General features: G+C 40.3%; 6 protein-coding genes, 1 non-coding gene and 2 pseudogenes across 7 annotated transcripts; 5 read left to right on the top strand and 4 right to left on the bottom strand.

Annotated features, from left to right (window-relative positions):
* Positions 1 to 3,482: 3,482 nt before the first annotated feature.
* On the bottom strand, positions 3,483 to 4,329 carry LOC146401442 (peptidyl-prolyl cis-trans isomerase A pseudogene; annotated as a pseudogene).
* Positions 4,330 to 4,995: 666 nt separating this feature from the next.
* LOC110258725 (olfactory receptor 11A1-like) lies at positions 4,996 to 6,108 on the bottom strand. Its single transcript, XM_084970308.1, has one exon. It carries the CDS (start codon positions 6,103 to 6,105, stop codon positions 4,996 to 4,998), a length of 1,110 nt encoding a protein of 369 aa, XP_084826434.1. The 5' UTR covers positions 6,106 to 6,108.
* A 10,501-nt stretch (positions 6,109 to 16,609) lies between these two features.
* On the top strand, positions 16,610 to 16,716 carry LOC146401443 (U6 spliceosomal RNA). The gene has a single exon (XR_014811750.1). It is a non-coding gene; the product is annotated as a U6 spliceosomal RNA (small nuclear RNA).
* Positions 16,717 to 19,720: 3,004 nt separating this feature from the next.
* On the top strand, positions 19,721 to 20,329 carry LOC146401444 (olfactory receptor 6N2-like). Its single transcript, XM_084970522.1, has one exon. The coding sequence runs from the start codon at positions 19,721 to 19,723 to the stop codon at positions 20,327 to 20,329; it is 609 nt and encodes a 202-aa protein (XP_084826648.1).
* Positions 20,330 to 35,122: 14,793 nt separating this feature from the next.
* LOC146401445 (olfactory receptor 2G3-like) lies at positions 35,123 to 36,594 on the bottom strand. The gene is made up of 2 exons (XM_084970524.1): positions 36,366 to 36,594; positions 35,123 to 36,006 (listed from the first exon to the last, which is right to left on the bottom strand). The coding sequence occupies exons 1-2, from the start codon at positions 36,592 to 36,594 to the stop codon at positions 35,123 to 35,125; spliced, it is 1,113 nt and encodes a 370-aa protein (XP_084826650.1).
* Positions 36,595 to 39,077: 2,483 nt separating this feature from the next.
* LOC146401446 (olfactory receptor 2G6-like) lies at positions 39,078 to 40,004 on the bottom strand. The gene has a single exon (XM_084970525.1). It carries the CDS (start codon positions 40,002 to 40,004, stop codon positions 39,078 to 39,080), a length of 927 nt encoding a protein of 308 aa, XP_084826651.1.
* A 10,364-nt stretch (positions 40,005 to 50,368) lies between these two features.
* LOC100158165 (olfactory receptor 2H1-like) lies at positions 50,369 to 51,301 on the top strand. The gene has a single exon (XM_001928306.3). It carries the CDS (start codon positions 50,369 to 50,371, stop codon positions 51,299 to 51,301), a length of 933 nt encoding a protein of 310 aa, XP_001928341.3.
* A 10,046-nt stretch (positions 51,302 to 61,347) lies between these two features.
* Positions 61,348 to 62,347, top strand: LOC146401447 (olfactory receptor 2G3-like; annotated as a pseudogene).
* Positions 62,348 to 68,708: 6,361 nt separating this feature from the next.
* LOC100154493 (olfactory receptor 2G3-like) lies at positions 68,709 to 69,644 on the top strand. Its single transcript, XM_003128262.3, has one exon. The coding sequence runs from the start codon at positions 68,709 to 68,711 to the stop codon at positions 69,642 to 69,644; it is 936 nt and encodes a 311-aa protein (XP_003128310.3).
* The last annotated feature ends 1,911 nt before the right edge of the window (positions 69,645 to 71,555 follow it).

Here is a 71,555-nt window from a genome sequence, read left to right on the forward strand (position 1 = left end):
TCTGATTCAACCCCTAGCCCAGGAACCTCCATTTGCTGTGGATGTAGCCATAAAAAGATCCCCCCCCCAAAAAAAAAGGAGAGAAAGAAAAAGGAAATGTTTGCTAGAACAAAAAATCAATCTTCTTCTAAAGAAGATAATAATAGGATCCAGAGTTTCTACAATGATCTGTAGTCATTCAAAAAATTATTAGTCATACAAATACATGAGAAAATCTGATCAATATTCAAAAGAAAAGGAGATCAATAAAAACTGGACTTGATGTGGCCCAGATGTAGAAATCTACAAAGATTTTACAATAGCCACAAATATACTCAAAATATTAAAAGAAAATGTGTTCTAAGAATTAAGTCATTTAGGCATTAATCATCAACTTTCCTCAATGAAGCTAAAAACATCAGGTGAAAGGCTGATTGAGAACTGCATACTACAGACTTATGCCATGTGAATCCTCTAGCCATTAATATAAATAGCATCACTAAAAATGGGACAACCAAATATTGTGTGCCTCACGAGAAACTGCAGTAGAAGTAACATAGCAACTTTGGGATATTCTGCTAAAATGCTAACCATGGTCCAATTAGGCTTCTATCTTTTTTTTTTTTTTTGCTTTTTAGGGCCACACCCACGACATATGGAAGTTCCCAGGCCAGGGGTCGAATCAGAACTACAACTGCCAGCCTACACCACAGCCACAGCAACACAGGATCCAAGCCATGTCTGCAATCTGCACCACATCTCACAGCAATACCAGATCCCCGACCCACTGAGCGAGGCCAGGGATTGAAACCACATCTTCATGAATACTAGTCGGATTTGTTTTCACTGTGCCACAAAAGGAACTCCCTAAGCTTCTATCTTAATATCAGTTTTATAGTGTAAGTGCCTGATAATTAGCTTGTTTGATTATAATGTAAGTGCCTGATATTAAGCTTGTGATTGCCTAGGCATCTATTTCAAACACATTTATCTCAAATAAACATATGGTCAACTACAAAACTAGATAAAAAGCCAGGTCTCCCCACCCATGAAGTTCCCCTTTTTAGAAAGTCTTTAGTAACCTAAATTGACTGACTACTTGAGTGACCCTGCTTTTCCCTTCTCATGCTTTAATTCCGGCTCTTATGTTTTATATTCACCAATAAAGAATGAACCCATTAAACTCCAGGCACCCCACTCATAGCCCCAATAAAGGCAGGGCCCCAAGTCCATGCTCTCTCTCTCTCTGCCAAAGACATCTCTGTGTGGTCCCAGGTCATGTATTCTCTAAGACCTTTGAGTAATAAATCTTATTTTTTCAAAGTTCCCTGATGATTATTGCTAAGGTGCATCTTGCAGTCATAATAAGATCCACAAGGTCAGCCCGGCCACAACAATGGCTCTGGCCAGGGAAATATCTGTGGAGGCCCACCACAAGCTGCACAGGCCCAGGTAAGCGCCCCAGGCATTCTTAGTTGGTGGTGTTACTACACCGTCAATAGGCTGAGACTGACACCAAACAATTATACATAAAATACAAGATATACAGCAACACGGATGGACCTTAGAGATTATCATACTAGGTGAAGTAAGTCAGACAGTAAAAGACAAACATCATATAATATCAGTTATATGTGGAAACTTTTAAAAAGTTACAAATGAACTTATCTGCCAAACAGAAACAGACTCAGAGACTTTGCGAACAAACCTATGGTTACCAAAGGGGACAGTTACAGGGGAGGGATGGACTGGGGATTTGGGACTATATGGAATGACTGGCCAACAGGCAACTTCCATATAGCACAGAGAACTCCACCCAAAATTCTGTGATAAGCTATATGGAAAAAGAATCTGAAAAAGAATGGATATGTGTGTGTGTATATATATATAACTGAATCACTTTGTTGTTTGGCAGAAGTGACCACAACACTGTAAATCACCTATACTTCAAAAAACTTTAAAAGTGAAAAAAACGTGAAAGAAAAAAGGAAAATACAAGATATAAGAATATAAGTCAAAATCATAAATAAGCAGTATGTCTAATTTAGAATATGGAATATTCTACAGGGCAGATAACCAGATTTTTCCAATAAGCCAAAGCCATGAAAAAAAAAGGGAGAAGAACCTGTTGAAATAAGGGACTATTAATAGATGCAAACTATTGCCTTTGGAATGGATCAGCAATGAGATCCTGCTGTACAGCACTGGGAACTATATCTAGTAACTTATGAAGGAGCTCGATAATGTGAGAAAAAAGAATGTGTGTGTGTGTGTGTGTGTGTGTGTGTGTGTGTGTGTGTGTGTGAGTGACTGGGTCACCTTGCTGTGCAGTGGAAAATTGACAGAACACTGTCAACTAGCTATAATGGAAAAAAAAAATCATTAGAACAAAAAAAAAAAAGAATTTACTTAAAGATAGAGAAAATTTGAACATGCCTGTGTATTAGATGACATTAAGGAAATATGTATTAAGTATTATAATGTCAGGGTCAGCATGTTTCTTTCTTTAAATGCCTTTGTCAGAAAGCATACTGAATACAGTCAAACACCACCAAGGCGAGGGGCACTGACCTTCTGAGCAGCTGAATATCCACCTATAACAGAACTGGTCCTCCATATACCCAGTTCCTCTGTACAGATGAGGTTCCCCATTCATGGATTCAACCAACTGCTAATCCTGTACCGCTGTAGTATTTACTACTGAAAAACATCTGGGGAGTTCCCTTCAGTGGTTAACAATCCATGAGGACGCAGGTTTGATGCCTGGCCTTGTTAAGGATTCAGCATTGCCATGAGCTAGATCGAAGATGTGGCTCGGACCCCACATGGCTATGGCTGTGGCTGTGGCATAGGCCAGCAGCTGTAGCTTCAATTCAACCCCTTGCCTGGGAATTTTCATATGTCGCACGTGCAACACTAAAAAAAGCAAAAAAAGAAAAGAAGGAAAGGAAAGGAAAGGAAAAGAAAAGAAAAGACATCCGTGTATAAGTGGACCTGCACAGTTCATATCCATGTTGTTCAAAGATCAACTGTATTTGCATGTGGTGTACACACATACTCGGCTTACACAACATGTACTTACACAACATCTGAAATTTGCTCTAACATTTTCCAGAAAAAAAAAAAAAAAAAAGAGCTCTAGGCAGTTGAAATAGGATTGGCAAAGGTTGCTATTAAAGCTAGATGATGGCTCCCTGGGGAATCACTATAATGTTCCATCTACTTTGGTGTATGTTTGAAATTTTCTACAATAAACAGTTATAAATAAGAAATTAAAGTGTATCCAGCTTTAAATTTTTTATTATTGCTTAGCCTTTATTTCATAATCATAAACTTAACTTTACAGTCCAGCTAAACTTGGAGAAGGATAAGGAAAATATGGAACCCAAAGAACTGCAGTGAATGTACAAAGATTATAGGCTGTTTCAAGCAGATGAAAGTGAAGGGGTGCTCTCCTGGGCTACAGAAGGAATGGGCTGACAGTTAAGATAAAACACACAAGTCAAATTTATTAGATCTGTCCACAGTCAGTAATGGTGATCTTCTTGCTACTCTTGCCATTCCTGGCCCCAAAACACTCCATAGCTTCCAAAATATTTGTGACCTCTTTCACTTTGCCAAAGATCACATGCTTGCCATCCAACCACTCAGTCTTAGCCATGCAGGTGAAGAACTGAGAACCGTTTGTATTGGGGCCAGCACTTGCCATGGACGAGATGCTGGGACTCATGCTCCAGGATGACATTCTCATCATCAAATTTCTCCTGAGGAAGTTCCCATCATGGCTCCGTGGTAATGAACCCAACTAGTATCCATGAGGATGTGGGTTCCATCCCTGGCCTCCCTCAGTGGGTTAAGGATCCAGCATTGCTGTGAGCTATGGTGTAGGTCACAGATGTGGCTGGGATCCCACGTTACTCTGGCTGTGGAGTAAGCCAGCAGCTGTAGCTGTGATTTGACGTCTAGCCTGGGAACTTCCGTATGCTGCAGGTATGGCCCTAAAAAGACCAAAAAAAATTTCTCCCCAAAGATGGGCTTGCCACCAGTGCCATTATGATGTGTGAAGTCACCAAACCACCCTGGCACATAAATCCTGGAATTATCCTGTGGAACCTTTATAAAGCAGGAAACTTTAAAACCAAATCCTTTCTCCCCAGTGCTCAGAGCACAAAAGCTTTCTGCTGTTTTTGGAACTTCATCTGCAAAGAGCTCCAAGGAGACACGGCCCAAGGGCTCATTGCCAAGGGTGATGTCAAAGAACGCGGTGGGGCCAACCAAGGCTGGCTGACACAGGAGGCTCCTGGACGGCGGCGTGCAAGGCCCAGCTTTAAATTTTTTTAAAATATGCATATCCTTAGACCTGGCAATTCAACTCCTAAGAATTTATTGTACGAAAATCTGGATGTGATCTGTATTTGAATGGTGAAAGAACTGAATACAACTAAAAATTTCCTCAATAGAAGATTATTTTTAAAAATCATGTTTAGCTAGACTAAAAAGCTCAGAATAAATAAGTAGGTATTTGTCAAAATAAAAAGATGTTCAAGACCCAGCAGTCAATTAAAAACCAGATTACAAACTTCCATGATTCAACTTATTATACATATATATTATATATTTAATATATATAAGTTGTCAGTAATTCTAAGGGTTTTTTGTTTTGTTTTGTTTTGTTTTGTCTTTTTAGGGCTGCACCCATGGCATATGGAGGTTTCCAGGCTCGGGGTCAAATCAGAGGTGTAGCCACTGGCCTACGCCACAGCCACAGCAATGCCAGATCCAAGCTGCGTCTGCAACCTACACCACAGCTCACAGCAACGCCAGTTCCTTAACCCACTGAGCAAGGCCAGGGGTACAAACTGCATCCTCATGGATACTAATTGGATTCATTTCCACTAAGCCATGACAGGAACTCCCTAAGTTTATTTCATGTTGCCATTTATGTATACCTATTTTATATTAAATAATCAGTCTATTTTATAAAGAAATAATAAAAGTTAAAAGCAAATTTCAAAGTTAGCACTTGAAAATTATTTCTCTACCATACTCATTTTCAGTATGAGTGGGACAACTATAAAACTTTTCACAGAGAGAAATGTCAGAATAGAACAAAGCTAGTCCTCCCCAACCAATCCTGGAAGGCGTGCCAATAGAGACATCCAAAGTCCAAATAAAATCTTTACCACCTCCTTCAATTGTTTCAGTTTGCTTAAGCCTCCGGAGTGCCTGATGAACTTCCCTATTCCTCAGAGTGTAAATCACAGGATTGAAGAGCGGGGTGACCACAGTGTAGAGCAGGGCAAAGACCTTGGAGAGGAGCTGGGAGTGGACAGCGGAGGGTGCAATGTACAAGACCATGAGAGTGCCATAGAATGTGGACACTACAGTTAGGTGGGAGGAGCACGTGGAGAAGGCCTTCCACCTTCTGGCCCCAGAGGGAACTCTCAGCACGGCCACCACAATCCAGGCATAAGATGTCAGAATCAGTCCAAAGGGAACAGTGAGGCAGACCACAGAGAGAATGAACGTTGTCATACGGGCTATGCTGGGATCTGAGCAGGCCAGGCTCATCAAAGACATGAAGTCACAGTAAAAGTGGTCAATGTGGTTGGGGCCACAGAACCTCAGCTGGGCCATCAGGGCCACAACCAATCCATCTACCATGAAGCCAGAGAGCCAGGCTATGAGCACCAACCCCAGGCACCATCTGGGCCCCATCAGGAGCAGGTAGCGGAGAGGGTAGCAGATTGCCAGGTAGCGATCATATGCCATGACAGCCAGCAGGAAGCATTCAGCTGTGGCTAGAGAACCAAAAATAAAGAACTGGAGCAAGCAAGCAGCCACAGAGATGGCGGCCTCCTGCAAGAAGCCCTCCAGCATTTTTGGCACCACTGTGGATGTATAGAGGATCTCTAGGAAGGACAGATTAGCCAGGAAGAAATACATGGGTGTGTGGAGCTTCTGAGACCTAACCACTGCCACAATGATTAGCATGTTCCCTATGATGATGGAGGTGTAGACAAGAGTGAACACAGTAAAGAAGAGGAGATGTAAGTCGGCTATGTCATAGAAACCAAGAAGGACAAATTCAGCAATAGTTCGGTTTCCTATGGAGACAGTTTCCATGTGCATCAGCCACGTTTCTGCTTGGAAGTGATTAAGGGAGAAATTTTAGTGCATCTTTGTATCTTCTACACCAAGCCTGAGATAAGTAGAGCTAAAATGGAAGAGATGAAAATGAGTCTCCAAAACAAGAATCATTAACACAAGTCCCTATCTGTCCCCCTTTTTAGCGGCTTACTCCTTTTTCAACTCCTATCCTTCCCTACATTCCTTCACTGTGCATATTCTTCAAGACTCAAGAGATTTTTATCCAAACTTATAATTTCAGTCTTCAGAGACCTTTAAGCCAATTCAGTCTAATATTATTATGATACAGTAAACTCACCTTTCCAATTTGTATAACCAGCCATATGTCTGGTGATACAAATTCATATGTCCCATCATCAGCTCAAAATCAGCACGATCAACAACAACCTCTTTTACCTTCCCTGACAACAACCAGCTCCAATGTGAGTGGTTTGAAAATTCTGCCTGATACTCAAGCTTGCTGTATTATAGTCCTCCTTATGGTAACACTGTCTCTCATTCCTCATACCCCAATCAGTGAAATCTTATCAACTTGTTTGATTATAATGTAAGGGCCTGATATTAAGCTTTTGATTGCCTGGGCATCTATTTCAAACACATTTATCTCAAATAAACATATGGTCAACTACAAAACTAGACAAAAAGCTGTTGCTTGGAAAATTCTTATGTTCCCTCTTCACTCTTCCACCATTCATCTCACAACCTCTTTATGACTATCTCAGCACAACTGCCTTCAGTGCAAACTTCCCGTCTCTAGACCGCCCTCTCCCTCATCAAAAGCATCTTCTTCAAATACCAGTTTCATCAAGTCATTCAAAATTGTATAGTACAAATGTGATAAGTAATAATGTTGAGTGAGGAAAGTGTGGTGCTGTGAGGGCAGAAAGATCAAACCCAGACTGGAAGGTGGAGGAAAGGGGGAAGGTGTGCGAAATAAGGTCAGAGAAGGCTCCCCGGGGAAGAAATTGTAGGCAGTTCTGAGGGACAGAGAAGAGTTGACCAGGGAGTTCCCGTTGTGGCGCAGCGGAAACGAATCCAACTAGGAACCATGAGGTTGCAGGTTTGATCCCTGGCCTTGCTCAGTGGGTTAAGGATCCAGCATTGCCATGAGCTGTGGTGTAGGTCACAGACAGGGCTCGGATCCCATGTTGCTGTGGCTGTGGTATGGACCAGCAGCTACAGCTCCGATTCAACCCCTAGGCTGGGAACCTCCATATGCCGCAGAAGCGGCCCTAGAAAAAAGGCAAAAAGACAAAAAATTTTAAAAAAGAAAGAAAGAAAGAAAGAGTTGACCAGGCAAGGGACAGGAAAGTGGGCATCGCATTCCAGGCAGGAGAGACACAACTGTAAGTAAAGATGTGTACTGAGTTGTCGAAGAGCTAAAAATGGGTCTGAGTACCTGCAAGGAAGATCTCATATGCTATACAAAGCAATGTGTGTCTGTGTGTTATATTAAAAACAATGAGCAGTGTTCTCTGATGACCTAGCGGTTAAGGATCTGGCCTTGTCATTGCAGTCATGCAGGTTCAATCCCTGGCCCCAGAACTTCTGCACTCTCCAGGCATGCCCCCACCAAAAAAAAAAAAAAAAAACCGAAAACAAAAGCAATGAGAACACAACAAATGATTGGAAGCAGAGGAGAAAGTTAGAGGAAAAATGCAGATGTGTGTGTGTGTGTCTGTTTTGTGTGTGTGTGTGTGTGTGTGTGGTATCACAGAATCTGCTACCAGAGTTTGTGAAAGTATGGTACAGTTGCCATCTCCACTATAAGACTGTTTTGGGGACTATTTTAAAAGTTCATGCATATGAAAACTATTGTCAAGTCATAACATCATCTTGGCTTTTCAGACCACCACATCCCCCCTTCTATTTTTTTTTTTTTTCTTTTTGGCTGTGCCTGCATGTGGAAGAAGTTCCCAGGCCAGAGATTGAACCTGTACCACAGCAATGACCCAAGCCATAGCAGTGACAATGCCAGATCCTTAACGCTCTGTGCCACCAGAGAACTCCTCCCCACTCTATTTTTCAAGGATTGGGGAAGTGGGGAGAAAGAGGAAGGTAAAAAGAAGGCAGTAGGATGTGAGGAGAATAGATGAATGGGAAGGACGTAGCAACAGCCACGATCAGGGGTTAAGTGGCCATCACTCCCTTACAAAGGACAATCATGAAGAAGGAAGACTCCAAGGAACGCAGGATGAGTCTGAAATCAAAATGAAAATCACTGTACTGACTGTACGGACTGGTAGGGAAATGAAAATAGTGCAAAATATCTATTTTCTGAAAAGCAACCAATTACAGGCTCAACTTTACAAAAGGTAAAAGTCATAGTGTGAGCCCTCAATGTTATCACCATTTCTGCAAAAGAAATTCCAAGAAAAAATATTTGAAGAAGTATATACCAAATTATCCACTTTTATTTACCTTTGAAAAACGAGAGAAAAATTACTCTCATATACTTTGCAGTGTCTGCTAAACAGGTTCTTTTTACAAACAGAAACAGTAAATAAACTGTAATTTAGTTTGACATTTTAATCACCTCTCTTCAATGCTCTTGGGCATTTACTCTATAATAAAGCAGAAAGATACACTAATGAAATTTTTAAAGAGAACAGCATGAGTTTAAGTGTATCCCACAAGTTTTGTTGTCCTGCAACGAAGTAAGAAGATAAATTCCCACCATGTAAAAAACAAAAACGAAAACAATGGTTATGAGGGTGTCCTACTCCATAACATACTCCAACTAAAACTATTCTCATGAATATCTACTGTTCATCTCCAGGAGAGAGGAAAGAAATGAAATAAGCTGGGATGCAGCAAGAAGGATTCAAAATCCACTTCTTAAAGGCTCAATGGAAGATGTTACAACACTAGGATTCCAGAGGAAGACTATGAGATTTTTTTTTGTCCTTTTTTAAGTGAGATTTCTTTGAATTCCTTCGAAAAAAGAGCATTTTTTACTGTCTGGGCTAGATGAAATGTAGTTAAACTGATGAGAGGAGGAAACGCCCTAAAGACCAATTCTTTAGCTTTTTTAATAAGATCTGTGAACTAAGCTGTGAACAATTATACAAAAATAGGAAACTCACCTGAAATAGCACTTCTAAAGAGAAAAAAAAACTGTGAAGAGCAGGCTATGTACTAAGATTTGCTGAAGACGTCAGAATATTGAAGTTTCCCACCTTCAACTCCCCCATCCTTGACCTCATCGTGGGATAATGTATGACATTGAATAGAAATGTCACATTTGGTTCCCTCATCTCCCCAGTCTCTATCTCCTTTTCTAGCTCCTAGATTCTTCTGGCTTCTCACTGTAGGTCCTTCCCTTTATCACAAAGAAGGGATGACAATTGCCAAGAAGGGAGAGGCCCCTGAGGACCAATTACAGATTGACTGGAGAGCAGCCTTAAATGAAAAAGCAATATCAGCCCCCTGAGATACTTGTCTTTTTCCAGAGGAGCTTCCTCAATTATTGGCTTGACCAAAAGTGGAGCAGAAACCAAGAGTCATATGGGAACTCACCCTTCCATCCCCACGGGGGCTAATGCTCTCCACCAAGCATCCCATCCCCCAATTCCCAGTCTCTTCCCCGGAACTCATCACAAAATTCTCCTAAGTTCTCAGCAGCAACCCTAAACCATTACCCCCATAGTGAACCTCCCAGAAGACTACTCTCAGCCCTCTCTCCCCACCCTCCAGCTTTCAGACCCTCTCACCATCCCAGAAAACTATTTCAATTGAGGCAGCCCTTACTACCAGGGTTTTATATGGATTTTCAAAGCCCTGCCAATAGTAGGTCTGCTTTAAGGAGAAGGAAGCTGGCATGTTATTACAAAGTAACATCCAAATGGTTAAGGACATTTCAATATCCTACATGTTCAAATGCCTGCCTGACAGCTTGTCTCCCACTGTTCCCTTCTGAGAATTCTCCACGGAAATCAGGCTGATCTATTGACTTCTCATCCTCAGCAATGTGTTCAGTCGTGCCATTGTCTTTCTGAGTCAGACCCTTACTTCAGACCCACTTTCTTTCTAACAGACCAATTCCATTTGGAAAAGAAAGCACACGTTCTCATGGATCCCCCCATGCCACCAGTCTATTTCACAAACCAAAGCCCAGGAAGTGTATTTGGTTATTAATTCCCTGGTTCCCTTCCTTGCATCTTGGGAAACTTGCATCCAAGGAGAAGTCTTTAACAATAGCATTTCATGACCCTAACTTGAAATACTATTCTAAGCCCTACTTCCCAAAGCTTCTTGAAGATTAGCAATTTATTTTTCACAAAGGAGATAGTATTCTATCCAGCAAGATTCTACTAAGACAGATCATGGTCTTTCATGGTTTCTATCAAAGATTCCTGCATTTAGCTTTCTTCTTTACTAGACTACAAGCTACAAATAAGTAATATCCAGGGCAAGTAGTATATCCTATTCATCTTTGTTGCCCAAGTACACTGTAATTGTTTCATAAATGGTTAGTGAAAGAATGAAGAAAAATGCATGAATGGATGAACAAATAGGGAAAAAAAGAGCATTTGATTCGTAATTTCTGATTTCTGAAAATGCATTAAACAATGTCAACTGGCAAGAAAACACCGAAGATCACAACAGCAGAGAAGATTAGAATAGAGTCGATCCTCATTATTTGTGGATTTAATATTTGTGATGTCATCTCTTTGTAACCCCCAAATCAATTCTTGCAGCACTTCCCCAGTTATGTGTGGACATTAATGTGAGCAGATGGTAAAAAAAAAAAAAAAAAAAAAAAAGAGTCATGTGATGGATGTGTTCCCCGCTGAGGTTGAACAAAATGAAACTCTGCCCTCTTGTTTCAGCTCTCATACTGTAAACAACTGTCCTTTTCATGGCATACTCAGTGCCACGTATCTCATATTTTGAGTTGGGTGGGAGCTTTTGGTGATTTCTCTGTTTAAAATGGTCCCCAAGTGCAATGCTCAAGTGCTAATTTCCTTGGTGCAAAAATATGATGTGTGTTTCAGAGAAAATACATGAGTTAAATAGGATTTTTCAGTCATGAGTTATAGTACTATTGGCCGTGAATTCAGCATTAATGAATGAACAAAATATATACTTTTTAAAAAGTGTCTTTAAGCAGAAACACACTTAAAACCAGGTTATATGTTGATCGGCTGACAAAAATGTGACCAGAAGCTTACACATATAACTCTGAATTTCACCCAAAATAAGACGAAGAATTTGATATCTTCCATTTTGTGGTTCACTGCAACTTTATAGAAAGAATATAACTACTGCAAATAACAAGAATCAGCTCTATCTCAATTTAAAAATGAGAAATATGAGAAGTTCCCATCCCAGCTCAGCGAAAACAAATATGACTAGCATCCATGAGGACGCAAGTTCGATCCCTGTCCTCGCTCAGTGGGTTAAGGATGTGGTGTTGCCATGAGCTGTGGTGTAGGTCACAGATGCAGCTGAGATCACAAGTTGCTGTGGCTGTGGTGTAGGCCAGCAGCTACAGCCGCGGTTCGACCCCTAGCCTGGGAACCTCCATATGCCACTGGTGTGGCCCTAAAATAAAAAAGAGAGACAAAAAAAAGAGAGAGAAATGTGAGCCTCAGGAAAATGAAATGACTTGTACAGAGATTTAAACTAGGTCAGTCATATAACCAAGATCAAACCCTGACCAGTTCACTGCTCCTCTGCTATATATTCAGTTCCTAGGATGTAATAAGAAAAGAAACACACAAGGGAAAAGAGGAGGAGGAAAAGGCATCAGACAGGTTTTTGCAGACCTTCCAGTTTCAAAACAGTTTGGTCCTAAAGCAGGTCTCCAGTTAGTGACTTGAAAGGATTATCTTCAAAGTGAAAAAAAAAATAGCATATTCATTGGAATGATAGTTGTCCAGACTTGATGGGACTCTTCTTCTGTCACAAACTCTGTGCTGGGAGAACTTCCTCAAGACCACATTATTGAACTCAGGAAAATTGCTGCTATCTTTCCTGTGTCTTACCTAACTCTCTTTACACCCACGGAAGAAGGCCTTCCTTAAAGTCTGGAAAAAAAAAAAATTCTGTGCTCAACATCAGCTGACGTGGGCACTGGTTACAATTCCTATTACTAATGGTCATTAGTGACTGAACCGGCCCCTGTGTGGGGACTGACCTTCTTCAGTGGCTGTAGATTGACAAATATGACATTTTAAGGACTTCTAGAACCCAAAGCCTCGGAGCTGACATTTCAGAGAGCAAGAGAGTAAACTTGGCCCCCACCAGCCTGCTCCCTACATAGCTGGGCAGATGTGGTCCCTGTACAGAGAACTGCCTGCTCTAGCAGGGCTTTTTTTTTTTTTTTTTTTTTTGTCTTTTTGCTATTTCTTGGGCCGCTCCTGCGGCATATGGAGGTTCCCAGGCTAGGGGTCGAATCGGAGCTGTAGCCTCCGGCCTATACCAGAGCCACAGCAACGCGGGATCCGAGCCGCATCTGCAACCTACACCACAGCTCATGGCAACGCCGGATCGTTAACCCACTGAACAAGGGCAGGGACCGAACCCGCAACGTCATGGTTCCTAGTCGGATTCGTTAACCACTGCGCCACGACGGGAACTCCTGGCAGGGCTTTTTGACCCTAAGGGAACAGTGTGGCTGCTGCGCTCCTGACACCAATCATCTCTGTGAGTCACCTCTATGGGCCTGGGTCTTAGGGACTTCAGTTCCCCAAGGGGAAGAGACTCATACCAACAACATTTCCCTTCCCAGGGCAACCACCTCAGAGCCCAGAGGCTCAAAATCTGAAAAATAAACTGAGGGATGCTTCTGAAGATCCCTTGGTCTCCTAGAGACCCTGACACCCTAGGGAAGATATGCTTCTGAAAAGGAGGGTAAGAAGACATGGGGAGCCCCTCTTCAAAACCATCTTCCTCCATTGGGCTTTCTTATTGTTTTTCCTAAGACAAAAGCTACACCCTTCCTCTTTATCCCACAGTGCCAACTGATGCATCATTCCGGTCCTCTTTCCCATCACTGGTGAGTGCCATCTACTTCTGCCCTGATGCCTAAGGTAATGAGAGTCTTTGATCATGTAAAAAAAGATCAGGAATGGAAAGGTGGAGTGTAATTAATGATAATGAGCCAGACTTGCCCTTTTATAGGTCTGGATTGAGTTGCAGTATCCCTATTTTAAAAAGAAAGAAAAGGTGTGGGGGAAGGGAAGGAAGGGAGGGAGGGAGAGTGGGAGAGATCTAAACTCAGGAAAGTCAGGATAGAATATACCAAAAGTAACCTGAAGCTTCACAAAACAGAAGAATCTCCCCACCCCTCTAGAATCAGAGAATAAATGCCTGGAGTGATGGATGAGGAAAAGAATCTCTATCAGCTGCTGACATAGGGAGAGAAATGGAGAAGGAGGAGTGAGTACCTCGAGCTGTTCATTTCTGAATTATGCTCCCACAGCGTCTCAGAGAAAGCTGATCTTTACCTGAAATTTTTAAGGACTGACTCAACTTTGTCCACAACTCCACAAAGGGAAATGACACAATAAATGGCTCTATCTCAGTGATATCTCAAAATTTATTTTCAATAAAATTAAACTTTTGCCTGCTTTAAAACTAAATAATAAATGAAGGTAGAAAATGAAAAGTACTTATACTAGTTTGACATTTTTCAAGAGTCCTTATAGTTAGGATTAGAGATGATTTGTCCAAAGTTTCAGAAGGAAATTTGGCTCAGAAAATTAAGTGAATTCTGTAAAATGAGCAAATGAGAGATGATGAATGTCATTTCTTAATTACTAGCCCAAATTCTAGGCCAAAGTATTGTGATGCAAGCAGCTATAAGCATAGCCTCGTGTTGGAGAATGGACAAAGTGAGAGAAAGGGAACCACTGCTTATTTGACAGCAAGATTTATGGAAGCATAGAAAGTCTAGTTTACTATCTCTACAGTGTCTCACTCACCTCTATCCTGGAAAACAAAATAAAATGAAGAATATCATGGATTTATACAGGGAAAATTAAAAAAAATATTTCAAACCCCAATTCCAGGGTACAAAAGTAAAATATAAGCATGCCCCCATCAGTTCTGTTGTTCAGAATCCAGCATAGATGAGAAGAGATGAGATTGTTCCTTGCAGAAAAGAGAATGCCAAGAACTTGCTAACCTGAGCTCCTCCAGAAAGCTGTATAAATGCCCTGAAATAGCAACTGGAGGAAATGGGGTTGGAGGCAGATAAAGTTCATGGAACAAAAGCTGGTGGTCAAGAAATGAGAAAGTCGCAGTACAGATTTTCAAGTTTATTATTATCAGCCACCTATACTTTTTTATTTACTCAAAGTGAAAGAGGAATGGACGATATAAATGCTTACAGTTCTCTCCATCCATAGAGTTCTCTATGTGAGTGAGCTCAGTATATATAGCTGAGTTTTCATTTCTTCACCATAAAACTACCTGGCGTCCCCACTTTCATGGCTACTCGACTCACTGACCAGCGATATCGTAAAGGTTTGTGGATAGACAGAAGTAGAAAAAATTTAAATGGAAGGAAAGTGGAAATGTTAATGTGCAAATCCATCTCTGGCTTCCTGGTCCCGCTGCAGGCTGAGAACATAGATGTGCGAAAGGATATAGTATCTTGTGAGAGACGGATGCCGAATCCAGAGTCCTACTGGAAAGATAAAGTCATTCACAAGAGAATTAAATACAAGGCTGCACACCAGCAGGTGGACCTGGAAACTAAAAAATCCAAAGCCTTTAGCTTCCCTGTTACCACACACACAGCTGCACCCTCCTCCCTGGGCTGCAGTGCACTCCTGGTAGATGAGGTTACTGGATAAGAATTTTCAGGTTCAACTGCCATTCTGCTGAACTACGGCCCTCTGAGCAATAGGAACTCAGGACTAGTTCACCAGTCACTGGACTAGAACATTTGGCTAAGGCTTCATAAATAAAAATGAATGGTTCTATTTTACGAAACACAGAGGAGGATGCCAGGTGTGAGCAAAGGCACTGAGGCAGGAAGGAACCTAGGATTTCAGAGCAAAATAAGGAAAGCTGGAGTTCCCATCGTGGCTCAGTGGTTAATGAATCCGACTAAGAACAATGAGGTTGCAGGTTCGATCCCTGGCCTTGCTCGGTGGGTTAAGGATCCGCCGCTGTTGTAAGCTGTGGTGTAGGTCACAGACTGGGCTCGGATCTGGCGTTGCTGTGACTCTGGCATAGGCCAGCAGCAACAGCTCTGATTCGACCCCTAGCCTGGGAACCTCCATGTGCTTCGGGTGTGGCCCTAGAAAAGACAAAAAGACAGGAAAAAAAAAAAAAGGAAAGCTGCCTAAAACAGCCCCCAACCACCCAAGCATTAGTCTCTAAATGTTAAATGTGTATCAGTGACTGATGATATACCTATACATACACACATACATACACAGTTTATGAAGGAGTCTTAAAGTATGGATTGCAAATGTGCAATGGTTTTATTTTTATGGTTACTGCTGTAAACTGTACTCTGCTCACTCCCGCCCTTTCCGCTGGGTAGCCAACCTCCTAATAACTTTGAGTCGGATTCCTTAATTTGTCAGTCATGTTTAGTTTTCAGTGTTCTCTGGTTATTAAGACTGGTTATTTTTCCTTTGCCTCTATTAAGGTAAAGTTTTGCACACAAAGTTCTGTTTATTTTTATTTCAATCACATTTTTATATCAACACTACTTTTAAAATAACCCCAGCCAACAGCCAGTCCTGCATTTTGTCAAGTAGCTTGGAATAAAAGGGAAAGTCTAGTCTGCCCACAAGACCCCCAATCTCCCCTGCCACTACTTTTTCTGGGATCAGGGAGGTGATGAAAAAGAGGAACAATATGCTGGTAATGTTGCATCCTCTTCTTGGTTGGAAGTAACTTCTGCTCCAGCTCTTTGTGTGACTAATTTAAACAGGGGTGAGTAGCCTTGGCCACCCACTCAGCTTCATCTTGCAAGGTGACTCTCAGCTGGTGGCCTCATACTAAATTCCCGATGCCCAAAACTCTTCGCCCAGTGATCCAGTATGACCCCCAAATCATCTGCCCTGATTCTGGAGCCTGTACCCACATCTTCCTACCACTGAGAAATCACTAATTCAAGCAAGATGGGTCTGTCTCTTCTCTGGTTGAGCCCTCAGCCCAAGCCTCCTTCCCTAACTCTGTGGGTAGCATCTGCTGGTCTGTGAGCATCCAGCTAGGAAATCAGAAGTCAGGCATCCCTTTCTCTACAGGCATCCCTTTTCCTTCAGGGAAGAAGACTATTAGAAGTCAGAGATGGGGATATACCCTGTCTGTCCAAGCAGGCCCCGTCTCCCCTGCTACAGTGACCCAGCCCTTCCTCCTAGCCCTCCCCTTACTGGTGGCTCTAGGGAACTCCTCACAGTTTTCATTTCGTACCTCCTGCTCTTTGTGGTTTCAAGTGTGCATTTTTCTGTGTATGTGTGTGTGTGTGTGCATCTGTGTGTATAAATACATGAATGAAAATAAAATAGTCATGCTCGCTTGGGCAGCACGTACACTAAAACTGGAACAAATACAGAAAGGATTAGCATGGCCCCTGCACAAGGATGACATGCAAATTCAGAAGCATTCCATATTTTTTGGTAGATGCAAACTATTACATTTAGAATTGATAAGCAATAAAGTCCTTCTGTATAGCACAGGAAACTATATCCAATTACTTGTGATAGAACATTATAGAAGATAATGAGAAAAAGAATGTATATATATATATGCATAACTGGGTCACTTTGCTATACAGCAGAAATTGACATAACATTGTAAATCAACCATAATAAAAAATTAATAAATAAAAATTTTTTAAAAAGAAAATAAATCTGTGCTGTTTAAAGACAAAACACACACACATACACAAACACAAAACTTACCATCATGGCGCAGCAGAAATGAATCTAACTAGGAACCATGAGGTTTCGGGTTTGATCCCTGGCCTTGCTCAGTGGGTTAAGGATCCGGCATTGCTGTGAGCTGTGGTGTGGGTCGCAGACACGGCTCAGATGTGGCATTGCTGTGGCTCTGGCGTAAGCCGGCAGCAACAGCTTCGGGATTAGACCCCTAGCCTGGGAATCTCCATATGCCACGGACGCAGCCCTAGAAAAGATAAATACATACATACATACATACAAAAATAGTTCATAAGTAACACTCCAATATAAATAATGTTTATCACTGAATGGAAAATATACATACGACTTTTATTTTCTTAATACCTGTCAATTTTTGCTACTTTTTCTCTACTAACAATGTATTTCTAACATGAAGATAAATATTTTAATAGCAAAACAAGACCACCTCATGACATTAAAATGTATTTATTATAAAGAGCTTGGTGACACAAAAAGTCAGGAGTTTCCATTGTGGCTCAATGGGTTAAGAACCTGACACAGTGTCTGTGGGGATGCAGGTTTAATCTCTGGCCTTGCTCATTGGGTTAAGGATCGAGCGTTGCCCCAAGCTGCAGCATACAGATGTGGCTAGGATCCAGTTTTGCTATGGCTGCAGCCTAGGCCAGCATACTCTGATTCGACCCCTAGACTGGGAACTTCCATGTGCCACAGGTATAGCTGTAAAAAGAAGAAAAAACAAAAAATAACAAGTCACTGGTGGAGTTCCCTATGGCTCAGCAGGTTAGGGATCAAGGATTGTCACTGCGTGGCTCTGGTTACAGCTGTGGCCCAGGAACTTCCAAGTGCCACGGGTGCAGACAAAAAAAAAAAAAACACAGGTAATCTGATATCTTGGGAATATATAGCAGATCATACTGAATATTAGACTTTGCATCATACCTTTATATTGTGTCAAAACAATTTCTCATGTATTTTAATGTATAGTGTATTAACCTTACTCCTAATGATGTATATATTTGACATTTCTATTTTTAGAGCACTTCAAAGGAAAAGAAACCTACAAGATCTGGAAAAATATGTAAAACTCATGTCTCAATAACATCAATGCCATCATCTTCATCCATCCCAATGTTAACTCTTAACTGTGCAAACCTTACTATCCTCTGAGCCTTGCTTTTGTGATCAGTTTCAGTTTAAGCACATATCATTAACTGTTGTCTCCTTTCAAGGATTCTAACCCATTCCCAAATTCCCACCTGGGGATCCAAACCTGCATTCACTTTTCACATTAAACTGCATTCCCGGAGTTCCCGTCGTGGCGCAGTGGTTAATGAATCCAACTAGGAACCATGAGGTTGCGGGTTCGGTCCCTGCCCTTGCTCAGTGGGTTAACGATCCGGCGTTGCCGTGAGCTGTGGTGTAGGTTGCAGATGCGGCTCAGATCCCGCGTTGCTGTGGCTCTGGCGTAGGCCGGTGGCTACAGCTTCGATTCAACCCCTAGCCTGGGAACCTCCATATGCCGCGGGAGCGGCCCAAGAAATAGCAACAACAACAACAACAACAAAAGACAAAAGACAAAAAAAAAATAAAAAAATAAACTGCATTCCTATCCTTACACTCCACTGAGCACGATCTCTCCTACTCTGCCTTTGATACTCAGAATCAAGAAGTCTCCATGGAGTGCCTCTTTCCAGTCTTGGGTTGGAATCTGCATAAAGGGAAACATGTCCGCTACTCCACACCTTCTAAGATCTGATGGCATAAGACAGAGCTACTGTCCAGAACAGAAGGAGAAAAGTAAGATCCCATATCCTCTGCAAACCTGGAGGTTAAAGAATCTTAGGGTCGGAAAGCTCAAGGGTACACAATAACCAATCCTTAGAAATATTAGGTTTTGAATCACTTCACTGAACAGCAGAAATTGACACAGCATTGTAAACTGACTGTACTTCTTTTTTCATAAAAGAAATATTGTTAAATAATATAAAATTGCTATTTGGAGGTCAAAAAAGTTGATATCAACAATAATACAGGGTTCAACCCATACCTGGGGACAGGGTGTGCTACATGTTCACTCTAACTGGAGCCCCTGAAGCTGAGTCCTCTCCTCTACTCAATCTAAAAAGAATTCCTGAGAAATGTGGCATTTTAGGACCTAACTAAATGAGGAGAAAGAGAGAGAGAGTCTTGAATATTCAGTAAGCCTACTTTTAAAGTAGTCTCTGCTTTGGAGAAGCTGAGAAGCAGCCAAAGAGTGCATTAAAAGGAATACGGGGAGGGTGTGCAAGTCCAAATGGTGGAATAAAGCTGGAGAGGAAACCACATAACTGAGGACATCTCAAGATCTCCATGTGTCTTCTCCTTGCCTGGCTGATCCCCCAGGCTGAATGGAGAGAGCCAACAGCACGTTGGTCACTCAATTTGTCTTCGTGAGATTTTCCAACTCCCCACATCTCCAGCTGCTCTTTTTCCACCTCTTCCTCCTGGTCTACCTCTTATCTCTGGTGGGCAATGCACTCATTGTGCTCATTGTGGCCCTGGATGGGCACCTCCATACTCCCATGTACTTCTTTATCTGCAATCTCTCCTCGGTAGAGCTCTGGTACACCACGGTCACCGTGCCCAAAATGCTGGCCAATTTTCTCAGTTCCCCAGGGGTCATCTCAGTTCCCAACTGCATCACCCAGTACTACTTCTTCTTCTCTTTGGCTGCCACGGAGCTCTTCATTCTCACCACCATGGCCTTTGACCGCTATGCTGCCATCTGCCGACCACTCCACTACCCACTACTGCTCAGCCCTCAAACTTGTGGTATCCTGGCTGGGGTCTGCTGGTTTATGGGATTCCTCTGCCCCATGTTCCCCTCATTCCTCCTTGCAAAAACCTCCTTCTGTACCCCCAACCAGATCAACCACTTCTTCTGTGATGCCGATCAGATTTTCCGCCTTTCCTGCACAGACACATATGCCATCCAGGCTGTGGGCTATGCTTTTAGCACTGTCATTATCCTAGGGACGCTGGTCTTTACCATGGCTTCCTATGCCCAAATCCTGGCCACAATTCTTGGCATGGCCTCAGCTGCTGCCCGACGCAAGACCTTTTCCACGTGCACAGCCCACCTTTCTGTGGTCACCATCTACTTCGGCACACTCATATTCATGTATGTCCGCCCAGCAGTAAAATATGAGTCAAATATCAACAAGATTGTGGCTATCTTCTACTCAGTCATCACCCCACTTCTCAATCCTCTCATCTATACACTACGTAACAAGGATGTCAAGGAAGCCCTAAAGGTGTTGGTGTCCCGGATGCAAAAATTCTGCTGCCCAAGCAAGGAGACAAAGTGATAGAGCCACATGAGAAGCCAGAGAAAGCAAAGCTGGTGGAATATCCAACAGAAAATAATTCCTAACCACTGATTTTCACCTGTGCAATGTAGCTTTTTTAATCATTAGGTTTATAATTGTGCTTTGGGGAAATCATCTGTGTCACATTTTAAATGAAAAAGCTGCTCTTCCTGCCACCCAGTATGTCCTTTTGCTGCCTTCACTTTTTCAGCTTCTCCAGAGGAATGGATAATCTCATGTAAACATAAGCGCAGGGAAATGGCACAGGCTTTGTAGCCATGCATCTGGGTTATAAATCCAGCTCCTCCATTCACTATCATCAGTTAAGCATAAACTAGTAGGAGTTCTGCATGGGTAACAAAAGAACAAAGAATCAAACCCTTTTACTTCCCTTAGAGAAGTTCTGATGTTCAATTGACCTAGTAACATGTTAAGCAATGAACAAATGTTGGCTTATATAATTATATTGGTCTGTAGTTTTCTTGCCTTGTAGTGCTGTAATGAGCTATACTGTGCACCACCACCCCTAAAAATTCATATGTTGAAGCTTTAGGGTCCAGCGCTTCAGAATGTGACTGTATTTGGAGAAAGGGTCTTTAAAGAGATGATTAAGGTTAAATGAGGTCATTTGGATGGATTCAATCCAACATAATTAGTATCCTTTTAAGATGAGATTACTTAGTGATTACAATCAGTGTCTTAAATTTATAACAAAGTACTTTAAATAATCTTATTTTCCTTTTATTAAATTATAGTTGATGTATGATATAAGTTGCAGGTGTACAATATAATGATTCACAATTTTTTTTTAAGCTGCTTTTTTTTTTTTTTTATTATTTTCCCACTGTACAGCAAGGGGGTCAGGTCATCCTTAGATGTATACATTGCAGTTACAGTTTTTTCCCCCACCCTTTCTTCTGTTGCGACATGAGTATCTAGACATAGTTCTCAATGCTATTCAGCAGGATCTCCTTATAAATCTATTCTAGGTTGTGTCTGATAAGCCCAAGCTCCCGATCCCTCCCACTCCCTCCCCCTCCCATCAGGCAATCACAAGTCTCTTCTCCAAGTCCATGATTGTCTTTTCTGAGGAGATGTTCATTTGTGCTGGATATTAGATTCCAGTTATAAGTGATATCATATGGTATTTGTCTTTGTCTTTCTGGCTCATTTCACTCAGTATGAGATTCTCTAGTTCCATCCATGTTGCTGCAAATGGCATTATGTCATCCTTTTTTATGGCTGAGTAGTATTCCATTGTGTATATATATACCAAATCTTCCGAATCCAATCATCTGTCGATGGACATTTGGGTTGTTTCCATGTCCTGGCTATTGTGAATAGGGCTGCAATGAACATGCGGGTGCATGTGTCTCTTAAGTAGAGCTTTGTCCGGATAGATGCCCAAGAGTGGGATTGCAGGGTCATATGGAAGTTCTATGTATAGATTTCTAAGGTATCTCCAAACTGTTCTCCATAGTGGCTGTACCAGTTTACATTCCCACCAGCAGTGCAGGAGGGTTCCCTTTTCTCCACAGCCCCTCCAGCACTTGTTATTTGTGGATTTATTAATGATGGCCATTCTGACTGGTGTGAGGTGGTATCTCATGGTAGTTTTGATTTGCATTTCTCTTATAATCAGCGATGTTGAGCATTTTTTCATGTATTTGCTGGCCATCTGTATATCTTCCTTGGAGAAATGTCTATTCAGGTCTTTTGCCCATTTTTCCATTGATTGATTGGCTTTTTTGCTGTTGAGTTGTAGAAGTTGCTTGTATATTCTAGAGATTAAGCCCTTGTCAGTTGCATCATTTGAAACTACTTTCTCCCATTCTGTAAGTTGTCTTTTTGTTTTCTTTTGGGTTTCCTTTGCTGTGCAAAAGCTTTTCAGTTTGATGAGGTCCCATGGGTTTATTTTTGCTCTAATTTCTATTGCTTTGGGAGACTGACCTGAGAAAATATTCATGATGTTGATGTCAGAGAGTGTTTTGCCTATGTTTTCTTCTAGGAGTTTGATGGTGTCCTGTCGTATATTTAAGTCTTTCAGCCATTTGGAGTTTATTTTTGTGCATGGTGTGAGGGTGTGTTCTAGTTTCATTGCTTTGCATACAGCTGTCCAGGTTTCCCAGCAATGCTTGCTGAATAGACTTTCCTTTTCCCATTTGATGTTCCTGCCTCCCTTGTCAAAGATTAATTGACCATAGGTGTCAGGGTTTATTTCCGGATTCTCTATTCTGTTCCATTGGTCTGTCTGTCTGTTTTGATACCAGTACCACACTGTTTTGATGACTGTGGCTTTGTAGTATTTCTTGAAGTCTGGGAGAGTTATGCCTCCTGCTTGGTTTTTGTTTCTCAGGATTGCTTTGGCCATTCTGGGTCTTTTGTGGTTCCATATAAAGGTTTGGATTGTTTGTTCTAGTTCTGTGAACAATGTCATGGGTAATTTGATAGGGATTGCATTGAATCTGTAGATTGCTTTGGGTAGGATGGCCATTTTCACAATATTGATTTTTCCAATCCAGGAACATGGAATATCTTTCCATTTCTTTACATCTTCTTTGATTTCTTTGATTAAAGTTTTATAGTTCTCGGCATATAGGTCCTTTACCTCTTTGGTCAGGTGTATTCCAAGGTATTTGATTTTGTGAGGTACAATTTTAAAAGGTATCGTATTTTTGTATTCCTTTTCTAATGTTTCATTGCTGGTATACAGAAATGCAACTGACTTCTGAATGTTAATCTTATATCCTGCCACTTTGCTGAATTTATTAATCAGTTCAAGGAGTTTTGGGGTTGAGTCCTTAGGGTTTTCTAGGTATAGTATCATGTCATCTGCATACAGTGACAGTTTGATCTCTTCTCTTCCTATATGGATGCCTTTGATTTCTTTTGTTTGTCTAATTGCTGTGGCTAAGACTTCCAAAACGATGTTGAAGAGCAGTGGTGAGAGTGGGCATCCCTGTCTTGTTCCAGATTTGAGTGAGAAGGCTTTCAGTTTTTCCCCATTGAGGATTATATTTGCTGTGGGTTTCTCATAAATGGCTTTGATTATATTCAGGAATGTTCCCTCTATACCCACTTTGGCGAGGGTCTTGATCATGAATGGATGTTGAACTTTGTCAAATGCTTTTTCTGCGTCTATTGAGATGATCATATGATTTTTGACCTTTTTTTTGTTAATGTGGTGTATGATGCTGATTGATTTGCGTATATTGAACCATCCTTGTGAACCTGGGACAAACCCAACCTGGTCATGGTGTATAATTTTTTTGATATGTTGTTGGATTCGGTTGGCTAAGATTTTGTTGAGAATTTTTGCATCTATATTCATCAATGATATTGGCCGATAGTTTTCTTTTTTGGTGGTATCTCTGCCTGGTTTTGGAATGAGGGTGATGGTGGCCTCATAGAATGTCTTTGGGAGTATTCCTTCTTCTTCAACCTTTTGAAAGAGTTTAAGGAGGATGGGCACCAATTCTTCTTTATATGTTTGATAGAATTCACCTGTGAAGCCATCTGGTCCTGGACTTTTATTTGTAGGGAGTGATTTTATGACCTCTTCAATTTCATTTCTAGTGATCGGTCTGTTCAGTTGGTCTGTTTCTGCTTGATTCAGTTTTGGCAAGCTGTAAGATTCTAGAAAATTGTCCATTTCTTCCAGATTGTCAAACTTGTTGCCATACAGTTGTTCATAATATTCTCTTATGGTTTTTTGTATTTCTGCTGTATCCGTTGTGATTTCTCCTTTTTCATTTATAATTTTGGTGATTTGGGTTCTTTCTCTCCTCTTTTTAGTGAGTCTGGCCAGGGGTTTGTCAATTTTGTTCACCTTTTCAAAGAACCAGCTCTTGGTTTTATTAATTTTCTCTATTGTTTTTTGAGTCGCTATTTTATTGATTTCTTCTTTGATCTTTATAATTTCCTTCCTTCTGCTGACTTTAGGACTATTTTGTTCTTCTTTTTCTAATTCGTTTAGGTGGAGGGTTAAGTTGTCAATTTGGGATCTTTCTTCTTTTTTGAGAAAGGCCTGTATTGCCATAAATTTCCCTCTGAGCACTGCTTTCGCAGCATCCCATAGATTTTGAGAGGTTGTGTCTTCATTATCATTTGTTTCAAGATAGTTTGTAATTTCCTTCTTGATTTCCTCATTGACCCATTGGTTTTTTAGTAGCATGTTGTTGAGTCTCCATGGAGTAGGTTTTTTCTCTTTGCTTTTCCCATGGTTGATTTCTAATTTCATGGCATTGTGGTCAGAGAAGATACGTGAGATAATTTCTACGCTCCTAAATTTATTGAGATTCGCTTTGTGTCCCAATATGTGGTCGATTCTTGAGAATGTTCCATGAGCATTTGAGAAGAATGTGTATTCTGCTTTTTTTGGATGTAGTGTCCTGAAGATATCAATTAAGTCTAACTTTTCTATTGTTTCCTTTAGGATCTCTGTTGCTTTATTGGTTTTCTGCCTAGAGGATCTGTCCATTGATGTGAGGGGGGTATTAAGGTCTCCTACTATGATTATATTCTCATCAATATCTCCCTTTATGTCTGTTAATATTTGTTGTATGTATCTGGGTGCTCCTGTATTTGGGGCATATATGTTGAAGATAGTAACATCCTCTCCTTGGATGGATCCCTTAATCATTAAGTAGTGTCCTTCTTTGTCTTTCTTTATGTCTTTTGTTTTAAAGTCTATTTTGTCTGATATGAGCGTTGCGACTCCTGCTTTTCTGTCATGTCTATTGGCGTGAAACATTTTTCCCCACCCTTTCACTTTCAATCTATATGTATCTTTTGTCCTAAGGTGAGTTTCTTGTAGGCAGCATATTGAAGGTTTTTGCCTTTTTATCCACTCAGCCACTCTGTGTCTTTTGATTGGGGCATTCAGTCCATTGACATTTAAGGTGATAATTGATAGATGATTATTTATTGCCATTTGAACCTCGTGTTCCAGTTGATTCTATGGTTCTCCATTTTTTTTTTTTTTTTTTTTTTGGTTGGATGGTCTCCTGTTATTATCTGCTTGAGTGGTTTTTTTTTTCATTTTTTTCAAATGCAATATTTGGTTTTGGCTTGTGATTGCCCTGTTTTTTAAGTATGCTAACCCCTTCCCATAAATGTGTGTTTTAGCCTGATGGTCCTGTAAGTTCAAACACTTCATTACTATATTAAAATTAAGAAGAGAGACATACATACAAACAAAAAGGGTTATTTACCTCCTGACATCCCTTGCCCACATTTTATGGTTATGATGACTCTTTTTTATTTTTTTCTTTTTAATTTTATTTTGTTTGAAGCATGTTCATGACTAAATCTGTATGCTGGCTTATTTGAGTGACTGCTCTCTGATTGCAATTTCCTCAGTCCTAGTTCTTCCTCTTCTTCTTCTTCTTTTTTTTTTTTTTCTTTGCTTTTTTCTTCCCTTTCCTTCCTTTCTTTTTGGTTTAGAGAAGCCCTTTCAATATTTCCTTTAACCTGGGTTTTGTGTTGCTGTATTCTTTAAGTTTTTGTTTGTTGGGAAAAATTTTTATTTCCCCTTCTATTTTAAATGATATTCTTGCTGGATAGAGTATTCTAGGTTGCATATTTTTTCCTTTGAGCACTTTAAATATCTCTTGCCATTCCCTCCTGGCCTGTAGTGTTTCTGTAGAGAAATCAGCTGATATTCTTATGGGGGTTCCCTTGTAGGTAACATTCTGTTTTTCTCTTGCTGCCTTGAGGATCCTCTCTTTATCACTAACTTTTGCCATTTTTATTATGATGTGTCTTGGTGTGGGTCTGTTTGGGTTCAGTTTGTTTGGGGCCCTCTGTGCTTCTTGTATCTTGAATCCAGTATCCTTTAGATTTGGGAAGTTTCCAGCAATAATTTCTTCAAATATATTTTCCATTCCCTTATCTTTTTCTACTCCTTCTGGAATTCCTATTATGCGTAGATTGGCCCGCTTTATATTATCCCATAGGTCTCTTATATTGCTTTCCAGTTTTTTGATTCGGTTTTCTGTCTGTTGACCAGATTGAGTGATTTCCATTATTCTATCTTCCATATCACTGATTCGTTCTTCTGCATTATTCATTCTGGTTTTTACTGCCCCTAGTTCAGTTTGCATCTCTGCAAATGAATGTTCTAGTTTTTCTTGGCTCCTCCTTATATTTTCTAGTTCCTTTCTGAGGGTATCTGCATTACTGTTCATATCTTCTCTTAATTCCTTCAGTATTTTCACTATTTCTCTTTTGAACTCCAGGTCTGTCAGACTGCCGAGATCTGTTTCATTGTTGACTGTTTTAGGTGAGTTCTCCTGTTGGTTTGACTGGGGGTGGTTTCTCAGCTTCTTCATCTTGCTTGTTGTTTTCTTTCTCCTGAGGGAGTTGTACTCTCCGTGATCGGGCAGTGTTTGCCTTGTCACTACCATGGAATATTTCCTGAGGGCTGGCGTTGTTGGTCAATCTTTTTTGAGGCAGTGTGGCTTTTCTGGAGTGTTTATGGGGCTAACAGTGTTTCTTTGAAGCAAAGTAGGACTTCCTGAGGGCAGACAGGACTGAGAGATCCACACCGCGATGGTAGCAGATTTCACTTGGCCATGCAGAGCTTGCTCTGGTGTTTTTAGGCTGTGGGGTTCTTGCAGGGGGTTGGCGGTGTTGGGCAGCTGCTTTTTAGGGGTGCATCACCCCCTAGGGGCTGGAGCAGCTATCTGGGGCACTGAGAACCTGAGAGGCTCTTCCCTACGGCAGCCCAACTCAGAAGGACAGCCTGAGAATGTAGGCGGATCTTTTCACAGTCTGGCTGAGCTTGTTGCAGCTTTTCTGGGCTGCAGGGGGTCCTGCCTGGAGCTGGCAGTCCTATGCAGCTGGTCCACTAGAGCATCCCCGGGGGGCTTGGGCAGGTAGCAGGGCCGTTGGAAACCGAAGAGGCTCCTCCCTGGGGCGACCCGACTCAGAAAAACCGACCGAGAATTAGGCCGATCTATTCACAGCCTGGCTAAGCTTGTTCTAGCTTTTCTAGGCTGCAGGCCTTTTCTCGGGGGCTGGTGCTGTTTGGTGCTGGTCTGCGGAAGTGTAGCCCCTCCAAAGGGCAAGCAGGCCTGTGCAGGGACAGCCCCTGCGGTGGTAGGCTTCAGGCAATTGTTGAGGCCAGCCCTCCTGGATGGCAGGCAGCCCCAGGTCCGGATTCACAATTTTTTAAGTTTATACTCCATTTATAAAATGGAGTATCATATTATAAAATATTGACTATATTCCCTATGTTGTATAATATGTCCTTGTAGCTTATTTTATACCAAATAGTTTGTACCTCTTACTCCCCTACAACGATATTGCCCCTCCCTCCTTCCCTCTCCCCACTGATGACCGACCACTAGTTTGTTCTCTATATCTGTGAGTCTGTTTCTTCTTTGTTATATTCACTAGTTTGTTAATTTTTTTTAGATTCCACATAGAAGTGATATACAGTACTTGTCTTTCTCTGTCTGACTTATTTCAATTATTATAATGCCCTCCAAGTCCATCCATATTGACGAAAAGGGCAAAATTTCATTCTTATTATGACTGAGTAGTATTCCATTGTGTATATACGCCACATCTCCTTTATCCATTCATCTCTTGATGGTCACTTACATTGCTTCCATACCTTGGCAATTGTAAATAATGCTGCTATGAACACTGGGGAATGTGTATCTTATCAAATTAGTGTTTTGAGGTGTTAGGGAACATAGACCCAGAAGCGGAACTGCTCTTAGTTTTATTTTTAGTTTTTTGAGAAACAAGCATGACTATTCTTCACGCTGTCTACACCAATTTACATTCCTACCAATAGTGTACAAGGGTTCCTTTTTCTCCAAATCCATACCAATATTTGTTATTTGTGGTTTTTTTTAATGATAGCCATTCTGACAGGTATGAAGTGATAGGTCATTCTGACAGGTATGAAGTGATAGGTCATTCTGACAGGTATGAAGTGATAGGTCCCCAAAAATAAGTCCAGGACAAGTAGGTTCACAGGAGAATCCTACCAAAAACTTAAAGAAGAATCACTACTAATCTTTCTCAAACTCCAAAAAATTAGAAGAGGAGAAAACACTTTCAAACTCATTTTATGAGGCCAGCATTACTCTAATACCAAAACTGGATAAGAACACCACAAGAAAAGAAAATTATAAGCCAGTATCTTTGATAAAGAGAGATGCAAAAATCCTGAAGAAAATATTAGCAAACTGAATTCAACAATTAATTTAAAGGATCATACACTATGATCTCGTGGGATTCATTGCAGGGATACAAGAATCATTCGACATCCACAAATCAAACAATGTAATATACCACATTAACCAAAAGAAGGATAAAAAACATATGACCATCTCAATAGACACATGAAAAACACTGGACAAAATTCAATATCCACGTATGATAAAAAAACTCTCAATGAAGTGGGCAGAGATGGAACATACCTGAACATAATGTTAACATACATATGACAAGCCCACAGCTAACATCACACTCAACTATGAAAAGATAAAAGCTTTTCCTCTAAGATTAGTAAAAAAAAAACATAGATGCCCATCCTTGCCACTTTATTCAACATAGTATTGGAAGTCGTAAATAGAGCATAAGGCAAGAAAGAGAAGCAAAAGACATCCAAATTGGAAAGGAAGAAATAAAACTGTCACTATTTGGGAGTTCTCATTGTGATGCAGAGGAAATTAATCTGACTAGTATCCCTGAGGATGTGAGTTCGATCCCTGGCCTCGCTCAGTGGGTCGGGGATCCAGTGTTGCCATGAGCTGTGGTGTATGTTACATACATGGCTGGGATCTCGCATTGAAGTGGCTGTGGCATAGGCCGGCAGCTGTAGCTCCAATTCAACCCCCAGCCTGGGAACTTCCATATGCCATGGTGTGGCCCTAAAAATCAAAAATCAAAAGAAAAAAGAAAAAAAAACTGAAGGTATTTGCAGATGACATACTATATATAGAAAACCCAAAGACTGCACCAAAAAAGATGTTAGAACGAATAAATGAATTCTGAAAAGTCACAGGATACAAAGTCAATATACAAAAAGTTGTATTTTTATGCACTACTAATGAACTATCAGAAAGAAAAATTAAGAAAGCAATCCCATTTACGATTGCCTCACAAAAAAATAAGATTCATAGGAATTAAATTTAACTAAAGAGGTAAAAGACCTGTACATTGAAAATTATGACTTTGATGAATGAAGCCGAAGAAGACACAACTGAAAGATATTCTATGCTTATCTTGTAATTATTTACACATGCTAGGAAAACACCTGATACACAAGCTTTATCATATCTAGGAAACTGTACAAGAACATAATAAAAACAAAACAAAACAAAATCCAAATGATAATAGTGCAGAGAAACTTCTCAAGAAATAAATGAAGGAGTTCCCATCGTGGTGCAGTGGTTAACGAATCCGACTAGGAACCATGAGATTGCAGGTTCGATCCCTGCCCTTGCTCAGTGGGTTAACGATCCGGCGTTGCTGTGAGCTGTGGTGTAGGTTGCAGATGCGGCTCGGATCCCACGTTGCTGTGGCTCTGGTGTAGGCCGGTGGCTACAGCTCCAATTAGACCCCTAGCCTGGGAACCTCCATATGCTGCGGGAGCGGCCCAAGAAATGGCAAAAAGACAAAAAAAAAAAAAAAAAAAAAAAAGAAAAAAAAAGAAAAGAAGAAAAAGGAAGAAATGAAAAGATCAAAGCATGAGAAATTATGGACAAGTTTTCCAAGAAAATGACATTTATCTGCTCATCAAGATCAAGAATATGTTTATTTCTGTTTTATATCACACTTCTCTGTAGAATAACTGATACATATAAAGGACTCTATGAATGGTTATCAAATAAGTTGATTACTGAACAAAGTCAACAGCAATTAGATAAATAAAAATTGCATTATTACCTTCATAAGAATATTAGAACATCTACAGTAATAGAAAGAAGAAACTCATGAGAAAGGAGAAGAAAATTAAAATGGCTGAACCAGAGATATTACAGGAGAGCTAAGAGAAGCAATTGCTCTGAACGTTTTCTCTGACATGTTTTTGAAAGGTCACCCCAGACTTTTTGCAACCTTAGAAACAGAGTTCAAAACAACAGATTAATTACTTATGTGAAAAGCTCTCTCCACTGGAAAGCCAAATTTGCTTGGAGACTCAAGTCCTCAGAGACATTAAAGAGATACCAAATCAAAGAGCACCTTCCTCAGGAGGGATACACCATGTAGAGAAAGGAGAAAATAAGTCATCAAAGACCATCTGCCTTTATCACTGGTTATTGCTCCAAATAAAAAGACATTATTCAGATAACATCTCTAGGAAACATTGAAAGAACCACTAAGGTGAACTAACCAAGGACTCTACAGCTGCAAAAGAATTCCAGTGTGTGAGCTTGTATTTAGAAGAGGGATTATTGAATATGATTATATTTTGACAGAATTTAGATTTATTATATATCTGGGTGTATTTATATTTTTATGTTCAATGTGTTTTCACATTCTAGTTTGGTTTTTTTAATTTTTTAAGGTATAGTTGATTTACAATATTTCTTCAATTTCTGCTGTATAGTGAAGTGACCCAGCCATACATATACACACACATATATATACATACATTCTTTTCATACTATCTTCAATGTTTCAAGAGACTGTACCCAATTCCCTGTGCTGTACAGTAGGACCTGATTACTTATCCATTCTAAATGTAACAGTTTGCATCTACCAACCCCAATCTCCCCATCTCTCCCACTGCCCCCTGGCAAACACAAGCCTGCTCTCCATGACATAATCTGCTTCTGTTTTGTAGATAAAATCATTTGTGCCATATTTTAGATTCCACAAATAAGTGATATCGTATTGTATTTGTCTTTCTGACTTATGTCACTTAGGATGAGAATCTCTCGCTCCATCTCTGTTGCTGCAAGTGGCATTATTTTGTCCTTTCTATGGGTGAGTAGCATTCCATTGTGTGTATATACACATTTTTTTAACCCATTCATCTGTCAATGGACATTTGGGTTTTTTCCAGGTCTTGGCTATTGCGAATAGTGCTTCAATAGTATTTTTCGAATGAAAATTTTATCCAGATATATGCCCAGGAGTTGGTTTGCTGGATCATATGGTAGTTTTATATTTAGTATTCTGAGGAACCTCCATACTATTTTCCATAGTGGTTATACCAATTTACATTCCCACTAATGGTGAAGGAGGGTTCCCTTTTCTCCACATCCTCTCCAGCACTTGGTATTTGTTGACTTGCTAATGATACTCATTCTGACCAGTGTGAAGCAGTACCTCACTGTAGCTTTGATTTGCATTTCTCTAATAATTAGTGATGTTGAGCATTTTTTCATGTGCCTACTGGCCATATCTATATCTTCTTTGGAGAATGTCTATTTTTCACCTGGGTTTCTTGGTTTTTTTTAACTGCTGTTGAGTTGTATGAGTTGTTTGTATATTTTGGAGATTAAGCCCTTGTTGGTTACACCGGTTTGCAAAGATTTCCTCCCATTCTGTAGCCTATCTTTCATCTTTTTAATGGTTTCCTTTACTGTGCAAAAGCTTTAGAGTTTATATAGGTCCTGTTGATTTATTTTTGTCTTTATTGTCATTATTCTAGGAGGTGAATCAGACAAGATGTTGCTGTGATTTATGTCAAAGAGTGTTCTGCTTATGTTTTCCTCTAGGAGTTTTATAGTATCTGGCCTTACATTTATGTCTTTAATCCATTTTGAGTTTCTTTTTGTGTATGGTATTAGAGAATGGTCTAATTTCATTCTTTTACATGCAGCTGTCCGTTTCCAGCACCACTTATTGAAGAGACTGTCTTTCCCCCACTGTATGCTCTTGCCTTCTTTGTCGTAGATTAGTTGACCATAGTTTCTTGGGTTTATTTCTGTGCTTTCTATCCTGTTTCATTCATCTATGTTTCTGGTTTTGGGCCAGTACCATACTGTCTTGATGACTGTAGCTTTGTAGTATAGCGTAGCATAGTAATTCCCTTTGAATTCAGGGAGCCCCATTCCTCCAGTTCCATTTTTTCTTTTCAATGTTGCTTTGGCTATTCGGGGTCTTTTGTGTTTCCATACAAATTTTAAAATATTTTGTTCTAGTTCTGTGAAGAATATAATTGGTAATTTGAAAGGGTGTATACTGAATCTGTAGATTGCCTTGGGTAGTATAGTCATTTTGTGATTCTTCTAATCCAAGAGCATGGTATATCTTTCCATCTGTTTGTGCCGTCTTTGATTTCTTTTATCAGCATCCTATAGTTTTCAGAGTACAGGTCTTTTGTCTCTTTAGGTAGGTTAATTCCTTGGTATTTTATTCTTTTTGATGTGATACTAAATAGGATGGTTTCCCTAATTTCTCTTTCTGATCTTTCATTGTTAGTATATAGAAATGCAATTGATTTCTGTGTATCAATTTTATATCTTGAAACTTTATCAAAGTCATTGATGAGCTCTAACAGTTTTCTTATAGTGTTTTCAAGATTTTCTAGGTATAGTATCATGTCATCACATTCATTGTTATCTGTAATGATATTTGTATGTGTATAAATACATGATTTATTTGTGACCTTAGATGAATCTAGAATCAGGATATTGGCCTATTTTTCTGCGCTTCTGATTAGAAATGCAATATGTTAGTGTGTGGCTTTGTAGAGTTTATGTATGTGGTTTGGGGTTTTGCATATGTGTTATGGTAAAAGGGGATAAAGTTTGTGAGGCTGTAAAATGCAGAAATAAGCAACCAAGAAAGATCTTATCTCCTTCCTGATTACCTTTACAAACTAGAGAGAGCCTCACTCCTTTGGATAATTAAACTGCTTAACTCCCTACAGGAGGTTGAAAGAGATGATCTTTCCAATTTTTTCACTCCCCTTTGAAAACCATGAAAATGATCTAATGGCAAAATGATAGAAAAAAAATAAGAAAGGTTGAGTGGATTTGGTAACCAAAGAAAGCTCTGGGAAAGGGGGAAAGGGGTAAAAATTGTGTCACAGAGGAGAAAAGTTGAGAGAAAAGGAAAGAGAACATATGTGAAAGAAGGAAAGAAACAAGTAGAAGGCCTCAAGAGGGAAAACAACAGGACAGAAAATTCCCTCAAATAGGAATAGGATTTTTCATGCCCTGGACATGGAACATATCTGCCTTGAGCAGGAAAACATCTCCTGGGAGAGAAAATGCGGTCCCCAGCCCTGTGGGAAGGATGTAAAAGGGAGAAAAGAGTGAAAATCAGGCTAGAATGATCCAACTCTCATCCCTGGAGAAACTGAAAACAACATTCAATGTGTTCTTATGAAAGGCAGGACTATCAGGTGAGGAAATGAGGCTCAGAGAGCAATATTCACCCAAGAGTGAGCCAGGGTCTAATATGGATTCAAGGCTGTGCTGCCTCAAAGGCCATGAGATTCTAAAAGAAAGGAAGTTCCAAGTCTTGAATAGATGCCATAAGAGGTCACCTTTGCCCCCTTCACATTTCCACAGTTGCAACTGTCCCTAGCTATTGCTTTTTTTTAATTTTGTATTTTCTTTTTATGGCCAAACCCATGGCATATGGAAGTTCCCAGGCCAGGGGTGAAATGAGAGCTGCCAGCTGTAGGCATACACCACAGCCACAGCAACTCGGATCTGAGCTGCATCTGCAACCTGCCCTGCAGATTTTGGTGACGCTGGATCTTTAACTCACTGAGTGAGGCCAGAAGATTGGACCCACATCTTCATGGATACTAGTCAAGTTCTTAACCCACTGAGCCACAGAAGGAACTCCCTTTGCCATTTCTCTTATCCTTCGGTCAGAAGGGGTGTGAGCAGGATGACCACAAACACCTCCAAGATGCCTGAATTCATCCTCATCAGTCTCTCCCACCTGGCCAACCTCCAGGGCTTGCTTTTTTCTCTCTTTCTCACCATTTACCTGCTCACTATGGCCAGCAACCTCCTCATCGTGGTACTGTTCTCAGCTGACACCACCCTCCAGTCCCCCAGGTACTTCTTCCTTCCAGTCCTGTCAGCCCTGGAGATTGGCTACACATCTATCACAGTGTCCCTACTGTTTCACTATCCTCAATGGTCAGAACCACATCGCTCGCTCTGGCTGTGCTCTCCAGATGTTCTTCTTTCTCTTCTTTGGTGCCACAGAGTGTTACCTCCTGGCAGCCATGGCCTATGACCGCTATACCACCATATGCTCAGCCACCAGATGTGCCAGTGTCCAGCTGGGTCGGCCTGGGCCTGTGGAGCAATGGAAGGAAGGAAGGCTGAAGAAAAGCATAAGGGGGGGAGGGTAAGAAACAGAAATGAGGGAGTTTTTATTGTGGCTCAGCAATAACAAACCTGACTAGTAGCCATGAGGATGCAGGTTCAATCCCTGGCCTCATTCAGCAGGTTAAGGATCCAGCCTTGCTGTGAGCTGTGGTACAGGTAACAGACGTGGCTTAGATCTGGCATTGCCGGCAGCTACGGCTGTGATTTGACCCCTGCTCTGGGAACTTCCATATACCAAAGGTACAGCCCTAAAAAGAAAAAAAAAAACAGAAATTATATGAATAATGGACATTTAAAAAGTGTGAGGAGATATTGCCTTACAAAGGCCCAAAAGAAGCCTGGGAAAGAGGATGAAGAGGACGGATAATTCTGAAGCCAATAAAAGACAACAAGGCTGACTACGAAGGTTACATGTTTTCCTTATAGATTAGTAAAGTACTTTAGAGAAGGAGTGTACAGATGACTTTGGTTTCTTTTTACTATAAAAAAAAACTGACAACTGTGTGCTCTGCTTTGTTTTTTATGAGCCCAAGTCCCTGCGAAATAGTCTTCTCATAGCTCCTTTCACATCTTTATTCCTCAGTGTGTAGATGAGAGGGTTGAGGGTTGGAGTCAGCACCGTGTAGATGAGGGAGATGAATTTCCCAGAAGTATGGGCGTAAGAGCTGTTGGGCTGGATGTACACTGCGGTGATGGTCCCATAGAAGAGGGACACTACCATCACGTGGGATCCACATGTCCCCAGGGCTTTGCGCCAGGCCTGGACTGACTTGATCCTAGTAACTGCCTTGACGATGTGTCCATAGGACGTCAGTATCAGTGCTAAGGGCAAGAGGAGCAAGACCAGGGATGCAATGAATAGCTGGACCTCATACATGTGGATGTCCACACACGCAAGCTTAATCATGGAAGGCACCTCACAGAAGAAATGATGGAGCCGCCGGTGTCCACAGCGAGGCAGCCAGAGGGTGACAGTGCTCTGGATGAGAGCGTTTCCTACTCCACTCAGCCATGCAACCCCTGCCAGGGCCTGGCACAGCCGTGGGTTCATCACAGCTGCATAGTGGAGAGGTTTGCAAACGGCAGCATGGCGGTCAAAAGCCATCACAGCCAGGAGAACACACTCAGTGGAGCCCAAAGCCAGGGAGACATAGAGCTGGACAGCACAGCCCAGGGCGGTTATGGTCTTGGCTGGTCCCCTGAGGTTCCACAGCAGCTGGGGGACAATACTGGTGGTAAGGCAGATATCAACTAGGGAGAGGTGGGTGAGGAAAAAGTACATGGGTGTTTTGAGATTAGGGTCAATGGAAGCGATCAGAATGATGATTGTGTTTCCCACCAGAGTCAGGAGGTATGATGCCAAAACAACCACGAAGAGTATCCCACACACGTATACACACAATACTTCAACAGAAATGCTGTGAAAGATCAATTCTCAGTCATGAGCTGGTTCCTTATTTATAAGATAATTATAAGAATATGTTCACTTTAGGCTTTCAGAACGACTCTATTCCACTATGACGCAAAATTTATCATCATACATGTACCACATGACCTCTTCTCACCCAGATGAACATCACTTAAAGCCAGAATCTCAATTTACTCCTAAAAGTTAAGAGTCATAGGCATGGTGCCGATATAAAATCAAGGCATCAATAGAAGTGAGTAAGTTAAAAGAGAGGAAGTTTTCCAGTTTTGCAGACTGAGATTTTCATGGTAGTATGAAAAAGAATGTTAAGCCATAGAGTTCAAATTATTATTACCTTGAAATGCCAACTTGATGCCTAAGGCCCTCGTACTGGTTGTAGGGACTGTTATTTGAGATGGAGCACCCTGAAGATCAGCAAGGCAGGAGAGGCTAGGAGAGGTCACAGGACAATGAATCTGGAAAGATCCCAAGGACACAGATCTCCCAGTATGGCAATGAATATCAGGCTCTGTAGTATCCAGAGAAGAACTGTCCCAGGAGATGATTCCAAAAGATACTTTCATCCCTCTGATTGTTTACTTTTGTTTCAATCTAAGTCAAACAACATCACCAACCAGCACTGAGTTGTTTTCTCATTTCTGTCATATTCACACTTTTTCAAATCATATAATCTATACATGTAAGTGCATATATATTTAAAAATATGTCCTATTGGCTCATTTCTTCATATTTTCTGTCTTTTTAATTTTAGCCAGTTTGGTGGTATATATCATGATTTCAATTTGTACTCCCCTGATAACTGATGAAGTTAACTAGATTACTTCACATTTCCAATTGCCTAATAATTGCCTAAAAATACATAAATGTGAGAAACTGAAGAAAGCAGTCTTTGGCTACAGAGTCAAGTAAATTTTACTGCCCAAATTCTCCTTTTCCCTCTGCAGTTTAATCCTGGCAGGTCCAGAAACTGAACTTGTCAAGTTAGAGGCACAGAGGAAGATGCAAAAGATGGAAAGTAGAGACTCTCACAACACTCAGATTCCCACTGCAGGGTCTCAGACAGGTACAGGCTCAAGCTGGGGGAACAGAATCTTTAAATGTAAATTGTGTTGGCTGACAGTGGGTATTTTAATTACTTATATGAGAATACTTTATTAATATAGGGGGACATTTTTTACCATTTGAAAATAACCCAAAATATTATGACACACTCTAAAGACATAATCCAGAAGCAGGGAAAGAACTGCTACATGGTATGGAAAGAATGAATAAAGGGATAAAATTATTGTTCTTCTGTCTTAGTCATGCCCCATGAGAAGTCTCATTTTATCAGTAGGTAAATATGAACTGAGTTTTACTAGGTGCCAGACAGTCTGCCAAGCATGCTGCAGGCATTACTTACTGCTCGCCACCCTGTGAGGTTGGGAATGTCATAGGTTTGGAAATGCTACCTTCTAGAAGTTAATTTGCCCTGGGAATTAGAACCTAGGTTTCCCCGACTCTAGAGTCCATGCCTTTATATAATGCAAAATATTCTCCCAAAGATCATAGGTACAACCTATGTCCAACCTCCTTAGCATAATATATATGTCCCTTTGTGACTTGGTCCTTTTTCAGTCTTCCAACTGTATCTCCTTTCATTTCCTAATATATTCTCTCTCCTCTGGCTATAACAGACTCCTTAAATTCCTTAAGATCCTTTTTTTCTATATGTTTATATTAGTACACGAAAGATGACCTGGCAACACAGAGGAAGAGAATACAACTGGGCAACTAAGACACATTTGTGAAAGAAGAGATTTAAGCTGGACTTTGAGAAACAGATATGGTATAAATTGCGTAACTTTAAAAAAAGAAAAAATATTCAGAAACTGCTAGGTGTTTAAGACGTTCATTGGTGTTTTGTTTTGTCTTGTTTTGCTTTTAAGGGCTGACATAGTGGTCAGTAAAGTGCAAAAGATTATATACGGCTAATGAGTACAAAAGCAAAATTTCAGAGTAAGGCAGTCTGGCTTCAGAGTCCATATGTAAATCACAAAGACACCAGGGGAAGAAATACGGCATCAAATAAGTTGGAATATAAGATTTTGCCTAATAGACCCTGGGTCCATATGAAACTAGATTATATGACCTTCAGGTATTTCATTAAATTATTAAGTAATTCTGTATAGAATATTTGTAAAAACCAACAGTTTTCTTTTTTCAATTTTAATTAGATTCATAGATCTGTTCCTTTACTATTTTTTCCTTTTTTTAAATTAATATTTATTTTATTACAATATAGTTGATTTACAATGTTGTGCCAATTTTTGCTAATCAACAAAGTAACACAGTTTTATATGTGTGTGTATACACACACACACACACACACACACACACACACACACACGCACACACACTTTGGTATTATTTTCCATCATGGTCTATCCCAGGAAATTGGCTATAGTCCCCTGTGCTATACAGTAAGACCTTGCTGTCTATCCATTCTAAATGTAAGTTTGCATCTACTGATCTCAAACTCATTTTACTATTTAAAAAAAAGCCCACATTTTTAAGTTTTGATGTATTTATTTCTTGAAATAATTGGAATACTGTGTACAAAATGTTTTAAATAATACCATACCAGGGCTCTCTAACAAAGAAAATACTACTGTAATTTCCTCACACTAGCATATACTTCTCAATTTTCTATTTACATATCAAACACTATTTAATTCCCTAGTCGGACATGTAAGCACATATATATTGGGTAGATTACAGAATCTCCCGATCTGAACCTGAATTGCAGCCCTTCAAAGACGTTTAATAAAAGGAAGCGTGAGTATGTGTATACCACACATGCACTCATACACACATAAGGTTCCATGAGCTGTTCAAGTTGAATCTAAACGCGCTGCTTTTTTCTAAATTGTGTTAGCCACGTTACACTTAAATACAGACAGAGAAGTAAGCAATACACACACTTTCTACTTGGGAGGAGTGATTTAACCTTAGGTCTCTTTAATTACTTTCCACAACAGAAAGTCACTATTTCCCTGATTTTTCCTTAGGAACTTGGTCCTCTTCTCAGCAGTCTTCTCAGGGCTCCCTTCACATCCTTGTTCCGCAGAGTATATATCAGGGGGTTGAGTGTGGGGGTGACAACAGTATAAAAGAGTGTAAGGAACTTGCCCTGACTTCGGTCATAGGATCTCTTTGGTTGAATGTATATGGCTGAGCTGGGCCCAAAGAAGAGGAACACCACCAGTAGATGGGAACCACAGGTCCCGAGAGCCTTGCGCCAAGCTTGGACGGACTTAATTTTCATCACGGCTTGGACAATGAATCCGTAGGAGACCAATATCAATGCCACAGGAAGAAGAAGGAGAACTAACGTGGCCACAAAAAGCTGGACTTCATTTGCCACACAGGCCAACTTGATCATGGCGGGCACTTCACAGAAGAAGTGGTGCAGGTGGCGATGTCCACATCGAGGAAGCCGAAGGGTGATGGTTCCTTGGATGAGAGTGTTTCCTACTCCACTGAGCCATGCTACTCCTGCTAAGGCCTTGCAAAATGATGGGTGCATGATGCTAGTGTAATTAAGAGGTCTGCAGACTGCCACATAGCGGTCAAATGCCATGATGGTAAGGAGAACACACTCAGTGGAGCCCAGGGACAGGGACACATAGAGTTGTATGGCACAGCCCACTGGCGTGATGGTCTTAGCTGGTCCCTTCAGGTTCCAGAGGAGCTGGGGGACGATGCTGGTGGTGAGGCAAAGGTCAAGAGAGGAGAGATTTGTGAGGAAGAAATACATAGGTGTGTGAAGTCTGCAGTCCAGGCAGGAGACCAGGATGATGGCTGTGTTGCCCAGGAGGGTCAAAAGATAGGATATCAACACCACCACGAAAAGGAGGACCTCCAATTGAGGCTGGTCTGAGAATCCAAGCAAAATAAAACTTCCCCCAGAGGTTTTATTGTTTTGTTCCATTAGTCTGTTCTTGTAAAAGAGAAAAATGGATATGGAATTCAGTTGAGGGAAATAGCACTATTACTATTTACTTATAATATTTCAAGTGCTTAGATTTTTTTTTTTTACTGGTGAATTTTTCCAAAGGAAAAAAGTCAATGATTAAAAAGGTATTTTTTATTTTTTATCTTTTAAAGGTATTTTTTAAAATAAAGGCATTCTTTTGTGTCATGATTCTTGACTCAATAAATATTTGACCTTTTTTTCATGTAACCACCCTTTTTGCCACTTTTTTGATAGTTATTATTAAAGGTAATTTTCTTAAAGAAGAAAAGAAGCTTTCAGTTTGGGTGGCTATATAATTCTGTGAGTAGAAGTGGGAGGGGGAAAGGGTAGGAAAATAAACACCCGGTATGAAATGAATAATGAGTGATCGTTTCTACAGAAATTATAAGGCAAAAATAATGGGCAACAGTGAGATAGTGGATCAGAAAAACAAATGGAATATATTTTGCATCTTTTGTTACTCACAAAGCAGGTTATGATAATATTTCTTACAACTGATTATCTGATTAGAGTGTGACATAGGGTCAGCTACAGGTGAATTTCAATATACAAGGACACTAAATAATTTTATAAGTTATTTAGCAACTGACATGATTTGTTGTAAGTTTCTATATCTCAAAGTTGATGGGAAAAAAGATATTTGTGATACATGCACATAAAAACAAAGATGCACAAACTCAGATATGCACACATTTGTCTGGCTTTTTATTTTAAAAATTTAGATAAAAAAGGTAAAAACTCACCCACACACACCCATTTAAGGACAAGGTACTGGCATTTGGCAAGTTAATGAAAAGGCAAAATATGTCTTTGTCACTCATTTTATGCTCTGCAGGACAAAACCAATCTGAATTATTAATACATTCCACCAAACCTCTTCACTTACCATTATTCTACAAGATCACCATTTGAGTCCCCAAATTTTATGCTCTAATGACAGTATCTTATTGAGTCATTTACTTTTAGGAATAATAAAAGCTAAATTTGTCAGTTTATTCAGCTATACTTTAAAAAGTAAAATTTTGTCTTAAATGGGATATATAGGAGTTCCCATTGTGGCTCAATGGGTTAAGAACCCAATTTAGTGTCTGTGAGGATGCATGTTCGATCCCTGGCCTCACTCAGTGGGTTAAGGATCCAGTGTTGCTGCAAGTCGTGGGGTAGTTCACAGATGCAGCTCGGATCCTTCGTTGTTGGGCCTATGGAATTAACAGCTGCAGCTCAGATTTGACCCCAGCCCAGGAACTTCCATATGCCACAGATGCAGCCTTAAATAGAAAAAGAAAAAAAAACTAAATAGGATGTATACAATATTGAGATTTTATTTTTTAATTTTACTGAAGAATAACTGACAAAATTATATGTACTTAAAGTGTACAACATGATAACTTGATATTTATATATTGCAGAAATTACAAAGATCAGGAAAATTAACATACTCCTCCCCTCACATAATTAACATAGTTAACTCTTTTCTCTCTGTGAGGTGAGAATGCTTCTGATCTACTTTCAGCAACTTCCAACTATACCACACCACATTACTAACTAAAGTTACCATGCCCTAAGTTAGCTCCTCAGAACTCCTTCTTTTAACTGAAAATATGTACTCTTTGACCTACATTCCCCATTTACTCCTTCCCCACACCCTCCAGAACTCAGTTATATCCTCTATTCTCTATTTCTTTGAAACTGTTTTTTTTTAATTCACCACATAAGTGATATCATATAGTATTTTCATACACGTTGTAGCAAATGGCAGGATATCCTTCTTTCTCATGGCTAAATACTAGACAGATAGATAGATAGATAGATAGATAGACAGACAGATAGATCAAACTCATTTTCTTTATCCATCCCGCCAGTGAAGAACATTAAGGTTATTTCCATATCCTAGCTATTGTGAATAATGATGCAATAGACATGATGTGCAGATGTCTCTTTATATATATATATATATATGGAATTAACAGCTGCATATATATATATGTATCAGTCTCTGAAATACTGATTTCAATATTGTCAAATATATCCAGGATTGGGATTGCTGGATCATACGGTAGTACAATTTTTAATTTTTTGAGGAACTGTCATACTGCTTTCCAGAGTAGCGGTACCATTCTACATTCCCACCTGTAGTGTATAAAGGTCAGCTAAATTTGAATATTTTAAATTCCAGAGCTAAATGTTTTTTTTCATTTAGAGCTAAACATTTAAATTTGCATAGTTTATAAAGAGTTCTACTAGGAAATTTTTAAATTCATGCTATAAATATTCCTACATTCTGCATATTCCTGATTCTATATAACATAAAATACTAATCTATTCCACACTGATGAGTTGTAGCTTTAGTCATTAAGAGTCATATTTCAGTAGTTTCAACAAATACTCAGATCAAATCCAAGCATAAGAAGTTATTCCCATCACCTCTGAAATAACATACTTTACATTCTTTTTAAAAATTTAGAGTTCATCTCAAGAGTGACCACTTTCAGAATATAATATCTTTCCAAGTAAATTTACATGTTTCCCAACATACATAAAGGGAAGTTCAGGAATTAGCAATTTTTAGCTTAGTATCAAAATTCAAAATCACACACTTTAGTGGGATGTTAGATTCAAAGGCAACTAGAAACAAATTCTTGGTATTTAATTTTTACAAAAAAGAATAACATTAATGTAGGTGCTTATGAGTGTACTATTTATTATGTCAGTCATAAATGATATCAAAATCATCTAATTATTTCTCTCATATCTTTCTATTACAATACTCTGACATATTTTTAAAACATTCGGATTACAAGGAATTTTCAAGTGGATCCTTCTATTCCCAGTCATTACTTTATACTAACTTCCATTATGCTGAAAAATACTCTCTCCCATCCACTGAGAACCAGCTTATAAACTGAAGGTGAGACGTGTAGGCATTTCCCTTCTCCAATTCAAGTCTAAGACATATAGCTTGAAAAGAGTTTTTTAACAGGATCTGAGAGAGTGGTCGAAGATTAAGGATTGAATATATATATGTATATATATATATATTCATATATGTGTGTGTGTGTATGTGTGTGTGTAGCTTGAAAAGAGTTTCTGAATAGAATCTGGGGAGAATAGTCAGAGATTAGTGGATGTATGTGACTATACATATAAAATTTCAACCCACAAAATAGGATTGAAAACAGCTATCACTCCAAATCTGAAACATGAAAAAGGCTACCACGTGCTATTTGGACAAAAGAAATACCTAGAGGAAAATCTTTCTCCTTTGGGCAAAAAGTCCCAGACCTTTATTTCCCTCATGCAGGTTTCTGATCATTTCCATGGTGAGAACACTGGTTCTATTTGACACAGATGCATAGAGGTCAGACCTCAGAAAGGACTCCTGAAAGGGGAATCTCCAGGAGAGACAGAGTGAGTCATTCGAGCACCATGCTGACTAACGTACCCGGAGGCCACTCAAGAGGGAGACAGATGCGGTGGCCTGAGAAACCAAGACAGGTTACTCACATCCGCTAGGTCACCCCTGCCCTGGCTTTGGCTTGGTCAGCACACAGAAGAGAAGAGTGGTGACAAGACTTCAGCATGTTACAATTGCTCCCCTGAAGCAGCTAGCACAGACCAATGCCTACGAGCTAGATGAAAGTAAATGTTTCTTGAGCTGTAGTCCTCAGAGAAAATCAAATGAGAAAAAAATCAGAAGCACATAGGATATAGATGCTTAAGACCTGGGGGATCTGTATCTCCAAGTTGCTAATTAACCTGGCATTGCAGAGTGTCCAGAACAGGGCTTTCTCAAGAGAGAAGCATGAAGAAAGGCGTTTCCCAACTGGACATCTGTTTAATCACCAGAATATCACAAATTCTGTCACTCACACCCCAGCCCCTCCAATTTATGTGTTCTTATAATAGTCTTTCCTGGGGATTAAGAAAAGAAAAAACCTATGGCATTACTATTAGAATTTAGCTACATAATTGGATAAGTGAGACTTGTTTCTCTTTTGTAGCCAGTGGTTTTCATTAACAAGTATAAATAGTCTTCAATGTCAATTAATATTAACCGTAACACAAGTCCCTGAGTAATACTTTACTATAAGAATACACCAAATTATCTGAATAAATTCCATATTATTGGCCATTAAACATGTTTACAATTTTACCTTAAGTTAAACTGGTATGATGAACATTTTTATAAATAAATATAAGCTTTCTAATTAAGTTTTCATATATTACTTTATAGATATAACTTTGTTTCCTTATTTATTTATTTATTTTTAGGGCCGCACCCACAGCTTATGGAGGTTCCCAGGATAGGGGTCAAATCGGAGCTGTAGCTGCTGGCCGATGCCACAGCCACAGCAACACCAGATCTGAGCCATGTCTGCAACCTACACCACAGCTCACGGCAATGCCTTATCCTTAACCCACTAAGCCAGTTCAGGGATTGAACCTGCGTCCTCACAGATTCTAGTCAGATTTGTTTCCGCTGAGCCGCAATGGGAACCCCTGACATTGCTATATTTAAAGGAGCTGAAAACATACATATTTCTTTTTTTTTTGTCTTTGTCTTTTTTTTTTTTTGCCATTTCTTGGGCCGCTCCCACGGCATATGGAGGTTCCCAGGCTAGGGGTCGAATCGGAGCTGTAGCCACCGGCCTACGCCAGAGCCACAGCAACGCAGGATCCGAGCCGCGTCTGCAACCTACACCACAGCTCACGGCAATGCCGGATCCTTAACCCACTGAGCAAGGCCAGGGTCCGAACCCGCAACCTCATGGTTTCTAGTCGGATTCGTTAACCACTCCGCCAGGACGGGAACTCCTAAACATCCATATTTCTAATGTCAGTGCATAAGAGTGCCCCCACTCATTCCAATTCAACAATTAATTCTGCCTTACAATCTGCTAGGTTAAAAAAAAGTACGTATCACGATGGCTTTTGATTCGCCTTACATAAACCTTCCAAATACTAAGTTTGTACAAGTATTCATCTGTATTTTCTCCAATTATGAAAGCAAGAGCCATATTTTGCAGTAAAGTCTTTACCTAGTTAATTCTTTTATGTATATTCATTAAATTGGTTAGCCAGAGATCTAATATTACCATTATTTTAGTGGATCATAATTTGACCCATTAAATAATATATTAATTCCTCACTGATTTGTAGGACTAAATGTTTTCTGGTGATCATTATTGTTGTTGAATATTAATGATTAAGCACAAGTAAATATATTTAATTGAAAGATGGTATTGAAGCGAGTTATCCAGTAGCACTTTCTGAGAGTTGAAATACTACATATTAGAATGATATGTTGCTTTCCAGGTAGTCAGAGTTTAGTGCTAGAAAAGCAATCTCTAGATGTGTTGCCATTGTGGCCTTTTAATTTAATACTGATCAGTTGTTCTCAGCACATAAAGGAATCTTAAAACCAGTCTATAATTTTCCAAAGGCATCTGTGGTGTTGTGTAAGATTAGGTTGTGATGATGAATGTCGGAGTAATCTAAAATATCACACAAATCAGTAATTGAGTTCTTCATCCTGATTCAAAAGGAAGGCCAATATTTTCCATATTCAGAATAAGTGTTTCTCAAGTAGCCTTTCAAGGGAGAAAGAACTGTTACTGGTGCCAGTAATGCCAACTATTTTAATGCTATATAAATGAACTTGAAAATTTATTGCTTTGGATTAAGGCTTTGTCTTCCATGGAAATTTGTAAAAATATGTAATAGAAAATAGATTTTTTTTGGTTTGTTTGTTTGTTTTTGGTTTTTAGGGCTGCACCCAAGGCACATGGAGCTTCCCAGGCCAGGGGTCAAATCAAAGCTACAGCTGCTAGCCCACACCACAGTCACAGAATTGCCAGATGCAAGTTGTGTCTGCAACCTACACCACAGCTTATGGCAAGGCCAGATCCTTAACCCAGGGAGTGAGGCCAGGGATCAAACCTGCATCCTCCTGGATTCTAGTCGGGTTCGTTAACTGTTGAACCACAACGGGAACTCCAGAAAATAGATTTTTTATCAACAGAATATGATTTGAATTGGACCAAGTATTTCATAAGAAGTATACTTTTTGGAAAGGAAGAGAGTAAACGTCCAGAGGGAGGGACCAGCTACTAATTATTAAATGGAATCCTTTACAACAGGGAGACTCTAATGCATAAATGGGTTACACAAGCGATGGCTGAAAACTCAAACAGTGGATTGTGAGTTAACCCGGAAATTAGAAACAACTAGCAGCCGTTACCACTACTGGACTTAAAGAAGCAAAAGTAGCAAAAGGACCGGGATCCCCTGGGGGAAGCAGGGACAAGAGTAAGCCTGCCAGGGGAGCTGGAACCAAAAAAGGGGATCAGCACCCCAGCTAGGAAAGCCTCCCACAGCCCAGTGGAAGGAAGAAATACCCTGGCTTCTCTTTTCATTTTAGTCTCAAGCCAGGGTCTCCCAGGTGAGAACTGGTTGATACAGAAACCTGGGCAAAGCAGCCTTTGGGCACCAGCCCTCCTATGATACAGAACAGTGTTGGAAAAGGAGAAGGAATGACCCTGCTGAGGGCAAAAAACCCAGGACTGGCACACCTCGCAAACATTTCTATCTCCTTTTGGTGGTGAGAAAGGTTACAGAAGGAAGAACATGACAGAGTCTGTACGTCCGTTGTTTCTAATGTTTACAACCACGTCCCTCATCAGAAACATTTTTGGTCAGGCAAACCCAATACATGAACACTTTTATTTCCAAATTATACACATGTATTATTCTATAATATATTTATATCCTTTGTAAAATATAAACTACGCCCCAATGGGTCATCACTTCATGGGATGTACCCCATCTACTTTAGAGACAGCTACAGAAAAACCTCTTCTATTCTTCTAAAAGTGGTAACAATACTGTGTGTAGATCATAATTTCTTTCTGATATGAAGGTATTATGTTTAACCACTTATTAAATGAGTTTGTGAATTTGCAATACTCTCTCCTTTTACACTAGAAAGCAGAGTCCACTTCGTCCCCATCATTTCCTATTTCCCTGAAGTCTATAGGTCATTACTTAGATCCTCAGTAACTGCATATTAACCTGATGCAGGTATATACAGATGTCGGCACACCATGCACAAAACTGAGTTTGGCAAACAAAAAAAAAGTTTAGCGAGTTACCATTGTGGCTCAACAGAATCGAACCCGATTAGTATCCATGAGGATTTGGGTTCAATCCCTGGCCTTGCTCAGTAGGTTAAGGTCTGGCGTTTCCACAAGCTGCTGTAGGTTGTAAACGCGGCTTGGATTTGGTGTTGCTGTGTCCATGGTATAGGCTGGCAGCTGCAGCTCCAGTTCAACCCCTAGCCCAAGAACTTCCATATGCCACCGGTTCGACCCTAAACAAACAAACAAACAAACAAAAGTTAAATGAATTAATTTTTTAAAACAAGTATTTCAAGGGAGTTCCATTGTGGCGCAGCAGGTTAAGGATCTGGCATTGTCACTGCATCTGCTTGGGTTGCTGATGTGGCACGAGTTCAGTTCCTGACCTGGGAATTTCCACATACTATAGGAGTGGTCAAAAAATAAATAAAATAAGTATCTTAAGATACTATCTAAATAATACTGGCACTTTTAATAGCATATATGATAGAAAGTAGGTGAAGTGACCTTAATGGGCTTTGCAAATGAGCAGAATGTAAGGATGTTCTCATAGTCTGGAACTATAATTGTCCTTTCTGTTATCCCATATAGATGCCATCTCCTGTAACAACACGAAGGTATCTGACTTGGATATCTTTACAACAAAATGCATGTGTACATGCATGTGTGTACTTAGAAGGTGTATGTCACTGACTGTCTTCCAGGGGAAACAGAAGCACAAGCCTCCGTGGTGCCTCTCTCTCCAGAGACCTAGGTCCCTCTCTAAAACAGAGACGGGAAGGTGCTTGGGAAGGAGAACTCCAGAGGTGTGTGCTGAGGAAACGAGCTAATACCATCCATCTGCAGAGAGCCTGAGCCGCGAGATCCCAGGAGAGAGTGAGCTGACAAACTGCCTACCTGCGATTCCTCCACTGCCTGTCCTGGATCTGTGACCGTGATGGAACTTTTCATCAAAGCCACCAACAGCCTCTATAGCTGGATTGCCATTCTTTCTATAAGGTAGGTCTTTCTTTAGCATGTTATGGCGGAAAGGGGAATTTATTTTTAAAATTGAGGAAATCCAGAGCTAATTCCCTTTAGAAGTGAACAAAAGCAGTTTTTCAATATATACACCAACATTGACCATATATATATATATATATATATATATTTTTTTTTTGTCTTTTGTCTTTTGTTGTTGTTGTTGCTATTTCTTGGGCTGCTCCCACGGCATATGGAGGTTCCCAGGCTAGGGGTTGAATCGGAGCTGTAGCCACCCGCCTACGCCAGAGCCACAGCAACGCAGGATCCGAGCCGCGTCTGCAACCTACACCACAGCTCACGGCAACGCCAGATCGTTAACCCACTGAGCAAGGGCAGGGACCAAACCTGCAACCTCATGGTTCCTAGTCGGATTCGTTAACCACTGCGCCACGACGGGAACTCCTGACCATATTTTTAATTACAGAAATTGTCTACCTTCTTCTTTTCACAGACATGAGCCCCACTTTCTTCATCTTGATTAACAACAGGAATGTGAAAGGGGGAGAAAGTAGTTTCAGTGCAGTGTCTGCTTGGAAAATATTGTTATTCTTGCAACATAAATACCCAAGGAAACACTTGTGAAAATGTAGAATTATATCAAGCAAAATGAAGCCATTCATGTGCTGTCTTTTTTCTAGGAGACACTGAATCTCTCAACAGTTCCCTTACTCTTTACTGAATAGTAGAAGGTAAGGTCAATGTCAGGTTTGGTGTATCATAACATCCAGGGCTTTTATTTTACCAGCAAAATACATGGCCAGATAGACAAATGTTAACAACCAAAGTGACTACCAGTATCAGTTTCCTTCTCTCAGTGTAATTCTGGAAAAAATATTATCTTCTACTCAAAACACATAATAGTTTCATCTTGGCAAAAAATCAAAATGCAACCTATTATTACCATTGATACCAAAGAAAATAAGCCATTATTCCCTTTAACTGGACTATGTAATAGTTGCCAGAGACCAGGTGTAATGGCTGTGGGTTCTTAGAATTAAATTTTTATTTTCTAGTTGAGATATTTAAAGGAAAATGAGAAATTTTCATTGGAGGTTTTCTTTGGTCATTCATGCCTGCAGTATGTAGAAACTGCTGGGCCAGGGATCAAATCTGTGCCACAGCAGGGACCCAAGCATAGCCTGTTTCACCACAAGAGAACTCCAATGGAGGGTTTTGGGCGGGGGGTGGTTTGGAGTTGTTTGTTTTTAAGGAATCTACTAAGATTTGATTCCATGGGTAAATTACTATAGTCATTTTGGAGAGATCAGAATTGACTATTCAGAATTACAAATTTTCATAACTACATTCTTTGATCTTTGCAAGTTAATAGTTTAAAACACACTTCTAAATTCTACACAATTTATTTTATGAAAGGTCAACAGATTATTTTAGGTGGCTGAATTCATGTACTCCTGTAAGTAAAGCATATTAAAGCATAAGGACTATAGATGCCACCAGGGAGAAGAGCTTGCTTGCTGGAGGCTCTGAATTAGATTTTTCTAAAGAGCAATATTTATAAAGTTGGAAGACTAATGACTCAAATAGGGAGATCACAAAAGTTTTCCTTTATCATCAGGTCACTATAATTATTCACTTCACAGAAAAACAATGAATATTAAATAACCCTATCTGATGGTCGCTGTTTGAAAATTCTAACTGTTCTTATTTAGTCTCTGTGTCTCCAATTCTATACACTTCTCTTTCAGATTCTTGATCATTTGATGTATCTTTCAGATTATCTGTTGTATTTATTGTCTATCATATCTATATATGCAATGATCAACTTATTTTCAACATCTTGCTTTTTCACAGTCTGCACACTATGGCCTGTGTATTTTATCTTCAGAGAGTTTGGGATATATCTCAAGTCTGTTTTGTATGTGATCTAATGTCAACCCTATGCTTATATATTTCCTTTCAATGAATTTGATGCTCTCAAGACTGTATTTGTCTCCTTCTTTGTAACAGGCCCAGCTACTACATTTTTTAATTTCACATAATTTTCTTTTGTCTGTTCTCTCTATATATAAAAATCGTGTCCAAATGCTCGCTTTACTCAGTTTGTCATTTTTGCATTGGTTATGACCTCTGATCGCCTTCCCACAGGAAGAAAATCGGAATGCCCAAGATTTTCTGTGAAAGGTGATTCACCATTAAGCAATGAAAGGGACAAATTTTAGCACTCCCGCAGGTTTCATCTTACTGGGCTTTTCTGACCAGCCCCGGCTGGAGATGGTTCTCCTTCTGGTCGTCTCTGTCACGTACACTCTGACACTGACGGGGAACACGGTGATCATACTGGCCTCATACTTGTGCCCCAAACTCCACACACCCATGTATTTCTTCCTCTCCAATCTCTCCTTCCTGGACCTCTGTTTCACTACCAGTATTGTCCCACAAATGCTTTGGAATCTCAGGGGGCCTGCGAAGACCATCAGCTACGCTGGTTGTGTGCTCCAGCTCTACGTTGCTTTGGGGCTGGGCTCCACGGAGTGCGTCCTCCTGGCCGTTATGGCCTATGACCGCTTCAGTGCCATCTGTTGGCCCCTCCACTATGACGTTATCATGCACCCCAAGCTTCTCCAGCAGCTAGCAGCTCTGGCCTGGATCAGTGGTTTCGTGGAGGCCACAGTTCAGACCATCCTGGTTTTCCAGTTGTCTCTCTGCAGCCACCACAGGGTGGATGATTTCATGTCTGAGGTGCTGGCCTTGATTAAAAGCGCCTGTGTGAACACAAGCTTCCTGGAAAATGAGCTCGCCGTAGCCAGTGTCCTCTATGTTGTTGTACCTCTGGGGCTTATTCTGGTCTCTTATGGCGGGATTGTTAGGAGCGTGCTGAGGATAAAATCTGCCCAAGGCAGGAGGAAAGCATGTGGGACCTGTGGGTCCCACCTGCTTGTTGTGGTTTTGTTCTTTGGAAGTATCATTTCCGTCTACATCCAACCCAAGAGCAAATACACACAGAATCACAGTAAATTCCTCACCCTCTTCTACACTGTGGTGACACCCGCACTTAATCCTTTGATCTACACCTTGAGAAACAAAGAGGTTAAGTGGGCGCTAAGAGGATTACTGAGAAGAGTTCCACGTTAGGGAGAAATGTGAAGTATACTCACATAATTCCTCAGATATTGGAGAATTCCTCCAATTATGGGTTCCCCTTTCATGGACAAGAATCACAGTTACATCTCCTAAATAAAATGGCCTGAAATTTTCTTTCAATGACATCTCAAAGTTACTTATCCTAAATCCTTAAATCCTTACCCTGAGCCCTTCTACTTGCTCTCTCCAGAATTGCTATCTATCTCCCTCTCCCCACCGCCAGCTGTTTTGTAAAGATTCTATGAACAAATAAACCAACATATAAGGTATGTGCTTGTGTACACATATTACATTTTCGTAAATCCTGAAGTTACTGCTCTAGTGGTTAACTGATGACAGGAACGATACGGTTACGACAGATCTATTTTCTCATCACGGAAGTGACTCTTTTGCCTCTTGGGGGAAAGCTGGGATTATAGCTGCAGAAGTTGGGGCTCACCTGAGAACTTCCTACTGCTCTCCAGGTCTCACATTTGATAGTTCGACAGACAGTTACACACAATTACACATAATTACACACAAGTGTAAAGGGTCCACTGGAAAACACACAATTATCTAATAGTTTTTTCTTATTTGGGGAATTGTTGATTCCTGCTCATTCAGCAGAGGCATCTGGGACTAAGTAAACGCTGGGATTTTTCTGATCTCTCCCACCTACAGAGGAAGCCTCCAAGGGATATGAGCCATGGGACTGAATATTTCTCTTATATCCATGTCGTGTCAGTGCAGAACTGCTCTCACTATCTTTTGATCAATCATTTATTTAGCTCTATACCTGGAATCTAAGCAACGATGCAAACACTATTTTAAATATTGTTGTTTAATCTGAATATTTAAATTTGACAAGCAAAACAGATTTCTTTACCAAAAAAAAAAGTCTTTGTCATTTATATATTATTCACTGTTGTGGATATTATCATTTTATAGTATTTATAAAATTGTTTTTCTTCACACTGAACATAATTTTTTAAAATCTATTCTAATAACATACTTTAAAATCTTGGTAATATTTTCAATTTAAAAATATTGGGAGGAGTTCCCGTCATGGTTCAGTGGTTAACAAACTCGACCAGCATTCATGAGGACACAGATTCCATCCCTGGCCTCACTCAGTAGGTCAAGGATCCCATGCTGCCATGAGCTGAGGCACAGATTGCAGATGTGGCTCAGATGCTGCATCGCTGTGGTGTAGGCCGCCAGCTGTAGCTGCAATTGGACCCCTAGCTTGGGAGCCTCTATGTGCCATGGGTACAGCCCTAAAAATACAAAATATATATATTGGGTTAAGAATCTGACGCAGCAGCTCCAGTCCCCTGTGGAGATGCAGGTTCAAGCCCTGGTCCAACACCGTGTGTTAAAGGATTCGACATGGATTCAGTCCCTGGCCTGGAAACTTCCATATGCCATGGGTATGGCCAAAGATTAGATAGATAGATAGATAGATAGATAGATAGATAGATAGATAGATAGATAGATAGATTCAACTAAATATTCAGATTGTTTCATCACACACATATATCACATTTTGTTTAGTTAAGGATATCTGTATTGTTTTAAATTTTTTAATATTTCAAACAATGCTACAACAAACAACCTTTTGTTTAGATCCTAGTTTTTATGTGAGGGTGATTTTATGTAATAGATAACTACAAGTGTAATTGCTCTTTTAAAGGATATGCTCGTTAAACACAAAAAATTAATCGATACTACAAAATTTTTCTACAGGGTAACACTATTCATTTACACTCCCACCAAGATTGTATGAGAAAACTCATTGCCTACCCTCCATTTGACAAGTGAGGTAGTTAGAATTTAACATTTAGAAATTTTGCCAAACTAAAATCTGGAAAACCCTCATTGTCTCCACTTGTAACACTGAAATGATTCCACTGTTTTCCTCCTACAACCTGTTATATAGTTACTGTGTTAAAAGATTTTCTGACTTGAAATAATATCTGTATTCCTGAAATAAGCTTTATTTGTCTGTGATGTACTCTTTTCAGAATATTACTTTTATATGGACCAGTCTTTTAAGAGCTATGTAAAATTGTTATGTTTATATTTAGAGGTGAGATTGGCCAATAATTTCATTTTCTTATGTCATCCATGGTCTGTTTATGCATCAAGGTTACACTACTCTCATAAACTGTAGAGCAACTTCTTATTTCTTTTTTTTTTTGAAACAATGTTTTATTTATTTATTTATTTATTGTCTTTTTGCCATTTCTTGGGCCGCTCCCGTGGCATATGGAGGTTCCCAGGCTAGGGGTTGAATCGGAGCTGTAGCTGCAGGCCTACGCCAGAGCCACAGCAAGTCAGATACCTTCGTGTTGTTACAGGAGATGGCATCTATATGGCATAACAGAAAGGACAACTAAATTTCGGGCTGTGAGAACATCCTTACATTCTGGTCATTTGCAAAGCCAATTAAGGTCATTCACCTACTTTCTGTCACACATGCTACTGAAAGTGTCAGTATTATTTAGATAGTATCTTATAATACTTACTTTATTTTATTTGACCACTCCCATGGTATATGGAAATTCCCGGGCCAGGAGTTGAACCCAAGATGCTCCAGTAACAATGCCAGGTCCTTACCCTGCTGGGCCACAAGGGAACTCCCTTGAAATACTTATTTTTAAAAATGAATTCATTAAACTTTTCTGTTGTTGTTGTTAGCAAAACTCAGTTTTTTGTATGGTGAGCCGACATCTGTATATACCCGCATCAGGTTCATATGCAGTTACTGAAGATCTAAGTAATGACCTATAGACCTCTGGGAAATAGGAAATGATGGGGACGAAGTGGACTCTGCCCTCTAGTATAAAAGGAGAGAGTATTGCAAATTCAAGAACTCTTTTCGGAAGTGGTTAAAAAGACCGCCTTCATATCTGAAAGGAATTATGATCTACACACAGCATTGTTACCACTTTTAGAAGAATAGATGAGGTTTTTCTGTAGCTGTCTCTAAAGTAGGTGGAGTACATCCCCTGAAGTGATGATCCATGGGGGCGTAGTTTATGTTTTACTAATGATATAAACATACGTGTGGAATAATACATGCACCCATGTTGAAAATAACAGTCTTCATGTATGGGGGTTGCCTGTCCAAAAATGTTTCTGATGAGGGATGTGGTTGTAAACATTAGAAACAACAGACGTACAGACTCTGACATGTTCTTCCTTCTTTAACTTTTCCCTCAACTATAGCACCACCAAAAGGGGATAGATATTTGCGAGGTGTGCCAGTCCTGGGTTTTTTGCCCTCAGATTCGTTCCTTCTCCCTTTCCAACACTGTTCTGTATCATAAGAGGGCAGGTGCCCAAAGGCTGCTTTGCCCAGGCTCCGGTATCAACCAGTTCTCACCTGGGAGACCCTGGCTTGAGACTAAAATGAAAAGAGAAGCCAGGGTATTTCTTCCTTCCACTGGGCTGTGGGAGGCTTTCCTAGCTGGGGTGCTGATCCCCTTTTTTGGTTCCAGCTCCCCTGGCAGGCTTACTCTTGTCCCTGCTTCCCCCAGGGGATCCCGGTCCTTTTGCTACTTTTGCTTGTTTTAAGTCCAGCAGTGGTAATGGCTGCCAGCTGTTTCTAATTTCCAGGTCAACTCACATTCCACTGTTTGGGTTTTCAGCCATCACTTGTGTAACCCATTTATGCATTAGAGTCTCCCTGTTGCAAAGGATTCCATTTAATAATTAGTAGCCGGTCCCTCCCTCTGGAAGTTTACTCTCTTCCCTTCCAAAAAGTATACTTCTTAGGAAATACGTAGTCCGATTCAAATCATGATCTGTTGACTTCAAAAAGCTGTTTTCTATTAAACATGTTTATGAATTTCCACGGAAGACAAACCCTTAATCCAAAGCAATGGATTTTTAAGTTGGATTTAGATAGCATCAAAATGGTTGGCGGTCCTGGCACCAGGAACAGCTCTTTCTCCCTTGAAAGGCTACTTGAGAAGCACTTGTTCTGAACATGGAAAATATTGGCCTTCCTTTTGAATCAAGATCAAGAGCTCAATGACTGTTGTATGACATTATAGATTACTCTGACATTCATTATCATAACCTGATTTTACCCAGTGCCGCAAATGCCTTTGGAAAATTATTGACCGGTGTTAAGATTCCTTTATGTGCTGCCAATAATGGATCAGTATTAAATTAAAAGGCCACAAGGGCAACAAATCTACAGATTGCTTTTCTAGCCCTAAGCTCTGTCTGCCTGAAAGTCAATGTATCATTCTAATACGTAGAGGTAGTGTTTCAACTCTCAAAAAGTACTTCTGGATAACTGACTTCACTACTGTCTCTCAATTAAGTATATTTCCTTGTGCTTAATCATTCATGTTCAGCAGCAATAACAATCCCCAGAAAATATCGGGTCTCCCAAATCAGTGAGGAATTAATGTATTATTTAATGGGTCAAATTATGATCCACTAAAATAGTGATAACGTTAGATCTCTGGCTAACCAATTTAATGAGAATATACATAAAAGGATTAAGTAGGTAAAGATTGGACTGCAAAATATGACTCTTACTCTCACAATAGGAGAAAATACAGGTGAACACTTGCACAAACTTAGTATTTGGAAGGTTTCCATAAGGCACATCAGAAGCCATCGTGGTAGGTACTTTTTTACCTAGCAGATCTTACGACAGAAAGAATCACCGAATTGGGATGAGTGGGGGCTCTCTTATGCACCGAGATTATTAGGCATATGGACGTTTTCAACTCCTTTCTATTTAGCAGCGTTCTATCTGTACAGAACTGTATGAGAAGATCATTGTAAAGCCTGCACTTTGTTATAAAAATGTTCATCATAGCAGTTTAACTTATGGGGTAAAATTAGAAACATGTTTAATGGCCACTACTATGGAGTTTATTCAGATAACTTGGTGTATTCTTGTAGTAAAGTATTCCTCAGGCACTGGTGCCCTGGATAATATCAATTGACATTGAAAATTATTTATTCTTGTTCATGAAAACCACTGGTTGCAAAAGAGAAGCAAGTCTCACTTATCCAATTATGTAGCTAAATTCTGAGAGCAATGCCATAGGTTTTTTCTTTTCTTAATCCCCAGGAAAGACTATTATAAGAACACATAAATTGGAGGGGCTGGGGTATGAGTGACAGAATTTGTGATATTCTGGTGATTAAACAGATGTCCAGTTGGGAAACGCCTTTCTTCATGCTTCTCTCTTGAGAAAGCCCTGTTCTGGACACTCTACAATGCCAGGTTAATTAGCAACTTGGAGATACAGATCCCCCAGGTCTTAAGCATCTATATCCTATGTGCTTCTGACTTTTTTCTCATTTGATTTTCTCTGAGGACTACAGCTCAAGCAACATTTACTTTCATCTAGCTCGTAGGCATTGGTCTGTGCTAGCTGCTTCAGGGGAGCAATTGTAACACGCTGAAGTCTTGTCACCACTCTTCTCTTCTGCGTGCTGACCAAGCCAAAGCCAGGGCAGGGGTGACCTAGCGGATGTGAGTAACCTGTCTTGGTTTCTCAGGCCACCGCATCTGTCTCCCTCTTGAGTGGCCTCTGGGTACATTAGTCAGCATGGTGCTCGAATGACTCACTCTGTCTCTCCTGGAGATTCCCTTTCAGGAGTCCTTTCTGAGGTCTGACCTCTATGCATCTGTGTCAAATAGAACCAGTGTTCTCACCATGGAAATGATCAGAAACCTGCATGAGGGAAAGAAAGGTCTGGGACTTTTTGCCCAAAGGAGAAAGATTTTCCTCTAGGTATTTCTTTTGTCCAAATAGCACGTGGTAGCCTTTTTTCATGTTTCGGATTTGGAGTGATAGCTGTTTTCAATCCTTTGTTGTGGGTTGAAATTTTATGTGTATAGTCACATACATCCACTAACCTCTGATCATTCTCCTCAGATGCTGTTCAGAAACCCCTTTCAAGGAACATACACTCAAAATATGCACACATGTATCTACAGTTATATAGATAGACAATAGGTGTATAGTCAAACCTTAATCTTCAGCCACTCTCTCAGATCCCGTTAAGAGGCTCTTTTCAAGCTGTGTTTCCCTTTGAACTGAAGAAGGGAAATGTCTGCACATCTCACCTTCGATTTATAAGCTGGTTCTCAGTGGGCGGGAGGGAGTGAAGTTATTCTTCAACATAATCAGGGTAGAAAGTTAGTAAAAGAAATGAGTGGGAATATGAGAATCCCCTTGAAGAATTCCTTGAGACCCAAATGTTTCAAAAACATGTTCGAATATTGTGATAAAAAGGTATGGGAGGAATATTTAGATGATTTTTGACTCTGACATACTAAGTAGGACACTCATAAGCACCTACATTCGTGTTATGCTTCTTTGTAAACCTTAAAAATCAAGAATTTGTTTCTCAAGTTGCTTTTGAATCTAACTTTCCATTAAATGATGTGATTCTGAATTTTGATACTGAGTTACAAACTGGTAATTCCTACACATCTCTTTATCTGTGTTGGGAAGCATGTACATTCATTCTTAGAAAGATATCATATCCAGAAAGGGGTCAATCATGAGATGAATTCTAAATTTTTTTTTTTTTTTGTCTTTTTGTTATTTCTTTGGGCCGCTCCCGCAGCATATGGAGGTTCCCAGGCTAGGGGTCCAATCGGAGCTGTAGCCGCCGGCCTACGCCAGAGCCACAGCAACGTGGGACCCCAGCTGCATCTGCAACCTACACCACAGCTCATGGCAACGCCAGATCATTAACCCACTGAGCAAGGGCAGGGACCGAACCCGCAACCTCATGGTTCCTAGTCGGATTTGTTAACCACTGTGCCACGACGGGAACTCCTGAATTCTAAATTTTTAAAAAAGAATGTAAAGTATGTTATTTCCTGAGGTGATGGGAATAATTTCTTCTTCTTCTCCTTCTCCTTCTTTTCCTCCTCCTTCTTCTTCCTCTTCTTCCTCCTCTTCTTCCTCTCCTTCTTCTTCTTTTTCTTTTTAGGGCTTCATCCTTGATATGGAAGTTCCCAGGCTAGGAGCCAAATTGGAGCTGCACATCCACAGCAATGTGGGCCCTAGCTGCGTCCATGACCTACACAACAGATCATGGCAATGCTGGATTCTTAAGCCACTGAGTGAGGCCAGGGATTGAATGCACATCCTCATGGATGCTAGTTGGGTTTGTAACCACTGAACCACAATGGGAATTCCTGGAATAACTTTTTATGCTTGCATTTGATCTGAGAATTTGATCTGAAATCTGACTTTTAATGACTAAAGCTACAACTCCTTACTGTGGGATAAATTAGTATTTTCCATTAAATAGCATTAATGTAATAGAATGTGCAGAATGTGGGAATCTATACAGCATGATTTTCAAGTTGTCTTAGAATTCTTTATGAACTATGCAAATTTAAACATTTAGCTTTAAATGAAAAAAAAGCATTTATCTCTAGATTTTAAAATATTAAAATTTAGTTGACCTTTGTATACTATAGGTGGGGATGAAAAATGGTACAGCCATTCTGGAAAACAGTATGGCAATTCCTCAAAAATTTAAAAATTGAGCTACCCTATGATCCAGCAATCCCATTCCTGGATATATTTGACAATATTGAAATCAGTATCTCGACGAGACAGCTGCACACCATGGCAATTGCACCATTATTCACAATAGTTAGGAGATGGAAATAACCCACCTGTTCTTCACTGGAAGGATGGCTAAAGAAAATGAGATCTATCCATCTATCTAACATCTCTCATCTGTCTACCTAGTATTCAGCCATGAGAAAGAAGGAAATCCTGCCATTTGCTGCAACAAGTATGAAAACACTATATGATATCACTGATCTAGTGAATTTAAAACAATAAGTACATAGACAAGGAGAATAGAGAATAGAACTGTGGGTTCTGGAGGCGATGGGGGGGATAAATGGGGGATGTGGGTAAAAAGGTACAAATTTTTAGTTACAAGAATAAGTGCTGAAGATCTCACAGTGGCTCAGCGGGTTAAGAACTTGACAGTGTCTGTGGCATAGGTCACAGATGCGGCTCAGATCCCCACGTTGCTGCACAGGAACTTCCATAGCCCACAGGTGCAGCCTTAAAAAAATCATTAACAAACTGTTAAGAATAAGTTCTGAGGGAGTTCCCATCATGGCTCAGTGGAAACCAATCTGACCAACATCCATGAGGATGCAGTTTCGATCCCTGGCCTTGGTCAGTGGGTTAAGGATCTGGCATTGCCATGAGCTGTGGTGTAGGTTGCAGACTAGGCTTGGATCTGGCATTGCTGTGGCTGTGGACTAAGCCAGTGGCTACAGCTCCAATTGGACCCCTAGCCTGGGAACCTCCATATGCTGCGGGTGTGGCCCTAAAAAGACAAAAAAGAAAAAGAAAAGAAGAAGTTCTGAGGAGCTAATGTACAGCATGGCGACTTTAGCTATTAACATGGCATGGCGTACTCGAAAGTGGCTGGAAGTAGATCCTAAGCATGCTCACCACATCCAGAGAAAAGAGGTAACTATTTCCCTAAGTTAATGTTCCTGATCGTGGTCATCATTCTGCAGTATATACATACAACAAGTTAACACGTTGTACACTTTAAGTACATATAATTTTATTTGTCAATTATTCTTCAATAAAGTTAAAAAACTAAAATCTTAACATTGTATACATCCCATTTAAGATACACTTTTACTTTTTAAAGGTATAGCTATACCCAAATAAACTGACAAATTTAGCTTTTCTTATTCCTAAAGCTAAATGACTCAATAAAATACTGACAATAAAGCATAAAATGTGTGGGTACAGATGGCAGTATTGTTGAAAAACAGTAAGTGAAGGTCTGGTGGCATATGTTATTATCCAGGTTGGCTTCGTTCTGCAGAAGATAAAATGGGTGGTAAAGACATATTTTGCCTTTTGGGGAATTTATGAAATACCAGTACCTTGTCTGAATGGGTATGCATGGTGAGTTTTTACCTTTTTAAGCCTAAATGTTAACATTGTATCAAAAATTGAACAAATGTGTGCACATCTGAGCTTGTGCATCTGTGTTTCATGTGCATGTATCACAAATATCTTTTTTTCCCATCGACTTTGAGATATCAAAACTTGTGGTAAGGAATCATGTCAGCTGCTAAATAACTTACAAAATTATTTAGCTTCTCTGTATCTTGAAATTCACCTGCAGCTGACCCTATATCACACTCTACTCAGAGAAGTGGTTGTAAGAAACAGTATCATAACCTGCTTTGTCTGTGAGTAACAAAAGATGCAAAATATCTTCCACTTGTTTTTCTGATCCACTACCTCACCGTAATCCATTACTTTTGCCTTGTAATTTCTGCAGAAACTGTGATCACTCATAATCCATTTCATATTGGGTGTTTAAATAAGCTTTAGCATTCCTCCCCCTTTTCTCTCCTACTTCTACTAACAGAACTGTATAGCCACCCAAACTGAAAGTTTCTCTTTTTTTCTCTGAAAATAATACCTTTAATAATAATTATCCAAAAGTGGGAAAAAGAGGAGGGTCACATGAAAAAAAATGAGGATAGGTCAAATATTTATTGAGTCAAGAATGATGACTCAAAAGAATGCTTTTGCTTTAAAAAATACTTTTTGTTTTTTTTGTTTTTTAGTTTTTTGTTTGTTTGTTTGTTTTTTGTCTTTTTAGTGCCACACCCATGGCATATGGAGGTTCCCAGGCTAGGGGTAGAATCAGAGCTGCAGCTGCCAGCCTACACCACAGCCATAATAACATGGGGAACTGAGCCGAGTCTGTGACCTACAATACAACTCACAGCAATGCCGGGTTCTTAACCCACGGAGTGAAGCCAGGGATCAAACCTTCATCCTCATGGATATTAGTCAGGTTTCTTTCCAATGAGCCATGATGGGAACTCCAAAAACATTTACCTTTTTAATAATTGCCTTTTTTTTCTTTCTCTGTGAAAATTCACCAGGAAAAAAAAAAATTAAGCACTTGCTAGAAATATTATAAGTGAATAGTAATAGTGCTATTTCCCTCAACTGAATTCCATATCCATTTTTCTCTTTTACAAGAACAGACTAATGGAACAAAACAATGAAACCTCTGGGGGAGATTTTATTTTGCTTGGATTTTCAGACCAGCCTCAACTGGAGGTCCTCCTTTTCGTGGTGGTGTTGATATCCTATCTTTTGACCCTCCTGGGCAACACAGCCATCATCCTGGTCTCCTGCCTGGACTGCAGACTTCACACACCTATGTATTTCTTCCTCACAAATCTCTCCTCTCTTGACCTTTGCTTCACCACCAGCATCGTCCCCCAGCTCCTCTGGAACCTGAAGGGACCAGCTAAGACCATCACGCCAGTGGGCTGTGCCATACAACTCTATGTGTCCCTGTCCCTGGGCTCCACTGAGTGTGTTCTCCTTACCATCATGGCATTTGACCGCTATGTGGCAGTCTGCAGACCTCTTAATTACACTAGCATCATGCACCCATCATTTTGCAAGGCCTTAGCAGGAATAGCATGGCTCAGTGGAGTAGGAAACACTCTCATCCAAGGAACCATCACCCTTCGGCTTCCTCGATGTGGACATCGCCACCTGCACCACTTCTTATGTGAAGTGCCCGCCATGGTCAAGTTGGCCTGCGTGGACATCCAAGCAAATGAAGTCCAGCTTTTTGTGGCCACGTTAGTCCTCCTTCTTCTTCCTGTGGCATTGATATTGGTCTCCTACGGATTCATTGTCCAAGCCGTGATGAAAATTAAGTCCGTCCAAGCTTGGCGCAAGGCTCTGTAGATGGGACCTGTGGTTCCCATCTACTGGTGGTGTTCCTCTTCTTTGGGCCCAGCTCGGCCATATACATTCAACCAAAGAGATCCTATGGCCGAAGTCAGGGCAAGCTCCTTACACTCTTTTATACTGTTGTCACCCCCACACTCAACCCCCTGATATATACTCTGCGGAACAAGGATGTGAAGGGAGCCCTGAGAAAACTGCTGAGAAGAGGACAAAGTTCCTAAGGAAAAATCAGGGAAATAGCGACTTTGTGTTGTGGAAAGTAATTAAAGAGACCTAAGGTTAAATCACTCCTCCCAAGTAGAAAGTGTGTGTGTTGCTTACTTCTCTGTCTGTATTTAAGTGTAACGTGGCTAACACGGTTTAGAAAAAAGAAGCACGTTTAGATTCAACTTGAACAGCTCATGGAACCTCATGTGTGTATGAGTGCATGTGTGGTATACACATACTCACGCTTCCTTTTATTAAACGTCTTTGAAGGGCTGCAATACAGGTTCAGATCGGGAGATTCTGTAATCTACCCAATATATATGTGCTTACATGTCCGACTAGGGAATTAAATAGTGTTTGATATGTAAATAGAAAATTGAGAAGTATATGCTAGTGTGAGGAAATTACTGTAGTATTTTCTTCTTCTTCTTCTTCTTCTTCTTCTTCTTCTTCTTCTTCTTCTTCTTCTTTTTTCTTTTTTTGTCGTTTTCGTGCCACTCCTGTGGCATATGGAAGTTCCCAGGCCAGGGGACAAATTGGAGCTGTAGCTGCTGGCTGATGCCACAGTCACAGCAACCAGATCCAAGCTGTGTCTGTAACCTACACCACAGCTCACAGCATTGCCGGATCCTTAACCCACTGATAGAGGCCAGGGATCATACCTTCGTCCTCATGGATACTAGGCAGGGTTGTTACCACTGAGCCACTATGGGAAACTCCTACTGTAGTATTTTCTTTGTAAAAGAGCCCTGGTACAATATTATTTAAAATATTTTATACATGGTATCACAATTCAAGAAATGTATACAACAAAACTTAAAAATGTGGGCTTTTTTAAAATAGTAAAGGGAGTTTGTGGTCAGTAGATGCAAACTATTACATTTAGAGTGAATAGCAAGGTCCTACTACATAGCACAGGGAACTATATCCACTCTCCTGGGATAGACCATGATAGAAAATAATACAAAATAATATATATATATATATAATACACATAAACATACATTATGACTCAGTCACTTTGCAGTACAGCAGTATAGCAGACATTGGCACAACATTCTAAATCAACTATACTTTAATAAAATAAATAAATATTAATTTTAAAAAAGGAAAAAGGAACAAAAATAGTAAAGGACCAGATCTGTGAATCTACCTAAAATTATGAAAAAAGAAAAATATTTGTTTTTACAAATATTTTATATAGAATTACCTAATGTAATGAGATACCTAAAACTTTTATAATTTCAGATGGACCCAGGGTCTACTAGGCAAAATCTTGCATTCAGTCCTATTCGATGCAGTAACTCTTCCCCTGGTGTCTTTGTGATTGTAAAATTCATGGGCTCTGAAGCCAGACTGCCTTGCTTTGCAATTTGGCTTTTGTACTCACTAGCTACATACAATCCTCTGCTCTTTACTGACCTCTTTGTGCCTCAGTTGAATTACCCGACGGGTTTGCAGTAAGACTTCAAGAAATTCACTCGTGCAGAGTTCTTTAAAAACTACTCATGGCGGCACTAGTCATTGCCGGGTAAGTCTCAGAGGTTGTGAACACACTTTCGGAAACAGTGTGATGATCCACAGCCTCCAGACTCTTCACACTCTTCCTCCATCATCCTTAACCTGTGCTTGGTTGGTTGGTTTGTGACCGTCTTTTACTTTGCATCCTCCTGTACACTGTACCTCTTTTTCAGTTTGCTGGAAGTGCTAAGACCAACCCAAATCTCTCTTTACTTCACATCTCTTTGTGTGATATGCTCTCTACCATGCCATAGCTCCTCACCCCAGCCCAGGGAGCTCATGGAGTTCCTCTTCTAGCTCCCAGGCACGGAAAGTGTTGCTATCTATGACCGAATTTCTAAAATCTGCAAACGGTTTTCTTCATACTTTCGTTTTCTTCCATGACAAGTTTAATTACTCTATCAAATTATTTTCCATGTATTGCTCTACGTTGCTCATTTACATGGTTTCAAATGATTAGCAGGTTTAAATAATAAGAATTCAACCTGACAAATCTGATAGTTTAATTGGCTTTATTGAATGAATCATAAATTGGGCACCTACCTAATAGAAAGGAGAACTGTACAAAATCAGAGGCTTTTATGGGCAAAAGGGGAAAAGAGTGGATTGCTTCAGGTTTAGGTAAACTCCCTGTGGGGGGTGGAAGGAGACTCTGGGTTACATTACCTCATTGGTGCTAAGCTGAAAATGCCACCTTCCTGGAGGGGGTCGTAACTGCAATTAGATTAGGAAGTAAGTCTTGGTTTGCTTTTGAGGGCTTAGCACAGTGACTCCATTCGGACCTGCTGTTTCTTTTTTAAAATTAAGTCTGCAGAGCACAAAATTCCAGGTCTCCATCATCTTAATTTAATGCATTGCGTATCTTCCCCAACATGCTACCATTCATCTTAAGTTCAATTAATACTTACACACTCAGCAGTTTCTAACAGTGTTTCCTTTTATTACTTAAACAATTTATACCATATGCAAGTTATGCCATATCTATTTCTCAAAGTCCAACTTAAGTCTCATCTTTCACAAATGTGTCCTGGTTGCCCAATTGTACTCTTTTGCTCTGCATTGCCAAGTCATCTTTCATGCACTAATCAATAAACATGTGAGAATAAAAGGATCTTTCAAGGAATTCAAGTACTCCTAGAGCCAGGGGAGAGAGAATATATTAGGGAATGACGGGAGGTACACATGGAAGACTAAAAAAGGACCAAATCACAAAGGGATTTATGTATTATACTAAGGAGGTTGGACTTACCTAAGGTCTCTGGGAGAGTATTTGTTTTATATAAAGTCATGGACTCTAGAGTTGGGGCAACCTTGATTCTCATTCGAATAGCAAGTTATTTAACGTCTGCAAGGTAAAGTTTCCAAATCTGTAGTGAGTGGACTAACAAACAGTACCAGCTTCATAGGGTGGTGGGCAGTAAATGAGCTAATGCCTGCAGCATGCTTGGCAGAGTGTCTGGCACCTAGTAAAACTCAGTTCATATTTGCCTACTGATATGTTATTATCAGTAGGGGTATAATACTGACTACCCATGGGGCATGATTAAAACAGAAGAACAATAACTGCTCTTTCCCTGCTCCCGGATTATAAGAGAGTGCCATAGTATTTTGGGTCATTTTCAAATGTTAAAGAAGTTCACTTTTAGTGGTAATAAGGCATTCTTGTGCAAATAATTAAAATGTCCACGCCAGGCTACACTTAAATTACATTTAAAGCTTGTAAATCTTTCAGAGTTCCTGTTGTGGCACAGTGGTTAAGGAATCTGACTAGGAACCATGAGGTTGCTGGTTCGATCCCTGGCTTCACTCAGTGGGTTGAGGATCTGGCATTGCCGTGAACTGTGGTATAGGTCGCAGACCCAGCTCGGATCCTGTGTTGCAGTGGCTCTAGCCAGCGGCTACATTTCTGATTGGACCCCTAGCCTGGGAATCTCCATATGCCAGGGAGCACCCCAAGAAATGGCCCCCAAAAAATAAAAAATAAAAATAAATAAAAAAATAAAGCTTGTAAATCTTTAAATCTTAAGCCTATTCCTGTCTGAGACCCTGGAGTGGGGGCTGGAGTGTTCTAAGAGCCTCTACTTTCCATCGTGTGCATCTTCCTCAGTGTGCATCTAGCTTGAAAAGGATAGTGTCTGGATTTGCCAGGGTGAAACTCCGCAGAGAGGAAAGCAGAATGTAGGCAGTGACGTTTATTTGACTCTGTAGCCAAAGACTGCTTTCTTTAGTTTCTCACATTCACGTGATTTTAGGCAATTATTAGGCAATTAGAAAATGTGAGGTAATCTAGTTAATGTCATCAGTTATCAGGGGAGGACAAATTGAAATCATGATATATATACCGCCAAACTGGCTAAAAGTAAAAACATAGAAAATGTGAAGATATGAGCTAATAGGATAGATTTGTAAATATATATGCACCTACATGCATAGATTATATATGATCAGAAAAACCATGAATATGACAGAAATGAGAGAACAACTCAGTGATGGGTGGGGATGGGGACAGAACTTATATATCTTTGTGGTTTGACCTAGAGAGAAACCAAAAACATCAGAGGGGTGAAAGTATCTTTCAGAAGCATCTCCTGGGACTGGGACAGCTCTTCTCTGGATACTACAGAGCCTGATATTAATTGCCACATTGGGAGCTGTTTGTCCTTGGGATCTTCCCAGATTCATTGTCCTGTGACCTCTCTTAGCTTCTCCTGCCTTGCTGATCTTCAGGGTGCTCCATCTCAACTAACAGTCCCTCCAACCAGTACGTGGGCCTTAGGCATCGAGTTGGCATTTCAAGGTAATAATAATTTGAACTCTATGACTTCTTTTTCCCACCACCGTGGGAGTCTCAGTGTACAAAAATCTGGAAGACTTCCTCTCTTTTAACTCGTTCATTTCCATTGATGCCCTGATTTTCTATCGACACCATGCCTATGACTCTTAACTTGTAAGAGTAAATTGGGATTATAGCTTAAAGTGAGAGGAGATCACATGGTGCATGGACGATGATAAATTTTGCATCATAGTGGAATAGAATCCTTCCACAAGCCTAAAGGGAACATATTCTTATAATTATCCATGTAAATGTGGAACCAGTTCACGACTGTGAATTGATCTTTCATGGCGTTTCTGTTGAAGTATTGTTATGTGGGGGGGGGGGAGGTAGGGAGAGGGTTAAACAGGAGGAATTCTTATTTGACGGAGAGGGTAAGGTAGCAACCTGCAGCCTGGATTGAAGAGTATTGAACCAAGTCTCTTGATCCAGACCTCCCCCCACCGCTGGGTAGTTAAACAGATGGGAATTGACCCCGAATAAGAGGACGGAAGAAATTATGCGTGTATGTGCATAGTTGTGGTTTTGTGCATGGATAGCTGTGCATGTCACTGTGAGTGTGTCTATAAGCAAAATACGTCTGTATAATGTGAATGAGCTTGTTCCTTAGTAGTTCTTTTGTAGTCTCATTTTACTGTGATTTTCGTTCGCTGTTTTGAGTGATCACTCAGTGACTTCATGCTGCTGTTGCACGTCCAGACCACCCACCTGACTCGTCCTTTGACTTCATTTTCTTTCCCCTGGGTTCTGCTAAATATCTGTTTACATGATAAGTTATTGATCACTGAGAATCTATTTCAATTCCACAATTCATGTTCACAACAAGTAATATCACAATTTTAGGGTACGCAGTTATTACTAGGGAAGAATTTGGAAACCTGAGTGATTTCGATGGATGACAAGTAGAGGTGCCTATTTGTCTTGAACGTGAAAAACAGTTACAGTCTTTGGGAATGTTTTGCATCAGTGAATTTATTTTAAACCTTTGCATTTATAGCTGTTTGACTTTTAACAAACCCATTAAAACTGTGGCCTGTTTAGTCTTCCAGAAGGTAAAAAAATTGATGTGGGCTTGAGGTACATTGAGGCCATTTCTTTCTCCACCAAAGAGCGTTCCTTTCCCAGAGCCTCATTCCCTCCATTCAGCTTCAACCACCTCTTCTTTCAACATGTGAGACAAGAAAGCTGACACCCTTCCTCACCACCACTCACCAAAGAAGCAAGGACTTTTGTTCCCCACACACAGCATGAATTTACATCACTAATCAGCCAGTGGTCTGAGTGAGTTAACCAATCCTTAAAGGAAATATGTTTTTGAAATTATGTGCCTATAATGACCAAACATTTAGATCTAAATATTAATATTATTACTTTCAATAGCCTAATGTTTGCCATTTTACAGGAAAAATAACCTCTCCAGAAGTTATTGCAAAAAATAACCTCTCCTTGGGGGAAAAACTGTAATTGTAATCTATACATGTAAGGATAACCTGACCCCCTTGCTGTACAGTGGGAAAATTAAAAAAAAATAATAAAAAATAAAAAAAATAACCTCTCCAAAAATGATGCCTCTCCAGAAGTTGACGGTCATGCATATAATGCAAATCCTGGAAAAAATGCTCACTTCAAAATCATAGTTGAAAAAGTTAAATGTTATTGACAAATATTATGTACATATATTACACATCAGTATCCCTGAGTTTTCCCCATTTAGTGTGAATGATTTGCCATGAACTCTCAATTAATCAAATGCATTTTATTCTTCTGATATTCTCTCTATTCCTTTATTTTTTCCTGTGATAAATTTTATCTCACTTTCCTATGAGTTATCTCCAAAGGAAACTCCTTCTTCTACCATGAGCCTTCACGTGCCTCTCTGTACAGTGTCTGGCCCTTCTGTCCTTTGCCGCAGCTTCTGAAGGAGACTGCCGAGATTTATTCTCCCGGGCACGGTAATTTCTCCCAGAGTTAGTGCTTCAAAGAGTAATTTTAAGAGGTTGATATTGTGGCCAGAGGCCAAAGCTACATCCTTCCTCTAAATTCCTACAGTGTTTTCCTCCTTATTCTGAGCAGGGTGATGGGCACGAACAGTAGCACTGTTGAAGACAACATCATCCTGGTGGGCTTCTCGGATCAGCCCAGCCTGGAAAAGATACTCTTCGGGGTTGTTTTGGCATCATACCTCCTGACTCTGGTGGGAAACACAATCATCATTCTGATCGCTTCCATTGACCCTAATCTCAAAACACCCATGTACTTTTTCCTCACCCACCTCTCCCTAGTTGATATCTGCTTTACCACCAGTATTGTCCCCCAGCTGCTGTGGAACCTCAGGGGACCAGCCAAGACCATAACCGCCCTGGGCTGTGCTGTCCAGCTCTATGTCTCCCTGGCTTTGGGCTCCACTGAGTGTGTTCTCCTGGCTGTGATGGCTTTTGATCGCCATGCTGCCGTTTGCAAACCTCTCCACTATGCAGCTGTGATGAACCCACGGCTGTGCCAGGCCCTGGCAGGGGTTGCATGGCTGAGTGGAGTAGGAAACGCTCTCATCCAGAGCACTGTCACCCTCTGGCTGCCTCGCTGTGGACACCGGCGGCTCCATCATTTCTTCTGTGAGGTGCCTTCCATGATTAAGCTTGCGTGTGTGGACATCCACATGTATGAGGTCCAGCTATTCATTGCATCCCTGGTCTTGCTCCTCTTGCCCTTAGCACTGATACTGACGTCCTATGGACACATCGTCAAGGCAGTTACTAGGATCAAGTCAGTCCAGGCCTGGCGCAAAGCCCTGGGGACATGTGGATCCCACGTGATGGTAGTGTCCCTCTTCTATGGGACCATCACCGCTGTGTACATCCAGCCCAACAGCTCTTACGCCCATACTTCTGGGAAATTCATCTCCCTCTTCTACACGGTACTGACTCCAACCCTCAACCCTCTCATCTACACACTGAGGAATAAAGATGTGAAAGGCGCTATGAGAAGACTATTTCATAGGGACTTGGGCTCATAAAAAACAAAGCAGAGCCCACAAGGATCAGCTTGCATGTGTGTGTGTGTGTGTGTGTATGTGTGTGTGTGTGTGTGTGTGGCTAAAAGAGTCATTTTGCACAATCCTTCGCTAAAGAAATGTACTGTTCTACAAGGAGCACATGCGATCTTCATGGTTTGCCTGGTTGTCTTTTATTGGCCTCAGAACTATCCGTCCTCTTCATCCTCCTTCCCAGGCTTCTTTGGGGCCCTTCGTAAGGCAATGTCTCCTCACACCCTGTAAATGTCCATTATTCATATCATTTCTGGTTCTTGCCCTCCCTGCCTGTGTTTTTCTTCCGCCTTCCTTCCTTTTTCCATGGTCCACTCTGTTTTTCTCCTTTGTCCTTTCCCTTCTTATCCTTTTCTTTCTCTCCTTTTTGTTGCTTCCTTCTTTCCCTCCCTGTTATTCTTTTTATGATGTGCTTATCATTTCCCTGGCTGCTTCTACATTCTATTCCTTCCCATCAATAGTCTAACAATTCCTGGAAACAACTCTCTAAAACCAATTTCCCGTTGATCACAAGAAAGAGCTTTCTTGCCTTGTAGAGTACAGTGGAGAGATTAGACTAGAGAATTTGGGTTTTTTTTGGGGGGGGGGTGTTTTTTTGTTTTTTGTTTTTTGTTTTGTTTGTTTGTTTGTTTTTGCCTCTTTAGGGCCACTCCTGTGGCATATGGATGTTCCTGGGTTAGGGGTCAAATTGGAGCTGCAGCTGCTGGCCATAACAATACCAGATCCAAGCCACATCTGAAACCAACACTGCAGCCCACAGAAATGCTGGATCCTTAACCCACTGAGCGGGGCCAGGGATCGAACCTATGTCCTCATGGATCCTAGTCAGGTTTGTTACTGCTGCATCACAACGGGAACTCTGAGAATTTGGATTTTAACTCCAAAAGTTCCTTTTTGAGCTTGTGCAGGTTTTACTGAAGTTTTTGTATCCATGTTTATTTACAAGTGAAAAAAGGAATGAGCTTTACCATTACGTTGATTAAAAGATCAAAAAGTAAGTGTAGTGTAAACTTACTAGTTTTTGTTTGGTGATTGGTTTGTAATGCAAGTGCCTGACTTAAGCTTTGATTGTGGAGGCATCTGCTTCAAAGGGGACAATCTCAAAAAGAACCATTGCCACCCACAGGACGAGATAAAGAGCCAGGCTGTCCCCAACTCCCATCCCTCAGAGTCCTTTGTTTCAGAGATCTTGGTTGATTTTAGGTAACCGACAATTCGGACCACTTGATTTTCTCTTCCTGCTCTTATGTTTTCACCACTAAAGATGGAACCCAGAAACCCCAAGCTCCCACCTTTGGTGCCAATAAAAGCAGAACCCAGACCTGCTCTCTCTCTCTACCTGAGACCTCACGGTGCAGCCCCAGATTTTCAATCATAGTAAGAACCCCAAGGGCCAATCCACCCTCAACACTGATTATCCATAGGCTGAGACCAGCACAAAACAATAAGTAAAGCAGCTGCCAAAAGTGATCAATATATGTCAATTAACATTTTTTTCTTCTTCTTTTTTTTGGCTGCACCCTTGGCATGCAGAAGTTTCCACAGCCACAAAGCCAGATTTTTAAGTGCTAGGCCACCCAGGAACTCCATTTAACATCTTTTCAATCTTCTAACTTTCCTATCATAGTATTCTCCCTATTTTGATCTAATATATGCTTAGCGCTTTCAACAGTATTGAATTTATCTAGTCGATAATTAGTTACCATTTTATATCTGAATGGAAAATTTGTTACCATTTTATATCTGAATCAAAAAATAATCCTTGGGAAATATGGTAAAAATAAGTTCCCCTTTTGCCCTCATAATATGGAAAAAAAAAAAACATGATTTATTTTCTTCACTCACTTCACTCACTTTTTTTGGTAAAAAAGTATGACACTT

Source organism: Sus scrofa, chromosome 7 (genome assembly GCF_054392235.1).
Source record: "Sus scrofa isolate SSC_HxYL_T2T_F1_AM1 chromosome 7, Sscrofa_HxYL_maternal_Yorkshire_Landrace_v2.0, whole genome shotgun sequence".
Taxonomy (NCBI): Eukaryota; Metazoa; Chordata; class Mammalia; order Artiodactyla; family Suidae; genus Sus; species Sus scrofa.

What these genes read in the sequence shown, in the direction of transcription:
- LOC110258725 (XM_084970308.1), bottom strand. Translation starts at nt 6,105, where the DNA reads ATGGAAACTGTCTCCATAGGAAACCGAACTATTGCTGAATTTGTCCTT.
- LOC146401444 (XM_084970522.1), top strand. Translation starts at nt 19,721, where the DNA reads ATGGCCTTTGACCGCTATGCTGCCATCTGCCGACCACTCCACTACCCA.
- LOC146401445 (XM_084970524.1), bottom strand. Translation starts at nt 36,594, where the DNA reads ATGAAAGTATCTTTTGGAATCATCTCCTGGGACAGTTCTTCTCTGGAT. An exon ending in CATCAAGTTGGCATTTCAAG is followed by an intron (nt 36,007 to 36,365) that starts GTAATAATAATT and finishes TTTCTGTTGAAG; the next exon opens with TATTGTGTGTATACGTGTGT.
- LOC146401446 (XM_084970525.1), bottom strand. Translation starts at nt 40,004, where the DNA reads ATGGAACAAAACAATAAAACCTCTGGGGGAAGTTTTATTTTGCTTGGA.
- LOC100158165 (XM_001928306.3), top strand. Translation starts at nt 50,369, where the DNA reads ATGAAAGGGACAAATTTTAGCACTCCCGCAGGTTTCATCTTACTGGGC.
- LOC100154493 (XM_003128262.3), top strand. Translation starts at nt 68,709, where the DNA reads ATGGGCACGAACAGTAGCACTGTTGAAGACAACATCATCCTGGTGGGC.